General features: G+C 38.4%; 2 protein-coding genes across 2 annotated transcripts; one reads left to right on the plus strand and one right to left on the minus strand.

The window, feature by feature from the left end:
- The first annotated feature begins 6,363 nt into the window (after window positions 1-6,363).
- Window positions 6,364-26,728, plus strand: SERPINB7 (serpin family B member 7). The gene is made up of 8 exons (XM_053571598.1): window positions 6,364-6,429; window positions 7,926-8,111; window positions 14,592-14,645; window positions 15,833-15,949; window positions 19,057-19,174; window positions 19,719-19,861; window positions 23,075-23,221; window positions 25,624-26,728. Exons 2-8 carry the CDS (start codon window positions 7,944-7,946, stop codon window positions 26,020-26,022), a joined length of 1,146 nt encoding a protein of 381 aa, XP_053427573.1. The 5' UTR covers window positions 6,364-6,429; window positions 7,926-7,943; the 3' UTR covers window positions 26,023-26,728.
- On the minus strand, window positions 14,061-14,369 carry LOC128571829 (transmembrane protein 9B-like). The gene has a single exon (XM_053571599.1). The coding sequence runs from the start codon at window positions 14,277-14,279 to the stop codon at window positions 14,061-14,063; it is 219 nt and encodes a 72-aa protein (XP_053427574.1). The 5' UTR covers window positions 14,280-14,369.
- Window positions 26,729-55,559: the final 28,831 nt, after the last annotated feature.

Raw genomic sequence — 55,559 nt, forward strand, 5'->3', positions numbered from 1 at the left:
GAGGACCTGGGTGGCGCAGACATGCCTCTCCATTGCCAGATCGGAAGGGTGGAGGAAAGGCTGGCAGGGTGACAAGAATGAACAAACACCCCAAGTTTCAGCTCTTGTCCAAGCTGCTCAGCATCTAGAGAAGCCAGGTGAAATAACTAACCCAACACATGTATCTCTGGAACATTCCAACCCACAGCAACCTGGGAAGAAGAGGGAGCAGAGAAGGATGGGAAATAGCAGAAAGAGAAGCCAGCAAGATTAAAGGTCGATAAAAACATTGCACCAAATTCCATTTTAGGTCATTATGCCAAGCGGATTTACACAGGATGGGGTTGAAGAAATTAGGCCATAAGGGATTGATGACAAATTGCAATAAAAATTTCGAATACTAAACTCACAAGTCCTGGCTGTCACGGCTGTCTTGTTTCAGTCTGTTGTTGTCTGGCAGGTCTATTATTGCTCCCTGGAACAGAGGGTATGTTTTGAGAGAGGCTGATAAATACTGTTGGCCCTGAATTTTGTTTGTATGGTTACTTTAAAATTATTGTCATTATAAGGAACAGAGATGGGGAAATTATCTCTTCATATCTGATTCACATACAAACTGAATGAACCACATAATGACTGCCTTAGTCAGATGCTATTGTGAAATGCAGTTCAAAAGCTAAATAAATGCTTATAAACTCCTCTAGGGGCAGTGCTGTGCTCTGAGTCATAGGGAAAACATCCCAGAAGCTCCGGCTACACTTCAATAAGCGGGTGCCTGGGCAAACTGCAGGCTGCACATCTGGGCAGGCTTTCTGACCTAATTCTAAGGTTATGGAACATTTTTTTTTTGTTGTTTAGAAATGCTTACTTTGGTTCATTAGATGGTGGTAAATCAGGCTTCCATCTCACCTCTCTTTGTGTCACCTTCCTAAAGTGAATGGGGGCAAGCATTTAGGGCTGAATAGTCTTGAACAGTATGGAAACATTTGTGAGAGAGAGAGAGAGAGAGAGAGAGAGAGATTGAGGGAACTGATCATGTGGAGAAAGGAGGTAGATTTCTCATCACTGCTTCATGCTAGTGTGAATGTCTTGATTTGCATATTCAATTATTGATTTGCATTATTGCTCTTGTCTTCTGTTGTAGGTGAAAGATAAGTTCACTGTGGAATCTCAAGGAAGATGTAAATGGCCAGTCATTATGCTTAAGCCCCTGGAATATCCCCAGGTGGCTTCCTTGAAGGGACTGGTCTTCTGGTGGGGCAGAAGGGCCACCACCAGTAAATCTGCTTCTGTTGGGAATTGCTGGAGGGAACACGGTGTGACCTCAGGTCACTTGCATGGGCCATGTCTGCCAGTCCTCTTGGACTTATTCTGCTCCCTGTTCTTTCTCTCCCTGCCATCTGCTTATCTTCAGGGTCCCAGCCCATCCCCCATTACAACCTGCTGTCAGGAATAGATCACTTATCAGTTATACACAGTGCGTCGTGATCCTATCTCATCTGATTTCTTTATGTGGCTTAGCTGACTTTTAAAAATTATGAGTTATAAAGGTGCACTCAATATTTGCATGTAATTTAACAAATAGAACTTTGCCAGACTACTAAAGTCTCCCTCTCCATTCCTTTACCAGTAAAAGCTCCCCTATCACTAGAGATAACTAAAGCAATTATCTCCTTGGCTTAGTATGTCCATTTAACAGCACCATTAAAAATATGGCAGGGGGAGGGCGATTGGCAGGATCTCACCTAATGTGTACAATGTGAGGGTGTTCAGCAGGCCTTCTGGGTGAAGGGCTCAACTACAAGTTGAATTTTACCTTAGAATTGAAAGAAATGTAACCTAAACATTTGTCACCTCATATTAATCTGAAACAAACAAACAAAATTCACATATTTTCTTATCTTGGTCTTTTCATGACGGGATTTGTACTGAGGTATGCTTTTGTCATTTGGCTTCTAAATCGTACTTCTATCAGCGGGGTGGAAGCTCCTGTCTTCTGTCATGGAGATTTCAGGCATCAGTGAGCAGATGAGGGCACATTTTGGGGTCAGAAAGAATTCTTGGTGTGCCTTAAGATAGGGAGAGTTGAATGAGCACATCCTGGTGTGGAATGTGATTTGGGGGAATATTAGGTAAGCAAACACTTATAAGAAGCTCTGGGAACTTGGGATGAAGGGAGGGAGTGTGTTGCTGTGAATGTCCACCAGGACTGAGGGGGTTAAACCATTACAACCAAGAGAATGTTATCTGCAGCTGAGCTATAAAGTGTGCTATGGTATACTTTTCACTGTATAACCTTTGTTTTCCCTGGAGTTTATAATTACCACTTTTCCCTTCTCTGGTATGATTTAGTTAGTTTTCCATGCTCCTGTCGCTGAAGTATTCTTCTGAGAGAGACAGCTATCTCCTCCTATGTTTCACTGTTTTCAAACATAGCTATCTTGTGATGGCATCTGAACCTTAGAGAGCTTCAAAAGATCAGAATATTCACTTTTGGCATTCAATGCGATGCAGACAGACACTTGGAGGAATGATGCATAAGGTAAGTTCAGAAACATGAAACAAAGTACAGCTCTACTCTCCCTGAAAGAGTTAGCTCAGCTACCTTCCCCAGAGGCAGTAGCCTCCAATTCCCAGTCCAAACTCAATGCTGATGGTCATGTACACATGTAACATACATACGTGGGTAGCAAGGAGAAAATAACTGATCTGACTTTTTATTATAATGCCCACTTTGTTCTCTAGAACTTTTTCTTTTTTTTTTTTTTTTATGTTTTTAGGACTACACTGATGCTTTTCTACAATAGTTACAAATTTAACGAGGTGAAGAACATAAAATCTTGAAGGCGGACTTTGCCTGTATTCCTCCTGGGAGAGGGAGGAATCAATAAACAACAATAAAAATTGGTGGTTGAATTTCCATATGTAAAAAGTACCAGTCATACTACAACGTAGGAATATCTCCATCTACTATTTAAAGTATCATCTGATATTAAATACCAAATGAAATAAAATTTCATGCTGAAATTTAATTCATTAAAAATATGTTTTGACTAGGCTGAATTGGAGTTGAAGCTAATACTCTACAGATCTCTTTTAATTTGTTCTGTAAAAGGCCCGAACATATTTCATTTTAATGACATTATTTAAAATTATCATGGTCATCATAAAAGGAAATAGGGAGTGTCTGAGTCAGAGGCTTTATATTTCAGAGTAATGCAAGGAACTCTTTCAGACTCACCCAGCCAGCTGCTAACTTCCTCTATGAAGACAGTAAGGTAAATATCTCCAAAGTCCATAATTTAAGTCTGGCCAGACATTTTGAAAGAGAGAGAAAAGGAGTGAGAGATGGAGAGAGAGAGAGAAAGAGAGAGAAACAAACAGAGAGAAGGAAAAACGATTGAATCTTGGCTGCTTCTCCGTACCTGAGACATTAAACTTACCAAACAATGTTAAAATTGTTACCTGGTCCTATTTTCTGCTTCTAGCTTGCCTATGGCTGGTCCTATTTTCTGCTTCTAGCTTGTAAGTGGTATCATGAGAATGGCGTACACCCCACTGCTCGGGATCAGGCTCCGGTTAGAAACTTTATGTTTCACCTTTGAATAGATAGAGATTAGGTACAAATCTAGATTCTATAACTCCAGCCAGTGTTAGGATTTAAGGCATTATAGGTTGGAAAATGCTAATTTTTGAGAATAGACTTGACCTCCATTTTAATGGGATACTCATCAGTTTAGGGATTTATCGAAATTTAAAACCATGTTTTTAAAAGAAATGGAAAGATGTTAACATACTTCTGTAGAATAGCATCGCTCTTTATAGAATCACATTTGATTTATTGATAAGAATAAAAATTGAGCATGTTCAAGTAGCTATTCATTTCCCTCTGATATGTATATTTTAACTTAGGAAATATCAAAGTTTTTTTCCCTAATAATGTACTGTGAACTACAATTAATTTTCTTTGCATAGCCAAAGTTAGATTAGGTAGTATTTTCTCAAGCATTTAAGATACATAATTTATCAGTTAGTTATAGGTTTAGGCCCATCAAACATCATCCCAATAATTTCATATTTCGTTGAATGTCTTCTATGTCTGCTTTTTCTTATACTTTATTTTAAAAATTATTTTTCTTGATTTTTTTAATTATACTTAAAAAAGCTTCAGTGAATACATATTTAGTTTTTATTGTTTGACACAAATAGTATGTTGTTTATAAGAATAAAGGGGTAAAAAACTTCTTGGATTGAACTATATCATAAAAAATCTAATGAGCTTTAGTTGCCATGGGTTTTTAGATCTTCACAGCTGAAGTTTGAGATTTTAAAACCACCTTGAGTTAACTTGAAAATTATAAATTAATTTTATAATTTGTGTTAACTTGAAAATTATAAATTAATAACATACTTGTACATTAGGCTAAAATATTTATGCAAGAAACATCACAATGTGGTTTATGTTTAGTGAAATAAAAACCTAATCTCTAAAGCCAAGTTATTTATGATTTGAAAGAATTTTCTTCCTTACTATGTCCATACAATGGTATTCGGGAGAGGTTCACAAAGACTTATTGTTCTATAGCTTTAACATAATTTATTTCATTTTCAGTATCCTTATTTATTTGGCTTGTGGCCCAAGTCAAATGGTAGAAGTTGTGGCTTGTTTGAATTTTAGTTTTTTGGGGGTGGTGTTTTATTTATTTATTGTTAAGTTGCTGTGAAAGTCTTTATAGGAGAAAGGAAAATCAGATTTTGTTCTGTGATAATTTTTATTCATCAGCTACCCAAGGAAAACTTGGGGTGTAAAACTATCAATTCAGCTTTAAATATTGTCTATTTGCCAAAGAGATTCAGACACTATTTAAGAAGAGGAACAAACTTGCTTTCCTTCCTGAAATCTATAGTGCACCTGCGTAAAAGAAGATCACACCAACAATTATGTGAACTAGAAAATACTTTTTGGTGTTTACTTTCAACATACATGAACTTGTCTGTACAAGGGTGTTTGAGGATATACAATTTAGTATCATCTATCATTTTTAAAGCAATGGCTTGACAATTTATAATAGTCTAGGAATGTCTTGGCTCACATTTTTCTGTAATGGTTTTTTAATGTAGTATGATTTCTCTGCCATTGCTCTTAACCCTGGATTACTTGGATTAGCCATAAAATCAATATTTCTCTGGATAACTTTTAAAAGAACACAGATTTTGTCTTGGAGTAAAGGGTATGAGGGGTGAGAAAGATTGCCTCTCCATATGTCCCCAGGTGTAACCAAGTAATGGGACTAACAGTGAATTACAAATAGCTGCATTTGACCCCTACAACCAGTCTGCTTGTGGCCTTATGCCTCAGCGCTGTTCCCTGGGTTTAGGTGCAGAATATGGATTCTTCAAGAACAAATTTTTTTGGAAATTCTGAGTCTGTTGTCTTTTAGGACAGAACAAGTTATTACCATTATAGGGAGGACAGGAAATGTGGCAGCGTCAGTTCATTGAACACCTGCTGTGAGTCAGGCATCATACTAGAATTATTGTGCCTTCACTTTTTAAAACTCAAGCTCCCATTTCGTAGAATACTAATGGAAAAACTTACTTTTAATCTCATGTGTAATTTTAAAAGGCATTAAGGATTTGTGACTGCAACAAAGTCAATGCAGTGGCCATTTTACAGCCTTCCTTTTCAGATGACATGTCTCTCCCTCCTTGTGACCCTCTTCTTCACAACACGGCACCCCTCCAGGCCCTCAAAGCATGATGTGCTCCTTGTATGGGTGAAAGGTAGAAGGAGGCATGGTTTTCTGTTGGGAATCACTATGATGTCAATGGATTGTCTCCCTGAGCAAGAGGGAACTGAGAATCTCTGAGAAATGAAAGATTCTCAGCAGTAAAAGGTTTGGAACTAGGACTGGGTTTCCTGAAGGTTCACGACTCTTGGCACCTGCCACACCATCGTATGTAATATCTCAGAATATTTAAGAGAAATAATTTGGAGAACTCATGTAAATTCATTCAATCTGGGACAACCCCAACGGTGGTTTTAAGTTTAGTTTGAATTGTGGAGGAAGTCTGAAGAGAAATAAAAAAGCAGATCTTTGACAGATTCTGTGGCAGTAGCAGCTCTGTATATTTCAGAAACGAAAGCATTTGAAGGTAATCTCAGTTTTACGTCAATTCTAAATTTGCTACTGTATGCTAGATTCTCCAGCAAGCAGCAGACCTATGTGTTAGGAAGTCCTGTGCATGTTTATGATACATATTACGGTAATCACATTTTGCATTCTAAAAACAATCAGACAATGGTCATTTTCTTTCTTTTTTTGAGACAGGGTCTCTCGTTGTTACCTGGGCTAGAGTGCAGTGGTGTCATCAAAGCTCACTGTAACCTCACACTCCTGGTTTCCAGCACTCCTCCTGTCTCAGCCTCCCAAGTATCTGGGACTACAGGTGTGTACCACCATGCCTGGCTAATATTTTTCTATTTTTTTGTACAGATGGGGTCTTGCTATGTTGCTCAGGCTTATCTTGACCTCCCAAAGTGCTAGGTTATGGGTGTGAGCCACTATGCCTGGCTTTAAAATATGGTCTTAAAAGAATAAATACACTTATAAGGACCAAGGATTAATAATATTTGGAATTAGGATGATCCCTAAAAAGTAGAATATATGATTTCCTTAAGAGTGTGTATAAAAGCCATAAACCTCAAAATTTTAACATTTCCTGAATTACAGATGGTTCAGAAAGTAACGGCTAGAATTCCTTGAATAGACTGTCTAGCATTGTAAAATTTACTTTCAAAAACACGTTTGCTCTCTTTCAGTTAAGAAATCAGGGTTAATTGGAGAAATACTAAGCCCCATAGATGTTCCCTCTTAGGACATGAAAATAAAGACCACTTAGAGGTCGCTGAGGTTACAAATGCCATGCCAGGGAGAATCAGGAGTGTGATGTGGGTATGAACATGACAGCATAGGTGAAATGTCTCACTAAAGAATATCAATGTGAGAAAAATGAACCTATCATAATATTTGCACACTAATACGTTCCTTCTGGAAGGATGTTTGGAGAATACTTAGAGACCTAAAAATAGACCTGCCATTCGATCCTACAACTCCTTTACTAGGTTTATACCCAAAAGACCAAAAATCACAATATAACAAAAACATATGTACCAGAATGTTTATTGCAGCCCAATTCATAATCGCTAAGTAATGGAAGAAGCCCAAGTGCCCATTGTCCCACGAATGGACTAGCAAATTGTGGTACATGTATACCATGGAATACTATGCAGCCTTAAAGAAAGATGGAGACTTTACCTCTTTCATGTTTACATGGATGGAGCTGGAACATATTCTTCTTAGCAAAGTATCTCAGGAATGGAAGAAAAAGTATCCAATGTACTCAGCCCTACTATGAAGCTAAATTATAGCTTTCACATGAAGGCTATAACCCAACTATAGCACAAGACTATGAGGAAAGGGCCAAGGAAGGGGAAGGGAGGGGGGAGGTTAGGTGGAGGGAGGGTAATGGGTGAGGCCACACCTAAGGTGCATCTTAGAATGGGTACAGGCGAAACTTACTAAAGGCAGAATACAAATGTCTATGTACAATAACTAAGAAAATGCCATGAAGGCTACATTGAACACTTTGATGAGAATATTTCAGATTGTATATGAAACCCAGCACATTGTACCCCTTGATTGCACTAATGTACACAGCTATGATTTAACAATAAAAAAAAAAAAGAGTTAGTTTTAGAATGTTAGTCACAAGGATGCTGGGTCAAAGGAACTTTCTTCTTTTTCTTATAAGGTATTTTATAATTATAACCAAGGCTGAAGAAACAAAGCTTTAAATTTAAAAAAAAAAGTGAATGAGTATAAACCCCAAATATTTACAGAAAATGTACTGTGAGCTTAATTCATTTTCTCCCCATTCTCCAGGCTGCACCCTATTTCACCATGGTCTCCCTTGCTGCAGCAAATGCAGAATTTTGCTTCAACTTGTTCAGAGAGATGGATAACAATCAAGGAAATGGAAATATGTTCTTTTCCTCTCTGAGCCTCTTCACTGCGCTGGCCCTGGTCCGTTTGGGTGCTCGAGGTGACTGTGCTACTCAGATTGATAAGGTTGGTCTCGCCACTTGCAATTAACCATCACGGCAAATTGTTTTCCCCAAGGGAGTATTTCATGCGATGTTCCCCACGTCAATGGAGGGCATCACAAGGGCACAAGGAGTCACATCTTCACACACTTCCATGAGCCCCTCTTCATGTGTGGGGAGAGCACACAGCTCGCAACACTTGTTTATGAGCCAGGAGGTGGCAGAATATTCCAAGAACAACTTTGATTCTTTTCCTTGGGACAGTGGCTCTTCAGGTGTGTTTCTCAGACCAGGAACATCACTGTCACCTGGAGAACTTGTCAGAAATGCAAACGCTTGGGCCTCACACCAGACGTATTGAATAAGAAACTGTGGGCGTGGGGCCCAACAACCCGGGTTTTAACAAGTTGTCGGAGTCCACGCTAAAGTTTGAGAACCACTGCCTGAGTAGATAAGGATGAGATAGGAGAGCTAGAAAGAGATTCTGGTGACGTCCTAATTTAAACACTGGTTAGCTGGGCACACACGACTTAATAGTACATTCCAGGTAATAGCAGCCTACCTGAAGGGCCATCGCATTGTCACCACCACCACCTTCAGAAAGTGCATGTTACTGTGCACACAGCTCTGAACAGTCTGTCCTGGGAAGTTAAGCAGTCAAAGTTTCCCTCTCTTTTCTCCAGAAATTGCTGTTGAAGTTCAGGAGCTCAATAGCAGGTGGGATACCAGGTCTTTATTTTATGGGGGAGGGGGGGTTACCAAGTTAACTATGTGCTGGTAGATGATAGTTCTCTGATTCAAACTCAGGGTGATCTTCTTTGAAAGCAAGGTTGCTCAGCTTTGGCACTATTGTCATTTAGGGCTGGATAATTCTTTGTTGCAATGAGCTGTCCTGTGCATCGTCCAAGTTCAGCAGCATCTAGGGCCTCTCCCCACTAGATGCTGGCAGTACACCTGTCCTTGGTCAGGAGAACCAAAACAGCTTCAGATATTTCCAAAGAAATCCCCAGGAAGCAAAATCAATCTCCAGTTGAGAACTGCCTTGAAGCCATCACAATTTGTGGCTTTCATCTCTATATCTCCTTTAAGTATGACCATGAACCTACGGTCTTTTGTCTTGTTGATGCTCACATTATCCCAGGTGGGCCAACTGAAATCCCTTTAACCTGTTCTATGTAAACAGTCCTTCCATTTGGTTTCTGACAAGATAGTCTGGGCTTGTCCTGACATATCTTGGCCCCGAGAAAGGCTCAGCTGTTTTTTTATGGAGCCCTGGCTCAGGTGCTGTATTAAAGTCAAGATTCCATGAACTTGAGATTCAGTGCAGCTGAAGCACCATGGAGACTGCTGGCCATTTGAGTGAAAGAGCTGGAAAGTACATTTTCTTACAAGGTCATGTGTGCAGGCTCATATTTTTTTCATTTATCTCCAATATCACTGTTCTTTCTTGTTCTAATATACAAGTTAAAAAAATATTTTCCCGGGTTTTTTGGAGGGGGACTTAACACAACCTTTTGTATCTCTTTTATAACATTTCCATTGAAACATATCATGCTATGTATATATTTATCCTAAATCATGTGTTTTGATTATAACTTCATTTCAAATTTGTACAAGTCCGAATTTTTTGAAAACACAATTGGGTTTTACCAGGAACATTTAAAAATAATCATCCTATTACTTATTTTACTACTTTGTAAGAAGAAATACTAGCTTTATAATTTGGTGTGAATACACAGGTAGACGTTCAAGGGGATGCAGATGTTTTAGCCTCTTTTTACCTTAATCCTAACATCCTGAAATTGTGTACATGGTCTAGACCTGTGATTTTTCCCTCGTTGTTGTCAGTTATCAGATTTTCCTACATAAGGACATGAGAGAATATGAAAATATAGAACTCTGAATATTTTAGATAGGAACACCAAGGAACTAGATAGGAAAAGTAGGAAGAGACAGAATTGTGATAAATAAGCTTTTGGAGTTTCACTTAACACTTCTTACACATACATATTTACTACAGTTTGGATATGCCTTATCCAGAATGCTTGGGACCAAGAGTATTTTTTGGAATTTTTCTATTTCAAATTTTGGAGTTTTTCAAATTTTGGAATATTTGCATGTACATAATGAAATATCTTAGGGGTGGGACCAAAGCCTACACATGAAATTCATTTATGTTTCATATACACATCGCATGAAGGTGATTATATACGTTTAATAATGTGTGCATGAAACAAAGTTTTGAATTATCTTATGAGGTCAGGTGTAGAATTTTCAGTTTACACAGCCATGTTGGTGCTCCATAAATTTCAGATTTTGGAGCGTTTTAGAGTCCTATATGAGAAAAATGAAACAAATTAATATAAAAATGGAATAATATTATTAATGATCAGTGAATAATGTTAGATATTACTATACTTCTTAAAAGGATATTCAAAAAATTAAAAAAGAATTCCTCCTCTATGTTTATATAATTTTGATAATAGTGTCTGGGTGCCACAAGAGTTAACTCAGAATAGATATTAGCATGTTTGAATCTTGACACCTTATCATGGTATTTTATATTTCTCTCAATCCAAATATTCCTAAATAAAAGTCTATCCAATGGTGGCTTAAGGACTTTTTAAAAAAAGAGAACTTTAGGAAGTTGAAGAAGTTACAGTCTGCCTTAGAATAAATTTTGGCCAAAGAAACAGGGAGATCCTTTTCTCCTTGCTAGCTCCACATTAATTACTAGGCTCTTTTTTTATAAGGTATCGTCACATAACCACACTTTGGAATCATAACAGACCACGTATACAACAATAGTTCCATAAGATTACAATGGAGCTGAAATATTCTATTGTGTAGCGGCAGCCGTCATAACACCGTAGCACAATGCATTACTCAGATGTTTGTGGTGATGCTGGTGTCAGCCAACCTACCGCACTGCCAGTTATATAAAAGTATAGCACTTACAATTATGTACAGTGTGTAACGCTTGATGATGATAATACATGACTATGTTACTAGTTTATTTACAATGCTATGCTTTTTATTATTATTTTAGAGTGTATTATTTTAAGTATAAAAAAGTAAAAGTGTTTGAGTGTTTGATTCTCCGTTTTTAACAAGCTCAAAAAATAAAAGAAATAATTAATAAAAAGTTTGTGGCATAAGGATATAAAGAAAAACAAGAGTCAAAAAATTTAAAAAATGAAAAAGTTTATAAAGTAAATAAATTGTAATGACATTTATCATAAATTCAATGGTAAATGTTAATTTACCATTGAAGAAAGAAAGCCTTTTTTTTTTTTTAAATGAATTTAGTGCAGTCTAAATGACTGCAATGTTTATGGAGTCTACAGCAGGGTACAGTAATGTCCTCAGCCTTCACATTCATTCACCACTCACTTGCTGATGCAGAGCAACTTCTTCTTTTTTTAATTTTTGCAGTTTTGGCCAGGGCCGGGTTTGAACCCTCCACCCCTGGTATATGAGGCCAGTGCCCTACTCATTGAGCCACAGGTGCCACCCCTTCCCCCCCACTTTTTTTTTTTTTTCAGTTTTTGGCCGGGGTCGGATTTGAACCCTCCACCTCCAGTGAATGGGGCTGGCACCCAACTCCTTGAGCCATAGGCGCCATACCCTCAGAACAACTTCTGATCTTGAAAATGCCATTCATGTTAAGTTCCTGATACAGGTGTATCATTTTTATCTTTTATAAGGTATTTTTACTGTACATTTTCTATGTTTAGATACATTTAAGTACATAAATATTTACCTCTGTGTTACAACTGACTACAGCATTCAGTACCTAACATCCTGTACCAGTTTTTCCTCTGAGTGTCTAGGCTGTAGCCACACAAAGAGTCTAGGTGTGCAGTAGGTTATACCAGTTAGATTAGTGAAGGTGCACTCTGCGATGGTCACACAATGATGAAATCGCATGACAACATAGTTCTCAGAAGGTATCTTCGTCATTAAGTGAGGCATGACTGTAGTGAGTGAAAGGTTTAAAACTCTGAAGAGCGGATCTCAAAGTAAATTTTATAATTTATACTTACATAAATGTATAAGGCTATTTGTATTTTAACCAAGGCAACATTATATAGATATTCAACTTTTCCCACTGAACCATTTCAAAGACCAGAGATCTGCCCCCCTCACCCCAATACCTCATTTTAGGAAAAAAAGGTACAAGGTACCACCCAAGTTCAAGGTCAGTGGACATGAGTGGCCCTGCGACTTTCCCTCATCTTCTTATACTAAGATGATTGACAGGGATGACTTCCATTTGCAATTTTTCCTTTTCATTTTGGGAGCCCCATATGCCGGAGGTGGTGAGCTCAAACCCAGCCCTGGCCAAAAACTGCAAAAAAAAAAAAAAAAAAAAAAAACAAAAGTCAGCTTTGGGAAAGGGGAAAGTGTTTTGTGACTGTTACATACATATCGCTATGAGGAAATCCTTTGTCTGACTAATACAGTCTTTTTCTAATCAAATTGATGCCTAATACACAAAATGTAGTTTTTAAATTTGCTCAACATGAAGAACTACCTGAATGAAACGAGACAATGTGTAGTTATAATGAATATAAAAGACATGTCAGGGAAAGCCTGAGTTTCTGTGCTCAGATAAACGTATTGGGCGCAATAAGGCATATATTCAAATAATTATGAATTTTGTATCATTAATCACTTGGAAACTAGGGAACCCTATAATATTTGGAGGAGGGTCAGGAAGAGGGAAAGCTTGGATGTGTTCAAATGGTGGTGATAACAGTGTTTTAAGACCCATATAACTTAACTAAAACTTAATGCTTTTCTATATAAAATAAAACTTCAAGAGATTCAGGACTAATTATTGGTAGGAAATGACGATGGCTTCCATGACTCCATAATTACAAAAAAGATAAACAAAGGAAAAATCTGATAAGTAAAAATGTAAAGGAGTATTATGTGAACCCAGGAATTGATAACCCAATTTGTATTGGTTCCAAATGTTAAAATTGTAGCTGCTAGGTTGTTTCAAAAAGAGGCTTATTTGCTCCATACGCCACAAAACAGTATAAGTATGTGTCATTAGTACTTTGAGTTACATTGTGGTAGTGAGGATCACGGTCCCATTTCTGACTACTATAGAGCTCAGCTGCCCAAATACTCTTTCTATTCAGTTTTAACTTAGGAGGAGTGTGCACTGAGGCAGTGTGGGAATACCAGACAAGCTTATTTTATTTTATTTTTATTCTTTGGGATTTATTGAGGGTATACAGAATTAGGTTACGCTGATTGTGGTTGTTAGGTAAAGTCCCTCTTATAATTGTGTCCTGCTCCCAAGAGGTGTGCCAGACACCGTGACCCTCATCCCTTTCCTTCCTCCCCTCTGCTAGACCCCTCAGTCCCCTACCCCACCCCTTGTACTAGATCATTTGAGCATATTTTAGTTAGAAGCAATGTCACAATTGCATTTAGGTAAATTGACACGAATTTCCAAATCCTAGTGAAACTCAGAGAGACCAGGACATAGAAAACAAAGAGAATGAACAAATATTAAAGCTACCACATGTTTCTTTCCTTTGCAGCCCATTGACGTTCATTTGGAGTCATGAGGCAAAGCCACTCTAGGACGCTAGCAAACTTGGAATGGCAGTTAGGCAAATTCATTGGGAAAGAAATACTTTATTTTTTTATTTTTATTTTTTTTTACAGGTAAATTTATTTTTATTAGTAAAAGTCACAAATAGGAAAAGGTTTATTGGCTGATATTGAGCTGTGTGCTTTCAAAAAATGTCCCTATTAATATGTTAACAAGAAAAAAACCACCAAGCACATTTTTTTGCTTCCAGTTTTGATTCTTCCAGTAATGGTTGGTAAAATCAACAGGGTATTAAAACAAAACTCAAGAAAACTCAGTTAATTTTTTTCCAGTTGTCTGCCTTGTTTCTTTCCAGTCACCTTGAATTTGATTCCTAATTAGCTGAGGACAATATGTCGGTCAAAGACAGATTTTTCTCTGTTCTTGAACTTGAAGTTTCCAGCACTGCTGGGCGTACTTAACCTTGTTCAGCACATTGGCACGACTGCAGGAACGGGCCAGCACATTGTGGGCATTTGCAAAAGGCTGGTGATCCTTGATTGTCACAGAGCTTCGTTCCTCATATTTCCACTCACAGGGTAGACAATATGCTTCTACATCAGGCCCTCGCACAGGCATGGGATCCACCACATGAAGGCAATCGCAATCTTTCTGGGATATGTTCTTATTATAAATATGCCCAGAATTTTCCTTATAGGGAGGACAGATACATTTACACCGGACATCCTCGAAATTCTGTCGCCACGCGCCTCCTGCACATGACTCCCGCTGGGTTTCTGACAGTCTCTGTGAGCTGCCCTTGTGGGTGTGGCCTCCCCTTGGACCAGCCTGCAGCTGGGAAAGAAATACTTTAATTTTTAAAACCTCTTGCCAACTGTGCTCTGGTAACCTCCCATTCTGATAACTGCTTTCCTTATTTCCTGTTCGCAGCTGCTTCACTGGAATGGTGGTGCCTCGGGACATGGAAATTCTTCCAACAGTCAGGTAAAGATGGTATGTTATTTTAGAAAAAGAGAATGTGAGACTCAATTAAAAAAATTATTGTACCTTGATTATATTTAAATATGTTCTCTGCATTTTTAAAGCTCCCTTCCCTAAAAAGCTGTTTTTAGATCTCTAGATTATGGATATTTCAAATACAATTTTTTTTTAATTTATTTTTTCTTTTAGAGTATTGCACTTTTTTGGTCACATAATTTTCACTTGTACATTTTGCCTCCATGTTACAAGTGTGTTCTTCACCCAGAATATGTGCATTGCACTCATTAGGTGGGAATTTATTCTATCCCCTCCTTCCTTCCATTTGATTTCTGTTGAGTTTTACTTCTATATGTGCAAATAAATTTTATTTATTTTTATTTTTTATTAAATCATAGCTGTGTACATTAATGGAATCATGGGGTACCATGCACTTATGTTATATACAATTTGAAATATCTTCATCACACTGGTTAACATAGCCTTCCTGGCATTTTCTTAGTTATTGTGTTAAAACATTTATATTCCACATTTAGTAAGTTTCACATATACCCTTGTAAGATGCACCGTAGGTGTGGTCCCACCAATCACCCTCCCTCCACCCATCCACCCTCCTCCCTCCCCTTCCTTTCTCCTTTCCCCATATTCTTGGGCTATAATTGGGTTATAGCTTCATATGAAAGCTATAAATTAGTTTCATAGTAGAGCTGAGTACATTGGACACTTTTTCTTCCATTCTTGAGATACTTTGCTAAGAAGAATATGTTCCAGCTCCCATATGTGCAAATAAATTTTTGTCAATTTACTTGTTAAGTATAAACTTAATATTTTACTTATGTATTGGACAGATTTTGGCAAGATAGTGTAGAACTAAATGTTTTTTCCTTTGTATTTTGATATTCACAACAACTTATATTATAAAAATAATTATTTAGAACACATATACAAATTCATTATATTCGGTTAACAATTTTATTCTAAGGCTATTAATTTCTTAAGTGAATTCTATAATCCGACCAGAGACACTATTATGAGAAAGGATAAGACACTGTAAATGTATGTGGCCCTGTTTGCTGCTTTTATAGCTCATTAGATTTTAATTTTTATGATACATGTTTTATTTCATGTGTAAATAAGATTATGCAGATCTCTGAAAACTAAGAATGAATTTTTATACGTCTTTTCAATAACAGCCAGAATTCCAGTCTCAACTGAAAAGAGTTCTTTCCGATATAAACACATCCCACAAAGATTATGATCTCAGCATTGTCAACGGTCTCTTTGTGGAAAAAATTTATGACTTCCACAAGGTAAGCCTGTGTTAGGTTAGTTCCACTCTGGACCTAAATCTTGTTTAATCTATCTTCTGAATAAGGGCTTGCTCCTTTTCACCAAACCATACAAAGGTGATTTCCTTTTCCTTGTTGCTTCTAATTTTGGGAACATCATTATGTTCCATCTTTATATCATCACTGTTTTTAAAGTTCAGCTTTTCCCTCAACTAATCCATATATTCAGGGTCACCAGACTGACCAGCAACAAAACACAAGACAGTGTGTCCATTGGCACTGATGTTGAGCTACACTGGGACAAGAACCAACCAGCCCTGTAAGGGGTGTCCAGGGCAGTCTATCCTGATTCCTCTGAGTTTTTGGGCTCCTGGGACAGTTTTTATTTATTTATTTGTGGTTTTTGGCCGGGGCTGGGTTTGAACCCACCACCTCCAGCATATGGGACCAACGCCCTACACCTTTGAGCCATAGGTACTGCCCAAGTAGTTTCATTTTTTTTTTTTTTTGAATGTTGTATTTGTTTTTTTTTTTTTTTTTTTTATTGTTGGGGATTCATTGAGGGTACAATAAGCCAGGTTACACCGATTGCAATTGTTAGGTAAAGTCCCTCTTGCAATCATGTCTTGCCCCCATAAAGTGTAACACACACCAAGGTCCTGGGACAGTTTTGAATCACAGTGTCAGTTCTCTCTTTTCATTCTTCTTCTCAGCCACTCTTTTCATTTCTTGTTGTAGCAATTGCTTACTTATCTTTCCAGGAAGGTTGCTTATTTATAAAAGAGATCCTGGTGGGAGGCACGCCAGATAGGGCTAGCCATTGGCAGAGAGGCTTACACTCCATGGAGGTGGAAAATAGGTTCATTTGAAATCAGAAGTCTAATGTTTAGCATTTCTGGATGGTATGTGTGTTATCAAGGCACTCATCATAGAATCCCGCCTGCCTGAGGAGACACTGGGCCCAGAATGCAATCCACATCCTACCGTGCTCACCCTGTGCTTTGGAACCAACATTACTATGACGATCAGAAGTTTCTTACCCAGCTAATGCCATTCAAAAAGACAGTGACCAAGTTTCCCTGGGCATGTTTTCTCTACCTTTTTAATTCTCTACTCCAAAAATAACTATACAACTTCACCCCAGTGACATGTCTGGTGTCATCTGCAGTCGCATCTATTGTCAGCTTCCATCTTCCACCTCTGTCACTATTATTCCCTCTGTCTGCCACCCACTGAATTCTTTGCTCCTTCCACACCAAATCCTTTGCTTGGTAGCCTGCCAATTATGAAGCATTAGGCAACTTTTTATTTGTGAATCTTTTCAAAAGAATCCTACACAAGCTTGACAGGGGTCCCCTCTATGTTCAGCCTCATGTTTGGTTTCTCTGTTCCCACACAACTGCCATGCACCCGAACGACTGCGGATTCTGTTAAACAGATCTGTCTACTGTGTTACCATTCACGGCCAACTTCCTGTTCTCTTTACCTGGCCCTCTGGGTGTTATGAAAGGCATTGCAGCCAGACACGCAGTAAGAACCAGATTTTATCAAAAATATGGAAAATGAGAGACACTGCCCTTTTTTCTCCCTCTCCAATATTTACAAATATAGTTAGCTATTCTAAAAATTACTTTTGTTTATCAATGGAAAGGATTATAAATTTTTAGGTAGATCACCACAAAGCTAGATAAAGTCATGCTCTTTATATTTTGTTTTATAATGTTCTTTTCATTCTTATTTGAATATGATCGAGTCCATTGGAATTGATGGTTATGATAACAATCATCGTCTTTACAAAACATACGAGAAGAGACCCAGACACCATTGTTGATATCTTGCTTTCCCTCCTCTCCCAATCTGTGCTAAATATGCCTCAGGTCAGACATATGTAAATGTTATTCTGTATTCTTCCAAATTCTGCCACTATTTAATTTGGGTAACTTCAGTGTTCCCGTGTGACCCACCCCACTTGGCTCCTCATGGTTTCCTGACCCCTCTCTCCACTCTGTTTTAGGCACTGATACCCAAATCACACACTGAAACTCATCAACACTTGGTACTATTTCATTTCTGAAATCCACAACTCCTCATTCTGTGTCTATATCCCATGCCTTTCATTCTTTCCCTCCCGCTCTACCTGTTCTTCAGCTGTGTTGAGTTATTCATCCTTGCTACCTCTCCATTTTCTCTGATTGTATCAGCTCTCTCCCTAGCTTCATACCAAATAAACCACAGATTCATTCCTTAATCACTCTTTTATCAGTATTCTCCTTCCCCAGCAAAGCTCCAAATCTGGATCTATGCAGATTTTTCAGCAATAGTTCTTGGGCTATTAAGTGATACTTGTGGAAATCCTAAAAGCACAGAGTTACCAATGACATCATGGTCTCCCAACCCAGCTAGACTCTTTGTTGTTCCCCGCATTCATCCTTTTGTCCCTAGTAATTTCTCTTAATTTCTCTTTCTTGATTTCTCATAATACTTAGTGAAAGCCTCCCTGCTTCTCTCAATTTCTCAACACTCCCCTAATATCATCCCCAGTTTGGCTAAAAGGCTTGTGTTCTCCTTAACAAAGAAAACAAAGGCCATCAGGGAGGATCTCTAGCCCAGCCCACTTGTGTCCTAATCCTTTCCCTTCTTTCCTTCAATGTTGTCCAAAGACCTCAAGTGAGAGAAGACCAGTGGCATTTGTGAGAAACTGTAAGAAATTGGGTATGGGCGAGAGCAGAGCAGGAAGAGAAAGGTGGCTAGAAAGGAGGTAACGGGGTACAGATCAGCAGAGACTTGTGGGCGAGGTTCAAAGGCTTGGGCTTTGAAGATTTTGAGCAGGAATCGGGTAACCATGCATGGGAGATGTGTGTATTTATGATGAGAAAGCCACAGTGAAGGAAGGGAGTGGGCTTTAGTCTCCCCCAGTCCATTCCAATTTAATTTATTAAAACAATGTTGTTTGCTGTCCAAATTCAATTTCAAGTTCACCAGGTTCCCTTCCAGGGATATTTTCATATTTCCAGGTGGGTTGAGTCTTGGCATAAAGCAGTGGAAATGCACAAACAGTTCAAAAATATATTTCTTAGTTGCTTAGTTGGTAGTGATTTGTAAATGCAGGCCTGTATTCTCATTTATAGAACTATATTGAGTGTGCTCAAAAATTATACAATGCCAATGTGAAACGAGTTGACTTTACAAATGATTTAGAAGACACCAGAAATAAAATAAATGAATGGATTGCAAAGGAAACACATGGTGAGTGCAACACCCCATTTTTCTGCAAGATCTCTTGGTTATATTGTGAATATTGACAGCTGTTAGCTTTAAAGCGGAAAGTTAACTAAAATCTCATTAACCCTTTCAAATGGTTGGAGTTAAGCTATAGTTACCAGAGGTAGCCAGTGGACTCAGGAATGATGGTTTGGTGCCTGTGAGCAGGTGCTCTGAGGAGTGTCTTTATGGGCTGGAGTCCTATTGTCATCATTCTCTTATTGTGTGACTTTGTACAAGTTAGGTAATCTTTCTGTCTCAGAGAATCTGTGCCTTAGAGTCCTAAACAGGAAATGGAAACAATAATAGTGCCTACCTCACAGGGATTCTGAGGATTAAACTTAAACCAAATATTGCACCTAAAGGGTTTAAAAACATTACTTGGTTGTAGGTTACTAATAATATCCTTGTTAGTTTTGTAATTATTATGTGATAAGAAAAGACTTCATATCTAGTAATAGTCTTTAAAACTACTTTCTAAATTTACATGAAAAATTAACATTATTTTCCTCAATTTACTTTTCAAAAGGCAAAATCAAGAATGTGTTTAATGAAGGGAGCATAAGCTCATCTTCTGTCATGGTGCTAGTGAACGCTGTGTACTTCAAGGGCAAGTGGGAGTCAGCCTTCACCAAGAGTGACACCATAAATTGCCGTTTCAAGTCTCCCAAGGTATCTTGTAAATCTCCTATTTATTTTAGGGTTATTTTTCTTCAGTAGCATTCCTTTTCAGGAAATCATATTTACATGGGTAATTTCTGGGTTCACCATTTCTTTGCCCATTTTTTTCCTTCTGCATCACCAATACTGTATGATCCGCGCTTTATAAGGCATCTCTTTCTGTAATGCACTTTATGAAAAGCAACCAAAGGTGTCCCAGAAATTGATGTTTCTTAAAATATATTCAAAATTGAAAGAAATATTGAATGTATTTTAAGGTATGTTAGTTGGAGGCCTGTAAGAAGAGAATATGACAAAAGTGTACCTTTTATTTTTCATGATTTTAACTGTGGGGTTTTTAATTAACCATCAGTGATTTTCCTGAGTTCAAAGCAAGGATATATTTCCTTTTGCAAGGAAAAGTTTTGTTTAGTAAAGTTATGCATTTCCAAGCAGAAATGATATCTATTTCTTCATTTAGTTCTGTTTTTGACCTAAAACATCTTATTACCAACCTTCATAAAACATCTTCATATTTTTGTATATTTCACAATTTGTACATAGTAATCTTAGAGTACAAGTATTAAAAGCCTTGGCAGCAGAAATACAGCACTGGGGACTTTGCCTTGCTTCACGGAAGCTGCTTTGTCTCAAGCATATTAAATTAACCACTGTGGACCCCTCCCTCCTCACATGTAACATAAAGGGACTCAGTTAGTTGATATCTAAAATTCTTTTTTTTTTTTTTATTGTTTAGGATTCATTGAGGGTACAAAGACTTAGGTTACACTGATTGCATTTGTTAGGTAAAGTCCCCTTTGTAATTGTGCCCTGCCCCCAAGAGGTGTGTCATACACCAGGACCTTCCATCCCCTGCCCTTCTCCCTTCTCCCTGATCCCTCCTACCCCCAACCTTGTATTAGATCATCAACTGCCTTCATATTGAGTACATTGAGCACATTTTATTCTTGCTTCTCCTTTCTTATGATGCTTTACTAAGAAGAATATGTTCCAACTCAATCCAGGTTAATACAAAAAATGTAAATGACCAATACCCTATGGTCACTTGCTTTATAAGGCAATTGTTTCTGTAATGCACATTATGAAATGCAGCCAAAAGTGTCCTAGAAATTGATATTTCTTAAAATATATTTAATGGTTGAATAATATTCCATGATATACGTATAAAATTCTTTTCAATCATGCAGTCTTTTATGCTGAGGCAGAGAAAGGTAGATTTTATTTTAAAATTTAGTTTTGTTTTTACAAGTGGTATTTTTCATCTATTGAAATATTCTTTCTCATTTTCCCACATGTGGGAGTGCTGAGAGCTGACAGCTGTTAAAGAGCTCTGAATGAGTCAGGAGGTGAGAACAGAGGGCCATCTAGGGCGCCATGTCTGCAGGCATGGTCACTCTTTGGGAGGGACACGTTAGTGCAGAGTAGAACTGGGACGAGGATGCACATTAGGTGGCCTGCAGGAACTACAGGCCAGCCATGCCCTGTGTCCACATTGGAGGTCCTAAGTTGGAGCTGGATGGAGCAATGTCATGATGGAGGCATCTCTGGGAGAATAACAAGGTGGGGCCAAAGTATTTTGAAAATTGCATATGAACAAATAATAAACTATAATTAATCCTAATAAAATGCAGCTCTTTTGTGCAGACAAAGCTTTATTTTCTGTGTAAGTGCAAGATAAAGCATGTTAAGTAGTGTGAGAAGTCCCCTAGTGATGAGTGAGAGTTTCTGTAGGTTTGTTCTTAAATAGAATTCGTATGTAAGTTGGAACAGGTACATTTACCTATTGCCTGTAATATCCTCCATTTGTCAGTGCGAGTTGTCCGCCAGTTGGATGTTTATAACTTGAGGTCTTACCGTAATGGCCTCTGTTTATAAGTGTGAGTTGTACATAAGTCAGATGTTCGTAATTCAGGATTGCTTGTGCTAAAATTTGAGTGCCTGTGAGTCAAATTTTTAGCCCGGGTAGATGTGGGCAACTGTAAATTGAATTGCTTGCCTCATTATAAACAGTGAAAACAAAGCATAAAGTCTTCATGTCTCCTATATTTATAGGGATTTTTTTTTCCTAACCAAGTTTTTATTTTAAAAAGTATTACTACAGAGTAATATTGTTTTAAATGTTCTTCCTGTATAATATGCATAATTATAACAGGTATAGTTTATAATGTAGTAGGTTATGGAGTCTAGCTTGCTAATGTCAGTGTTGGCTCCTGTCCATTAAAAATTGGTGAAATTACATCTCCAGCATAACCTCCTGTACATTAAAAACTGGTGAAATTACATCTCCAGCATAACCTGGCTGTGTGTTCCTTTCCTGTGTGTTCTTTCCTGTATAGAAGTGAGGCATCTTGTCTGTGACATCCCAGCTCCAATTTGTTCCAGGTGCAATTCTGCTGGCCTTTCTCATCAGGCAGGTGGATGCTCCACGTATACCCTTTTCCAAGGACTGGACTCTAAGCCCCAAAGGGCAATCTTCCCAGAGGGAGAAGCACACAGAATTATTTGTCCATCCCATGTAGAATCTTGTGTCCTAAAAGGGGATATTATAGAAACGTTGCCAAGTTTGCAGATTATAAATCAACTTTAGGAAAGAGGCAGTTCATTGTACCTCCATGGTGTCTTCAAATCCATAAATGGTATTCTCAAGAAAAGAGCCACTGTATTTTGCTCTGGTTAATTTGAGAGACAGTACCAAATGTCTTGCAGGATTTTTAAAAATAATTTTTTCCAAGCTCTCTCCTTAAATAGCACAATTTCTGTATTACTACTTTGTATTTAATTTCAGGTTAGAGAAAAAAAAATCTATAGCATTAGTTTTTTATTTTAATATAGGTATTTTCAGTTAAAATACTAAGTAAAAGGCAATGTTAAAAGTTCTACATATATTAATTCAAATAATATTCACAACAATGTTATGAAGCAGGGATGATTGTCATTTCATTATATACATGAGGAAATGGAGGCATAGGAGGTAAAGTGACTTACCCAGGGTCACACTGTTGAACTTAAGGAGACAAACTCTAAGTCTTTCTTTTTACCACTGAGCCATGCACCAGTACAACTTCGATTAGCAATACGTCAGGAAAATCTATGGGATCAACTGAGCAGAAACATACTGATTAAGTACAATATACTTATCTGTACTTGGTCAGTGAGTAAAATGAAGTGGGATTGTAAGTCGTAGTTTTGTGATTTGACCCTCAGTGTCCTGGGAAAGCAGTTGCCATGATGCACCAAGAACGGAGGTTCAATCTGTCTGTCATTCAAGACCCATCCATGCAGGTCCTGCAGCTCAAATACAGTGGGGGCATAAGCATGTATGTCCTGCTGCCTGAGAATGACGTGTTCCAAGTAAGTCACTACTGTCACTTGCAGGATGCTGTTCATTGTGTTTTCATCCACCAACTTTAAGATTTCCGGTTGCTGGGGGACTAGGGACGTACCCACTTGTTCATTTGTTTGGTAAATATTTAAGGAATTATTTGTCAGATATCCTTTTAGATAAGTATCTATTTGACTTATCTCAGTTTAGCATCATTTTAGTTGAATAGCTTAAAGTAAAACCCTCTTAGAACTCAGCTACGGAGCTCAAAAGGCATGAGATTAGGCCTTCTTGGTGTTTGGCTATGAAAACAGTCCTGTATGTTATTGACATTTTGACAGATCATCTTCAAGCAGGCATGATATGGTGGAGTCCTGAGCCTTTGAGAATTCAAATGTCTGGTCTCCCTGTGCTTCTGTGTCCCTAGTGGGAAGCCGGGGGTAGGACTGCCCTCTGACTACTGTGGCAGAGACAAACAAGCAGAGTGCGAGGGGCAGGATTATGAGAGCCAGATGCCATTGCTGCATCGCAGATCTTGATTCTTTTCTCCTGAACATGGGTAATTGAGTCTGGGACCTCCATTCTCAAAGGCCTATGCCAATCTCCCAATCAAAAGGATTAATAGACACTGTTCATGGAGAGCCTACTACATACATGTCAGTCCACACGCTCTGAACTTCCTTTATGTAATCTCATGTGATGTTTACAGCAACCAGGTGAGGTAGAGAAAGGAGGCTCATGGAACTTAGTCAGTTTGTCTTATAAACACATGTAGGAAAATATGTATATTTGTGTGTGTGTGGTTGTTTTGTACATGCACATGTATGTACTTCCGCTATCCTAAAAAAGTCACAACTACATTTTAAAATATTTATTTCATTTTGATTTGGAAAAGAATGAATGTTTATGGTAGAAAGACTAGAAAGAAGAAAGAATACAAAGAAATAGAGATTCCTTCTATTTAGTGGCATTAGTTAAAGCTTTGGAAAGACAGTTTCTACATGAACCAAGATGACTGTGTTACATTGACTTTCATTCATTAGGTTCTCATCTTCATATCCTTTTTTGATGGGAGAAGCAAGAGAAATATCATAAAATTAGCACTGTTGAATTTTAAGTGTGACCACATTAAACACTGATACTCATATTAAATCAGTAACTCACTCGATAATCTTCATCACAATCAGATTTTAGCACACATTGATTATTTTAACTTAATCTATAATATAAAAGGTAGCCCAGCTAAAACAAGCTGAAAAAGATAGATTTCTTCTTGTACTTATTATCTGTTTAGTAGATATTTATATAGTACATTTATCTAATAATATTTGGGTGTGACTAGTATAAACCTACATACTACATAATCCTAAATGTCTACATAATCCTACGTAACCAGATAATGAGAAAGTTAGCTCTTAGTGGGGTAAATGGAAAAAAATCCAACTCTATGTGAAAAGTTATTACAGATAGCCACAAACTGGATAATTAACACACAGAAAAATCAAATTAGACTAAATTTGTTTATGTAAACGTAAATCTTTGACAAGAATATGAGTTTGATATTGATGAAAAGTTGATTAGGATTGCAGTGAGTCTGAATTTGAGAAGAAATGTCCTTATACATGTGTAAGGTTTCTACAATGATCATAAAGAAAATCTCATTCTAAATTTGGAAGAATATATGACGATTCTCAATAGTCAAGTCAAGCATTGGTGAATTCGCTTTGTGAATGATTTGGGAGCAGCAATTGGCATTGGAGGGATGTGGGCTCCTAGCTATGTAGCTGAGGCTGCTTGCCTTGTACTCCAGGCTGATCCCCTCTGCCATGGTGAGCTTCAGCTATCTCATCTGTGGAACAGGACAGTGGACTTAGATCCAAGCCTCCCAGACAAATGTGCATGACTGTGCTGGACGTATTGATCATCCAGACTCTCAGAACTGAGCTCTGGTCTCCTTGCCTCAGGCCACCTGGGGTTCCCTTTGTTATTCCAGAAAGTTGTACAAATATTACCATTTTCTCTTTCTTTCGTGATGGGTAAATGGTCAGGAAACACTGGTTTAAGTGATTACTGAGCTCCTTTCTCTCTCTGATGCTTTCTGAGTCCCAAATTCTTTTACCTATCCCTTGTTCCACTTTGGCTATGAGGAATATTTGCCCACTGTTCACACATGGGCAGAACACGGAATTGCCCTGAAGTAAGTCATGCCTTCTCAGAGAAGAGCAAATTAAACATGTGATTTATTAAAAACACTTGAACTATTCATGTTAATCCTCTTCCTTTTTGAGACACCTCCTTCCAGGACCCATTCATAGCTTAAATACAAATATCCAAGAAGAGATGATTATGGAAAATCATAGGCCTTTGCGGTTGTTGTTTCCTCCATTACTTAGCCATATGTTTCTAAATTACCTTTTAATTATTTTTACAGATTGAAAACAAACTGACCTTTCGGAATCTAATGGAATGGACCGACCCAAGAAAAATGACCTCTAAGTATGTTGAGGTATATTTTCCTCAGTTCAAGATAGAGAAAAATTATGAACTCAAGCATGACTTAAAAGCCTTAGGGCTGAAAGATCTCTTTGATGAGTCCAGAGCTGATCTTTCTGGGTTAGCTTCTGGAGGCCGCCTGTACTTATCAAAACTAATGCACAAGTCGTACATAGAGGTCACAGAGGACGGCACCGAGGCTACTGCTGCCACAGGAAGTAACATCGTGGAAAAGCAGCTCCCTGAGTCCACGGTGTTCCGAGCCGACCACCCATTCCTGTTTGTCATCAGGAAGGATGACATCATCTTGTTTAGTGGCAAAGTCTCTTGCCCCTGAAAATCCACTTGATTTCCATTAGAGTAGTTCCTGCCACATTGAAGAACCGCCACAAGTGAATAGATCTGAGTTTCATTGGAAACGTGGTGTTTCCTTTGAGTTTATTTCTTCTCCTTATTGATCAGCAAGTGATTTTGGTGCCTTGAGCCTCCTCAGACATCTGGCTAACTGTCCTGATCCCTGTCCTTACTGTTTGTACCATCATTCTTCTGACCCATTTCTGATTTCATTGTCTTTCTACACATCTTCATTTCTACCATTCTCCTCCACGGTCCATCTAGTTGTGGAGAGTGGTCCACTGGCAACGAGAACGGAGAGGCAGTAGCCCTTGGAATATTTTTGAATCTCTACAGTTATTACAGATATTCTAGCTTCATTATAAATGATCTAGAACTAAGCCCAGCTGCTTTCCAGAAATAAGGGTGAAGGATAACTTTTCATTGCTGACCTACGAAGATGTTAGAGTTTACTTTCACACATTTAATTTTAAACTAATCTAGGTGCTAAAAAAATATGGACTTGGGAGTGGGGACCAAATATTTCATTAATAATTTGAAATTGATATCTTTCGGCCTTTCCTTGATATTACTAAGTATGTACATAGTTTTTCAAATATTAAAGACCTTTTAATGGTTGGCAGTTGTTATATATGGCATTTTATTTCATATGCTATGTAGTTTACTTTTTTTTTTCTCTTTTTATCAGAATAAAGAAACCCAACATATCTGTACAATGTGATTATTCTCCTCTGAGCAATTGTGGGACCACTAGTGCTTCCTTTATTTACTAGGCCAAGCAAGAAGTAAAAGGAAAGAGTGCTTTTTGAAATACACCTCATCTGGTCCAATGTTGCTAATTTATTACACATAAAGTTGCTTTTATAAACACATGGGCTGGTAAGCTAATAAATAATAAGATTTAAATTCACAGAGGAAAATTGTTTGCATATGTGAATATTTATAATAAGTCATATGTAATTTATAAACAGATCAGAAATAAATTGAGAATCAGTAGGCCATGCTGAAATTAGGAGTTTATAAACAATAACTATAACTATGTTTTCATCATTGAAGACTTTTACCTGAGAGGGAACCTTATGAATCAGGGGTGGTCTATTGTGTGGCATTGTGGTGCTTACTACTAGACCTAAAAGATAACTTGATTTTCAACAAATATATGGAATCCATGAATAAGGTGTGAATGAGTAAATTTGATATGATTTGACAGATGGAAAAGATCTCTTGAGCAGAATAATTTATCCACTAATCTGTAATACCCGTAATAACTATTACACCTTTCAGGGACCTTTATAAGGAGTGAATTTAACTGGAATGCAGTGGTATGTTTTGAGGGGAGGATATGATTTTTTCCATTTCCATTTATAACCAGTAAAAAATAAAATCTCCCTCAGGAAATGGGAGACAGGAGCCTGTGTTTTGTGAGTGTCCACCCAGTCCACAAGCATGGATACTTTCCCCTACTGACAGAGTTTTCTGTTTAGCTACAGTGGGACTCAAAGTCAGTGGTGTTTAAAGTAAGAAATAGAAAGAGTGAAAATGAGGTCTGTAAAAGAAAAAAAAAATACTATACCTCAGTCTATTCCGGCCTCTATAACAAAGTACTTTAGACTGGGTAATTTATAAATAGCAGGAATGTATTGCTCATAATTCTGGGGGATGGGAAGTTTAAGATAAAGGCACCAGAAGATTATGGGTCTGGTGAGAGACTCTTCTTCATACAGCATCTTCCTGGGTCTGACATGGTAGAAAGGGCAGCTCAGCCTGTTTCACTCTTGAGGGCGGAGTTCTCATGACTAGTCCTCTTAAAGGCCCCACCTTTTAATATTATTGCACTGGGGATTAGGTGCAATATTATTGCTCTGGGGATTAGGTACAACATATGAAACCGGGGGGACATCAACATTTAGACTATAGGAGTGTAAAGAAAGTAAATACAAATTTTCTTTGCAATTTCAGTTGATGGGTCCTGCCCATGTGTCCACTTCAAGTTTAAGGGCCCCTTCTCGTTTAGGGAAAAGCTACACTATGTAGCCATGATCTAAACTTAGTGTGGTGGAAATTTCACAACTTTGAAACAGATTCTGAAACTGGAGCACTTGTCCAAGCATTGATCTTTTCTGTTGAATGTTGTCAATAAATGTCAGGCTCAAAGGAGCAAAGGCAACAGCTGTGCCACTCCTCTCTTACCATTGACCTTCATGCTCCCTGGGGATCAGTATCCATGCCTGATTTGTTTCTGCTTCTTCACATCCCTGAGATGATACTTGATATATGGCAGGGGGCTCAGGATGTTTAGAATAAATATGATCATTAGTCTCAAGGGTGACTTTGTGTGGAAAAAGACCTTAGGGAACACTTTAGTAGAAGGTGAGTAAAGTACTTGCTGATCTTATAATGCATTTCTTTTTAAACAAAGATGACTTTTTAATCTTTTAGCATCATATTTCTCTAATATGCTTATTAACTATTAACCACAGTTGTTTCCAAGACTGTTCCACTTTTTCTTAAAATTCTTTCTATATATGATCCCCTTCAGTCACAATGGCTTCAATAATTGCCCTATGTTTAACTTCGTCCAAATTCACAACTGCTCGTGGGTCAGTTCACTTGAATGCCCTAGAAAGAGTGAAAATGAGGTCTGTATGTGTAAGAGAAAGTATGTGTAAGAGAAAACCTATCCTCATCTTCCTTGAGTCCGCTGCACCTTCTTGGGGTTCACTTTTGGTTAAAGACAATTGTTGTCTAAAAACTGTAGCACAAAACATCACCTTCATAGCTTTCTTGTTTTTCACATTGGAACTTTTCATTGATGTTATTAAAAATCTCCCCTTTTCTTCTTTTCCATCAACACAGTCCTAGGTTAAGCTGTATTCCTTCTCTGGATTGGTATAATATCTGGTCTGCCCACCTCTTGTGGTTCTCATTCTTTCTCTCTCGGACCAAGAGTTACGAAGATAGTCTATGTTTCCATCTGTAATTGCCATTGACCTTCCTAAAACACAGATCATACCTACTCACCGTCATGTAAAACACTGACGGCTCTTCATCACCTGACTCCAGTCTACACTCTCGAGTGCAGCATGGAAATCCTTCCACAATTTTATGCTATGTTGATTTCCTATTTGTTTTGCCACTTACTGTCAAGACTCTTACCCATAAGTACCTGGCACTCCCGCAAAACAAAACCCACCATTTCCATGTTGACCAGCTTGTCCCATCCGACTGGCACGCTCCCCTGGCCTTTGTTGGAAGATGCCCATTTACTCAGAAATCTGGCCACCTTCATGTTCTCTGGGGGGAGTTCCACTCAGTTGGGTTCAAAAAACATATCATGCATTTTTTTATGAGACCTGTGTTCACATTTCTTGCGACACTTTGCTTACATGGTTGTGCACATATGTGTCCAGGTTCACGTGTGTGTGTGTTGTTAGATGTGAACATTTTAAGATACATATACCTTCCTTGCCTTAAATAAACAAATTCCCCTAAGGTCCTAACAGAATCAAACAGAGTGCAAGTCAGACAGAGCCAGACAACAGGGCTCCTTGCCGATCTTCAGTCCTGCCTCCACCAGGGGCTCCTTGAGAACTGTCTGTTCTGTTAGTCACTTAAAAATAACAAAAACATGAGCTCTCCTAATAATAAACTCTTTGAGAGAAGGGACAGTTATATTCTGATCCCTTTGTAAATTCTCTCTAGCACATTCCATACCCTTTCAGTGACTGACAGATTCCACTCACCCACAGGAAGGCGGAACATGTGTCTTTAATCACCTGGGCATCTATTAAAGGAAACTAATGTTTCCTTTCTGTTCCTACAGACAAATCTAGAACTGGTAAAGACCTAAGGCTAAAATAGTATTCCTAAACCAAAGCCTCCTTTTAGCTAACAGCAGCACCTTCAAGAAGAGAAAGCCACAGAGACTTTCCCCAAAAGCAAGTTAACAGGCCAGCTAAGAACTTCCTTGCATTGCTGGATGTGCTTTTGACACTTCCTCCTTCATTATCCTGTTCTTTGCCTATAGCATTGTGAAGCAAAAGAAGAACACCATTGTGCTTGAAATATGAGAACACTTTGGTGAAAGGAAAGTGACTCATCTTTTATAAATAGTTTGAGTCTTATGATTGGTGTATAATTTAAACAAAGCACACGAACACACCTCATATAATTAGTGCATCAGGAAGAAAGGAAAAGCCCTCAGAATGGGAAGGGCAATATAGAGAGAAATTATTTATGGATATTTTAAAAGCAATCTATTGTGAAACATGAATTTTATTTCTAGTGCACCTCCTCAGACAAGACTCAGTGCTGCTGAGAGTCTGATTTTTAGGCCAGATGGAGCTGCTGCAGTTTCCACAGGCCAAGCAGGGTGATGTGTGTGATGAATGAGGGTGGAAGGGCTATGGGAGCATGAAGCAGGGGTCTTTGCACCTGTCAGGAGGTTGGAAGATGTCCTGGAGGAATAAGTAGGAGTAGGAGAAATGGGAGAGGGAAAGAGGAGGGGTCCAGTAGAGGTCATAGCATGTTCCAAGGCCCAGCAGTGAGAGACCACAGGTTCCTTGGATGCCTGCAAGTACAGGACGTTGAGGCCAGAAGGGCAGTAGGAGGTGGGCTTGGGAGGAGTAGGAAGTGGGCCACAAAAGGCCTGGACACTAGATGAGGAACTTGTTTTTGTCTCAAGTTCAGTGCGCAGACACTGAGGGGCTCTAAGGAGGGGAGTGACCTTCTCAAGTTTGAATTTGTGTAGAATTTTGTTTGCTGCTGAGTGGGAGACAGGCTGGAGCATTACAGGACTTTTGGCAGGGGCAACTATCCAGTGGTCCAGCTGAGAAGTGAAAAATGTTTGCAGTATAGTAAACATTTTATCCCTATAGTGATCTATTGGGGTAAATCGAAAGCCAAACATTCTTAGGAAATCCAGATGAAATCAATTAACTCAGTCACGATGCTACTAGTATATGGATAAAATTTTCACTCACTAGTATATGGGTGAATTGAACACAAGCACACAAAATTATCATTCATATAAGTTACTTTATTCACCGAACAATTTGAGAAAGCTAAATCTTTCTAGTTTATACACTGAGTTAAATGACTGCCCTGGTGCTTAGTTTGAGGACAGTGAGCTGTGTCAGTGTTTTCCAGTGAGGGAAAGAGACCTCTCAATAGGTTGTGAAAACAATTCCGCGAATTTACACCAGTGTTATAAAAATGAAAAAGGATGAAATAGGAAAGAAAAGAGAATGCATTATTGGTAGTAAAAGGAAACTTTTTTATGAAACTCTTGTTTTAGTCTCGACTATGTATTCTGGATCACCACAGAAAAATTATTTCTTAGAATCGAAAATCCCCAAACAAATGTTTTCTTAGGGCCCTTCAAGTCTCACATTCTAAGATACAGTATGGATCCCTGAGTTGGGACCCGTTGACCTATGTATAGTTCGCTTGGTCCTGCCTGCATTTGCAGTGAGATCTGTTTGACACCTTCCTCCACAAGGGTGACGGCATCCCAGGACGCCTCTGTGTCAGTGCGAGCAGCAATGCATTCTCCTGGCTCATCCGAGGCGTCAGGGAAAGAAGCCTAACTCGGTGCCCAGGATGAGGCACGCTTCACTCGGGCTTGTAAGCAGCAAAGATTTATTGAACCTACGAGGTGTATGCAATATATACACATATTCGATTTAATTTTTAAATATCTAATATATTTTATAATTATAACATTCAACAAATCATATAAAATGCCTGTATTCAAGGCTTCATTTGTCTTTTTCTGCATCTCTACCGAGGGAAGCTGTGTGTCTCTCAATGCACATGTCAGCCAGCTCGCTCCCCAGCCTACTTTAGATCACTTCACAATGCAAAGAAAAACGGGGAGACTGGGCTGTAAGAAGACTAGAGGGACAAGTGGTGAGTGGCTGGTGATGGCTGGCTGCGCACTGCTGACTTGGCTCTGGGCTCAGACCCTAACTTACACCTCCTTTCAGATGATTTTTGTCACTGGTGATGACTTTACATTTCTCACAAAGTATACAGGAAAATATTGAGGTATAACCAAAGGAGAAAGGCTATGGGAGAAGCCATGGTGTGGGGGCAGATGGGGACAGGAGACACAAATTTACAAGGAGGCCGTTGTGGTTCTCTTCTTGCTGTTGAGGAAGCCCTTTGAGATCACGATTTCCAGCATTGTAGACAGCCTTTTCTAGGGTCAAACTTCATGCCCAGGTTAAAGTTGAAGATTCTAAAGATGATGGAACTAAGGATGAGTGATTAATTTGTCAATGCCTGTGAACACCCAAGAAGAAATTGTGTCATGAGTAACAAAATGTCACATGACTCCCCCACCTGCTATCCTTACCTCAGTTTCCCCATCTGTGGAACAAATTTGAGGACTGATACTTTCTCAAATCTCTGACTCACTTTTGACCTAAATCTACATTTTTCAAAAGCATGAAGGAAGGTAACAATATTGGGTAACTTTTCTCTTTGGAGGCGCGGTGTCCACTGTCAGATTTAGTGCTCACAGCAGCCATGTGCAATATCTGTGACTATCCCTACTTTATACGTGCAGGTTCAGAGAAGTCACCTAAGTTACCACCTATGTGGCAAAAGACAAAACTGGTATTAGCACTGAAGTTTGTCTGGTTTAAGAGCTCTCTGTGATGAGGGCTTATGATTACCATTTCAACTGATTATTCCTTCAGCAGAGCAAACTCCTTGAATTTTGTGGATCTAATTAGAATTATCTGATATAGCCAGGGATGGTTTTGATCATTGAGTGACCATGTGAGTTATCGGGAAACAGGGTTCCCAAATAGTTGAGTAGAAAAACCAGGAATCTCGTGTCTCACAAGTTCTCAGAAACAGCAGCATCCTTACACTTATGTCTATTTCCTCCAGACTCTGACCCCACATGACCCGTATTCTCTTTCCTCTCTGCACCTCTTAGTTGTATGACATTCAAGTCCTCTGACAAGTAGGACACAGATATGCACGGCTTTCCAAACAAGTGGTAACATTTCTGGTCCCTGTGAAATGTCAAGCAGCCAGCCAGCCAAATTACTGAAACTGACTCTTCTCTGTGTAGAAATTCTTAAGGTTGTTTTATTGGAACTGCACCCCTAGGCTGGGAAAATTATTGCAGTTTCCTTAATGCCTACACCCCATTGCTAACAATCTGTAACACTAAGATAATAGCGTAGGAGCACTCGAAAGATTTTGTTTTTCAAACTCATCTTTCTTCTTTGAAATAGGATCTTTTTAAAAGAAAATGACAAATAAAAACAAGAAGCAGGTAAGAGAAAGGTGAGGGGACTAATGATAGAAAGTTTAACAAAGATATTTACACCAGAATGTTTATTGCAGCCCAATTCATAATTGCTAAGTCATGGAAAAAGCCCAAGTGCCCATCGATCCACGAATGGATTAATAAATTGTACACCATGGAATATTATGCAGCCTTAAAGAAAGATGGAGACTTTACCTCTTTCATGTTTACATGGATGGAGCTGGAACATATTCTTCTTAGTAAAGTATCTCAAGAATGGAAGAAAAAGTATCCAATGTACTCAGCCCTACTATGAAACTAATTTAGGGCTTTCACATGAAAGCTATAACCCAGCTACAACCTAAGAATGGGGGAAGGGGGAAAGGGAAGGGAGGGAGGGGAGAGGTGAGCAGAGGGAGGGGGATTGATGGGATTACACCTGCGGTGCATCTTACAAGGGCACATGGATGAAACTTAGTAAATGTGGAATATGAATGTCTTAGCACAATAACTAAGAAATTGCCGGGAAGGCTATGTTAACCAGTGTGATGAAAATGTGCCAACCAGTCTATGAAACTAGTATATGATGCCCCATGATCATATCAATGTACACAGCTATAATTTACTAAAAAATAAAAATATTATAAAAAAAAAGAAACAACAGGGAATTATCTGAAGGTATACAATTTACCATTAAGTATGCCAATAAAAAGTATTCTCTTGCTGTAAAAACAAAAAAGAAAGTTTGTAAAAATGTAAAAAGCATGACATTTATCAAAAGAAAATGATTCGCTTTGATATAGCATTGGCAGAGCCTTTGAAGATGGTGCTTCCTGTAAAAGAACTTCAAGTTCTTCAAATGCAAAGGCAGATACTGTGCCTGCTCTCCTTTTCACTTCTCTGCGGAAGTTCATCTTTAGTTCACTAGAGCTTTAGTCTAGTATTTATTCCAGACGTCCTTTGAATCTAGAATATAGATAAATACACTCAAACTCCTGCTATGCTTCTATAAAAGAATTAATCATGTTGAGATTTGAAAATAAAAGGTAACAAGATAAAAACTCCCATGGTTGAGTTGGACACAATTCATCTTTAAGAACAGCTATTGCCCCTTTTGAGTAATAAGTGCAGAAGGGAGATTATTCTCCAAGACATTTCATAACGGAATCCCAGAAGCTACTTACAGGTTCACTAAATATGAACTCTTTTTTTTCCCCTTTTATTGAGAGTCAAAAAATATAGATGAATATGAGGATGTTAATCACAAACATATTCATTTTTTTTGAATCCGTACCTCTATAAAGATGGTTTAACATTATGAGTTTTATTAATATACACGTTTCCACACTGTTCATTTCTGGGGGAATCATGTGACACACCTTTACCTTCATTTGTGTGAGGTGCTCTGTGCCTTCCTGAGAGACATGGCCTTCCCCACCACGACCTGTTGTGGGGCTACTAAGACCAGTCTTTATTGCTCAAAATCCTTTTTTATTAAAATGTGTAGCAAACACATTTTTTCTTGTTGTCAAGTGCACTAAAGTTAACATGTCAGTTTTGTTTTGCTCTGGGCCAACTGTGGGAGAAGATAGGCTGGGTTCTGATTAGGCCATGAACTGTCCAAGTTGCCCCTTCCTCCTGCGAGTGTAATTGTTATCCATGTTTTATGGTGCCCACTCTCCACATATAAGCAGATCAGATTGTCAAGCTACACTTTATTGTAAAACAGCAAGAATTTCAATATGTACAAATGGTGGACAGAGTAGTTTTTTTGTTCCATTTTTTTTTTTTTTTGAAATAGCATGTCCTAATTCAAACTCAACAGCCTCTTGTCAACTTCAGTTGATACTGAAGTACTAGATACCATAGTCCCCATTCTCAAATACTTTCTAACCATGTCTTAGGATCAACAAGTTAGAGGGGTCCATTCACACATTCCTGCATTCCTCTCTGAATGAGGATTGGATTGCAGTCAAGGGTTGAGTCAGCAAGTCTAGCCACAATCAAGTTTATACAGGAAGTGGAATCTTTGCAGAACCAGCCCAGCCATTTCTCTCAGTGAGTTAAAATAAAACATGTTTCCATAAATAAGGAAACCTTTTCTTTCCATCTTTATTTAAGCAACTTTAGTATTATTTGTGTATAAAAACTATACAAAAATAAAAAAAGATAGATACACATTATATGTAATATAAAATGTTTTATATGTGAATTGTATTTAACATAAAATAAAAAAGGGCTTAGGATTCTAATTTTTAGATGCTACTTTGTATCAATTTCAACCATATTTTAAACAGGTTCATTTGAAAAACAGCATAAATTTTACATAATTTACAATTAAAAACAAGACTGACAAATTTTTGATAATGATAATAAAAGGGATGTTGATACCTTGGAACCCTAGACTCAGGGCACAAATCAACCTGAGTCTGATTGTCCTAATTATTCTGTCATGGATATGTAGTATAAGGTACAATCTTGGGAAAAGAAAGAGAAATGTTCTTTTTGAAATAATATCTAGTAAGTTGCTTATGTAAATATTTCTGCCTCAAACATTACAAAGATATACATTTTCATCAATTATGTCTAGTCCTCCATAATATTTCATAAATTTCTGCCTCAATTTACCTATAATTCTTTAGGTAAGAAATTTACATATAATTCTTACTAAAAGGGGATTAACCTTTCATCAGATGTATGGTACTCTGCTAAGCATGTCACACGGCTGACCTAATTTAATTCCCATCAAAATCATGAGAGGCACTAATTATTGTTTTCTCCATTTTAAAGATGGGAAACTGAGACTTATGTTTAGTAATTTAACACACAAGTGGCAAGTCACAAACTAGGTTTTCAGTCCTCTTGTATCAAGACCTCAACTCTTAACTGCAATCCAACCCTGGTCCCATTCATCTGTCTTTGTTCTTAGACCTGGAGCCAGAGCCCAGTGGTAGAAGATGAAGCATTTTAGAAAAGAAGATGAAGAAGAAGAAGGACGGGGGGGAGCACATGGAGGAGGAGCAGGAGGAGGAGGAATTGTTCTCTTTTTTTCTCCCTGAAAGACGGGGCATAGTTTGGAAATAACACTTGTAGAACATTGCTGAGCTTACAAGGAAGTTTCACACGTGACATCATTTAAAAGGCAAACAGTGTTATTTCATTCTTTTTGGTGGGTCCCTCTCTACTTTTTCATTCCTGCTTTCTTATTGTCAAGCTTTTCTTTCCTATTGTCAAGACTCAAAAGTACACATGGAAGTTGCTCGATAAGTTGTTAACTTTATAATTACATGCTGCCCAAACTTGCATGTGTCTAAGAGCACGGGGCAAGGAGCCCAAAGAGTCCCCTCTGGGTCATCCCTTCTTGTGTGTGTCCCTACCTTTTTTCCCTCTCTATTTTTTCTCCCTGTTTTTGGAAAGATTTTGACTCCTGCCTCATGTCGTCCACAGGCTTGATTATCTGACACCCATGACTGACTTACCTTGGTGATACGTCTTTGGATTCATTCTGCGTTTCTGGAAATGATTCAGAAAAGTAACTTCAAATGCTTGTCCCAGATTTTAACCATTTGGATTGTATTTCTATTTTCAAGTGAGTTGGGGACACAGTGTAATGACTTCAATCTCTTTGCTCATGTCAAAGCTTAATTTTTTTTAACTATTCAACTTTAAATTTGCTGATACAATAAATTTAATATTAACCACTTCCCTTAACTCATCTGCTCAGTTACTTTTCTCAGGTGAATCAGTCCAGTGACACCTGTGCATTGTAATGAGTCTGTTTCTCAGTTCCTTTTACCTCACAAGGTGGCTTTGTAATAGCTTTAGATGGGACACGGCAATTATATTCTGACAGAACTAAAATAAACTATACTGTAATGTATGACCACTTAGGAAGTATTGGTAATATTGTATTATTAAACATTTACTAGCTGCCTACGGTGTTTCTAATTGAGTAACTTTTCACACCCTCTGTTATACAAGGGTTATTCAACGGTCTAATAACCTAGTCCCGGCATTTGTTGTAAATGCCTTCTGCTGCCCAAGCTGACATTCGAGTCACCATATTTTCCAAATTAGGTCATTCCAGAAGCAGCCAAAGAGGTACAAGGGGACAATTAATGCAGCCAAGCCAAGCAAGTAAAAAAATGAGGATAGAGAGCAAGAAGAAAGATAAGAACATTGACACATTTCAATTTTTCGTATTCCCATTTTAATGCTGAGGAATTGTTTTTATTCTTCGTAAAACTTTTATACTTATGTATGTAGGAAAAGAAAAAAAAGGAGAAAAATGTTTTTTTTGAGAAGTGGGACTCGATGTGGTTATGGAAACTATTTTCTGTAAAAATAAAGTCCTTAGGTGTAATGGTTAGTGCAAGTGAGACACAGAGAGGCTGAGGATAAACCATTCTCTCCTTCTCTCTCTAATGTCAACAAAACAAACAAGCAAAAGAGAAAAATAGATTTGAAGAACTTGATAATATTAAAAAAAAAGATACACTTAGGAAAAAAGTACCCCCCCCACCAAGGCTTTTCATTGCCAGGAACATATTTCTGGAGGGTGTGGCAGCCAGCTCTGCTAAAGGGAAGTTGTTTGCCATGGGATGGCAGCCCTTGCTCTTCCCAGCGAGTAGAATCATGAAGCTTCATGGGCCATGACTTTTTAGGTGGTACCTTTGGTCCTAGTCACACACACTCAAAAATAAACGTTAGTGATAAGATGGGATATTGAAATGATTATAGTACTTCTTTCATAAATGAACCCACTGGATTCAGAGGTTTGGCCCCGACTATCTTCTATCTGAATCTATATGGAATGTGTCACCAGTTACCTGATCAACTGTCTTATTCCATCAGTTTCTATGAGTAATTTTTTTCTCCTCTAAAATTCAAATCATTTTGACTTTTTTCCGTCCCTGAACTTTCATTTCAATGTGATTGGACAGTGTAGATTATGAATTCACTTTACATTCATTATTTCATTCTTCTTCATTGCTCTGCCTTCTCCCTCCAAATCTGACTCATCTCACCCCTCACTGCTACACACAGGCCATGATCACTCACTCACATCATCCTCTGCCACCTCCCAATCTTCCATGTTCATTCTCTTAACCACACTTCTTTCTGCTTCTTCTTTGGGGAAGAGAAATTATTCTGGTCTTACTAGAATATTGCTGATGACCTCAGAAACCTAGATCCCAAACTAAATATTATTCAGTGATACTAAATAATGTCAAATATTATGTCAGAAATGGAAAATTTTCTTTCTACTATAAGACATGAGAGCTTAGCTTTAATCACAAATCATTGCTGAATATATCAGTAGTTTAACATTTTTGATTAATATATTTTGTTTTAAACAGTATAGGATCAGTTTGTTAGAAGAAAACAGTCCAGGGTAGTGCCTGTGGCTCAAAGGAGTAGGGCCCCTGCCCCATATACCGGAGGTGGCGGGTTCAAACCCAGCCCCGGCCAAAAAAAAAAGAAACACTGCAAAACAAAACAGTCCAATCAAATGTGTTCTAGTTTCTAGTTCCTGAGAATAGACAAAGATTGTGGCATACAGAACGTACCAAAACTCACGTAAACTAATGAACACCTAAGAATACACTAAATTTCTTAATACCCAGAGACTAAAATTATAAATAGAATCCTATGAATTATACTTGCTTAATGAGGGCAAGTAAAAATAAAACAGAGAAAAAAATCTATCTTCTGAGAGAAGGAGAGAGAATCCGTAAAAGCCTCAGGAAGATTCCCCCAGATCAACCTCTAAAAAAGCAAAAAAGAGAATTTGGAAACCTGAATATCACTGAGAATTGCCCCTAACAAACACTAAATTTTGAAGGTAATTTTTTTTTTAAGTTAACAATGGTTTCTGATGGAATGGACTAAAGAAAAACAGCTTTCTTTTAAATTAAAAAATCTATTTAAAAACATCTGAAATGTGTGTGGAATATACACAAGCAGACAAAAGTATCCATGAAGGTAAAAAGGAGTAGGATGTTTTTAGTTCACGCGTTTGGTTTGAAGAAATGTGTTAGGTGTGTTACCTGATAAAAATATTTTATTGCCCTTCGTCAACAAGTCATCTTTATATACTGGTCTTAAATACAGCTTCTTCCCCCTTTGGCAAAATATACATAGCTATGCTTGGACCCATATATGTTCATGAAGTCAGAAAGTCAGTCAGCCACTACCTGTAGTTGAGTTTCCACAGGGGACGTGGTGTCACTCAGAGATTCTCAGGTTTCAACATGGCAGCAAGGAGACTGCGTGGCACAAGACATCTTCCGCTCCCTGTCCCTGTCCTCAGGCACAGGCAGATTGCCCAGGGCTGCCTGAGGGCTCTGCCGAGTGCAACTCTGGGCTAGCAGATGTCTGCTAAATCACTGTGTCTCTGTTTACAGAAAACTTTGGCATAAGAAGAAAGATAAAATTTGAAATGAAATATTTTATGAGTTAATCTCTTTGATCTTGACATTTAAAGACTGACAACAAGACACGAGGGGAGAAAAGGTGCCCAAATTAGAAATGAATCATTCAATGGAGCTCTTAAAACAAGCTTCACCTGGTGCTATTTCAGACCCAGACACCTAGATGGCCAAAGGCCTGGGAGTAAACTCTTGTGGTTAATTTTATGGAATTATTAAAAGCTCAGAGCAGAAAATAAGACATTTCCACATGAGAAATAATTTTTTCTGAGTCAGAAATAATAATAAATCATCCTCTGAAAGAAATCATTCCATTTAGGATGATTTCTGGAACACAGAACCATAAAAGCTATGGGCCATGACTTGTACAATCTCCCATCTTCCTTTTGAAAGGCAGAATTTTCTAGAAACCATCCATCTACTTCTGTAACTATTCTTCAGAATCCTAACAACCCCTACCCCACGTTCTACCACCATATTGATGAGCAATTTCAGTGTAGGCAATAACTATAAGAATAAGCACTAAGGATAATAAAATAGTTAAAATAATAAGAGGAAAAGAAACAAAAATTGCTTTCAATTTTAATTACCGATTTTTATCTGGGTCTTGATTTGCTTAGGTGAGAGGCTGTCACTAACATTTCTAAAATGGGCAAAGAAACAGAGAAAATAAAATAAAGCAAAAGCCTCGGTGTGTACAGCTCCCCTGAGGAGGGGGGAACACATTTTGCAGGGGCCTGACATCGTGGAGACTTGTGGACCTCTTTCTCCTACCATTTTAAAGAGACAACCAGGCACGTAAGTTTCCTTTCCAAATTGACCAAGGATTTGTATTTCTGTGACAATGTTCTCGTTATAACTCCAGGTGAGTTAATACAATGTTGGTTAATCAAGCGAGGAAAGATGTTTGAAAGCGCCGTAACTTTTTTGGCAAAGAGATTTCAGAGACAATTCCCAGTTTATCAATTGTTCGTTTTTTGTGGAACCCTTTTTCATAAGATCTAGTAGAATCCTTAAATAAAAATCTATATATTCAGTCTTGTATGTTATTACACATTGCTATGATATATTACATAAATTATTATTTACGATGTACATTATATGTGTTGTATTCAGTCTGGACAACAGTGCCAGGTATTTTCCCAAGCTACTTAGGGAATTGCATGAGAGCAAGCGTGTATGCCAGAGGCAGAAGTGGGGAAAGTTTAGCACAAACTTTTTTCTTGAAGCATTTGCTCACCCAGGCTATACTGAAGGCAGTTTCTTTGCAATATCCGTGACCCCTTCCTTCTTAGCAGAAACATTTTCATTACAGTTTATGTGCTATCTTTTGAAAACATGGCGATGAGGATAAGAGAGAGGATCTTCAAATGCAATTTACTCAGGCCTGAAATTGAGTGGTCCTGTTTTCAATCACAGCTCTCACGTGTTTATCATCCAGGAGTATGAAATGGGCATAGCAGCCCATCAGCCCAATCTAGAATCAGACATCAAGGAGAGTCGGGAAAAATGAACAACTCCCCCTCCCCCATGGACCCTAGTGAAAATGTGAAGATAAAAAAAAAAATGAATGACATCACTGAATAAAGACTGGATTTCCCCCCTTTAATGGAGGATTGTAATTCCTTCTAGTTCAGAATGAGAGAACACTGCTTCTGTGTAAAACTTCTTCAGGACCCTGTTCCCTCTGCCCCCACCACACAGAACTGAAACAGTATCAAAAGGAGTCCTGCGAAATTAAGCCAGGATGTGCACTCACTTTCATTTTTATCATTTCATTTATTTTATTTTTACCATAAAAATGAAAACAGTGAAGGCAGTGTCCCTGATCTTGAGTAGCTAAAAATAGGCAGTGTCCCTGATCTCGATTAGCTAAAAATAGGTTGGTTCTACTGGAAGAATAAATATGGTGCTGATAAGTCAGTCTTACTAAATGATAAGAATAAGGAAATCAGAAAATTTACCTTGTGGTTTCTACTCCACAATGTAATTATGTTATTAGTCTGCTTTATGTAATGAATCCAAGGTTAGAGAAACATGGCTGTTAGTTGTACGTTTTGAAAAACAAGCATCAGACTATGAAGATTTTAGCCAATTCATAAATAATAATTTAAAAAAAGACAAAAAAAGAAAATGAAAACAAGGGCAGTGCCTGTGGCTCAAAGGAGTTTGGGCCCCGGCCCCATATACTGCAAGTGGCAGGTTCAAACCCGCCCCCTCCAAAAACTGCAAAAGAAAATAAACAACTTTATGCTGTCAACTTAACTTTCCTTCTGTTTATTACAGCAGTTTTGTTGAATTAAAACTATGAGTTCTCTGTTTTATACCCGGATATTGAAATTTAGCAAGGTTGGTGTGTTCGTTTTTGTTTTTATGGTCTTAGGTTCAAAGAATGAACAGGCAGAGGCCTTGAACCCTGAACCTCCCCCCTGGGGTAATTCTTCAGTAGGACTAAGCCTGAGGTTCTTGTAAGTTACCACATCATCAGAAAACTCCCATCCATGGAAGGCAGAGTAAAGAAAAAAATTTGAAAATGTTTCTACTGTAAGGGCAACAAAAAGACAGATTCAGTTTTAACGAACAGCAGTATGTTTTGTTTAAAAATGCAGAACAGTTGAAAGAACTGGACAGTAAATATCTGCACTCACTTTATCCAGCTACACCAATTGTTAATATTTTGTTGCAATGCTATCTATTTATCTATCTATCATCTGTTTCCTGGGCAATGTTAACATAAATGGCATGCAGCAGGATACTTTTTCCAAAATACTTAAATCTGCCTCTCCTAAGAATAAAGACATTTTCCTTTGTTCCACTATCGAATCTAAGAAAATAAGCCTTAATTACACGTGTCATATAATAAATGCTTAAATTTTCTAAGCTGTCTTAAAAGTACCATTTCTAGTTATTTTTGGGGGGTGGGTGGGGACCCAGGATCCAACAAAGATTTTCACATTGTATTTGGCTGTACATTTCACAGATCACTTTGATCTGTATCGGTCCCTGACTTTTTGGGTTTTGTTAAATTTTCTTTACCCTGCCTTTTTTTGAAGCATCCTGGGATTTATCTGATTGTTACCTCATGGTTAGATTCAGGCAAGATGAACAGTGTATTACATGAGGGGCATATGATGTCAGGTTGCCCACTTTTGATGGAGCTAAGGTTGACCACCTAGTGCAGATCTCTGTGTGGTGAGAGAACAGTTCCCTTTGTTATTAAGAAGCAGTCTGTAGGGCTTTGTGATAGGGACTGACTATCCTCCAACAAAAACATTTAATCTCTGGTTTTATTTTTGGTTTATGATGCTTGCTGAAAATAGTAAGTTCATTTGGAATTGACAATCATATAAAAGTCTACCCTTTCTTCTATGTTTATTAAGATAAACTTCTATAAATAATATTTTTCTTCCTCTAATTAATACACAAATTTTTATTAATTCAAGGTTTATAATCATTAACTTTTCTTTATCATTCATTTATCACCCCAAATTCGGCCATTGGGAGCCCCTCAAGCCAGATCCTGTGTCCTTTTGAGGTGCCCTCACCATGCTTTGGGCACTGCCCTGCTCTCTGACCTACCAAGATATCCCAGGCTCATTCTGTCTCATTCCTGCAATAAGGAAGTTCTTTGAGAAGCTCTATTTTTTTCTTTCTTTCTTTTTTTTTTTTCAGTTTTTGGCCGGGGCTAGGTTTGAACCCTCCTCCTCCAGCATTTGGGGCCAGCGCCCTACTTCTTGAGCCACAGGTGCCACCCTGAGAAGCTCTATTATTTTTTTTTTTAGTGGAGAATGATATTGCCTAGAAGACAAGATTTGGGTGCTGTTTCTTGTTTTATGTTTTTCCACTAGAAAAGTTGTAGAATCTGCATGGAACTCTTTGGCAGGTTGAAGATGCCTTACGAAGTGACATTTCATGACTTCTACTGACCTCTAGTGGTTACTTTGTTGTTCTTACAATTCAAGTGGTTGTCCAGAAAGAGGTTGCCTGTTCTACATCAGATTTTCTCAGCCTCAGCGCTGTTGGTATTTTGTACCAGATAATTCTTGGTTGTTTTGGACTGTCTTATAAATTGAAAAATATCTGGCAGCATCTGTTGCCTCTACCCACCACATGGAAACAGCACCACTTTCTCCACCTCCTAAGCTGTGACCCACCTGTGGCTCAAGGAGTAGGGCACCGGTCCCATATGCCGGAGGTGGTGGGTTCAAACCCAGCCCCAGCCAAAAACCACAGAAAAAAATAAAAATAAAAATAAATAAAAAATGTAAGAAAACAGACGCACGATCTACAAACACATGAAAAAAAGCTCATCATCCTTAATCATCAGAGAAATGCAAATCAAAACTACTTTGAGATATAACCTAACCCCAGTAAGAGTAGCTCACATAACAAAATCCCAAAACCAGAGATGCTGGCGTGGATGTGGAGAAAAGGGCACACTTCTACACTGCTGGTGGGAATGCACACTAATACGTTCCTTCTGGAAGGATGTTTGGAGAATACTTAGGGACTAAAAATAGACCTGCCATTCGATCCTATAATTCCTTTACTAGGTTTATACCCAGAAGACCAAAAATCATAATATAACAAAGACATTTGTACCAGAATGTTTATTGCAGCCCAATTCACAGTTGCTAAGTCATGGAAGAAACCCAAGTGCCCATCGACCCACGAATGGACTAGCAAATTGTGGTACATGTATACCATGGAATATTATGCAGCCTTAAAGAAAGATGGAGACTTTACCTCTTTCATGTTTACATGGATGGAGCTGGAACATATTCTTCTTAGCAAAGTATCTCAGGAATGGAAGAAAAAGTATCCAATGTACTCAGCCCTACTATGAAGCTAATTTATAGCTTTTACATGAAGGCTATAACCCAACTATAGCACAAGAATATGGGGAAAGGGCCAAGGAAGGGGAAGGGAGGGGGGAGGTTAAGGTGGAGGGAGGGTAATGGGTGGGGCCACACCTAAGGTGCATCTTAGATGGGTACAGGCAAAACTTACTAAAGGCAGAATACAAACATCTACATACAATAACTAAGAAAATGCCATGAAGGCTACGTTGAACAGTTTGACGAGAATATTTCAGATTGTATACGAAACTAGCACATTGTACCCCTTGATTGCACTAATATACACAGCTATGATTTAACAATAAAAAAAAGTCTCCAGACATTGCTAACGCCCCCTGGCGGTCAAATCGCCCCCCCATTGAGACCCATTGCTCTACTAGATGTGCAGTAGAAAGGAATGCTATTACAAATCATTTCACTTTCTAAATATAAATACTTAACTCTCTGATAAAAAATGAATCAGTACTATAATTTTCCGATTTGATTTATTTAATGACGCTTCCCATGTACTCAGGCTTATGTATTAAAGTAGAATTTGATCATTTGTTATGCAGCTTTTGAGTAGAAGAATTTTAAGATAAAAACAATTGTGGATTATGACTATGCCCTGAAAGTCACAATTTCGTCATTAAAATGGACAACTGAGGTAGCAGGGGTCTTTTCTGCTGCACTGCAAATGCAATCTACCATCTGTCATCTTCCCAATGTGTATGAGTGTGGCAAATTTCCAAAGGGCACGGGTTAAAATTTCCTCTCAGGTTCTGGAAGCATAACACACTTCATTATGTTTTTATTGTACTTTGTTACGACGATTTTGGTATTATCAGAAAAGACCAAATTTCAGGGAATACGAGTATGTAGTACTATAAGGACAGATTCAGAAGGAATTCACAAAATTGCCTACATTCTTATCCCAGAACTAAGTGACATCACTCCTTAGAAAGACAAGAGCTGAGCTGAACTGAAGGAAATAAACATGCATGTTACCTGGAGAGTCGTGACCTCTGCAGGTGACACGCATGAGCAAGAAGAGGAAATCGTTAACACTTTCTCTTTGGTTCATACATATTTATTAGGAAATAGCTATGTGAAAAGCACCGTGTGAGGGACAAGGAGATGCTGGAATGAGTGAAGAAAATTTTTGCCTCTAGGGATTAATGGTTTGTTTGGAGAGATGGGTCTGGTAATGTGTTCCAGGATGAAAGAGTGCAATAATAGAGATGTGAGCGGGTCTAAGTTTGGGAAGGGACAGGGTGGTGGCTAAGTGTGGAAGTTAGAAGATCTGAGATGGGGCTATACTTTGATGGACACGTGGCACTTGCATGGGCCGATGGCAGATAAGAAAGGCCATCCCAGGCCACGGGCAAGGACACTCCCTGAACAAAAATCCAAAGATGTGAGCATATAGGGCACATTTTGGGCACGGGTCCAAATGCATCGGAGAGGGTCCAGCAGGCTGTGGGACAGAAGTCTGGCTAGACATGCTCATGAAGGGCCTTTGACAGCACCCCACACAGTGGTGCATCATGCGTTGTTTTATCCCAGGACAGTGAGGAGAGGTATTTGAGTAGGGGATATGAACATCTTTTTCACTGGGTGGCGGAAGAACATGGGAGGAAATAGACAGGACATCAAGTGTCCAGATCAGCAGTTCTCAACTCTGGGCATCCACCCTGCTGGCCCAGGTCTGCGTCAGACAAAAAGGGAGCAGCAGAGAAATGGCCACCACATTGCAGCTGGGCCTAACTCAGAGCCCATTTTACCCGTGCCACGGTGCTTCCATGCGTGTTGCACACACAAACTGTTGTGTGTTCTGTGGCAGAAAAAGTGGTTTTAGATTTTCAGTGCCTTGCCCAACTTAGTCCTGATTTTGAGTTACTGGTCAAAGTACTATTTTAGAAGCTTAAAATAAGTGATTGCGTAAAACATAAAGAGAAGTGTCATTCAAATTGTGTAAGCTTGAGTCAGCTCAGGGATCAGGATTTTGGTGATCCAGGTAGAAAGTAAGTGGCTGATCCAGGTAGAATCTCTTCTTGTCCAGAAAATACTGTTTGTTGAGTGGTGTGAGAAGAATTAGATATTATGACCCCATTCCCAGAGAATTATGATCTTAAGCTGAATGGAATAGGTGTGTCATTTTCACATTCCTGGCATCAGTGTGGATTTCTGAAGTGAATCAACAATTCAGTGTCCTTTGATTCCGTGCGGAACTAAGAAGCCGTTATTTCAGGACCCTGGGATGTAGTTCTTGACAAGTATGCCCTCTGGGTCTGTCTGATGACATCAGGCTCTCAGCTGGCTCCAAGTTCTGCTCTGACTTCTTTAGGATGGATTCACAGAGATCGTTTGCTTTGAGTCACCTGCTCTGCTTCCTCCAAATGGCCTGAACAAAACCAGGGATGATTCTTCATGGTCTGGGCCAAAAGCCCCCGGCCCCTCAAGTCTGCTGCAGCATTTCTGGAGGCTTGCATTCTCCGACTAAATCATTCTCCACAAATCCTTGCTAGACTTTAAAAAATCTATCTCTATTAAAGTTAATATTTTTGGATTTGGTATACCCTGAATGCGTTATTTGAACTGTTCCTCTTAGGTTCTTTTTGCTCACAAATCAAAACAACTTGGAATCTGTCATTAAATAACTTAGCTGGTGATTCTGTCTGACCCTGAGAGGGACATGAGTATCCTTTAAAAACTCTCTGGCAAATACAAGGAGGATAGTTGATGAATTTTTATTTTATTTCATTTTTATCTCTTAACAATGCAACATAAATATATGTAAGTAAAACGTGTTGTACCTAATTTTGCCAGTAAGTATAAAGGGGCTTGAAATGTTATTCCTTCTTATTACTCCTGAAGCCAACTAAAAATAGCTTGATATGAAATGCTCATACCATTTTATGTTTTTATTCTATGAATTTATTTTTGCTAAAAAGACCAAGAAAACAAGCAAATTATGTAAAAGAAAGAAAGGAGCATGGTTTAGTAAATGATGGTGCATTGACAGAATGAAATATTACTTAGCTATTTAAACAACTAGAAGAATGGAAAATAGTATGGGAAAATGCTTCTTTTATAATATTTAGTATAAAATTCAGGTTAAAACATACCATTAGTGCTATTATAAAGATCAGAAGTAAAAGAGATAACACTAAAGAGTAGAGAAATGTAAACGAGTATGCGATTTGGATATTTAGATATAAGAATAGCATATAAGAACAGTGTAATCTTATCCCTCTATTTCCATTTTAAAAGACCCCCTCTGACCATAAATCATTTCGGTCATGGCTGAAAATTGCTTGTATTGGCATATACCTTTGAATTAAGGCCTCAGAAGTCTTGTTAAAATAAAAATGTACTATCTGCGGCAATAACCAAGTTTAGAGGGAGCAAGGCCTGGTCTTGAAGCCAGGCTTCACGGGAAGATGAAACGGGAAGTTTCATTTGTCTGCTTCCTCTACAGTGGGTTGTTGTAAAGATTAACATGATGACATATATAAGGCACCTGGTACAATCTTGAGCACATAAGAGACCCTCGAGAAATGATTGTTCTTTATTAAATTGTTCCAGCATTCACTTCTGCTAGAAAATAACCTGTGTAGCTATGGGTACTTGTTTTTGCCAAAGTGCTTTTGGTTTAAAATCTGCATGGAGCCAGGGTTTTCCTAATTTAAAATTCCTCTCAGACTCATTGGACAGGTTATCCTCCCATCAAATGTTAACTTTCACCATTCTCATTCTAGCGGAATATTATTGGGGGCCGGGACTCTCATACTGAACCACAGTAGTTTTGGTTTAGCAAATTAAACACACACACACTTCCTCTAATCCACTGTAAAGCTACTTTCCAGAGTGAACAGTTTACTGATTATTTTCCTGGACAAGCCTGACCTCTAGGGACAGCAGTTGGCATCTCACCCACCCAGCGTCAACCTTAGGTACTAGTTAGTTAAGGAGCATTAATTTAAGTGCTAGCCGGACAGACAAATGCTGGAGTTGGAGTGATGTGGGTGCTTAAGATTTTAATTCTGCACCAGCTAACTTGAGCAAAATTGCTTATATCCTTGATGTCAAATGTGTTCCTTACAACTTTATTGAGGTATAGGTCACATAATAAACTCTACATAGTATAGGGAACCTTTGGAGCCATTGAAGAGGTGTAAATGTGTGAACATAATCACTACCCAGACTTTTCCTTCAACCCCTGAAGTTGGCTCATCTCTTTTTGCCATTCATTCCCACCTTTATTACCATCCTGAGACAACCACTAATCTTTCTGTCAATATAGATGAGTTTGCATCTCTAGGACTTTTTTTTTTTTAGTGGAATTAGCATCTACTCTTTTGTGTCTGGTTTCTTTTACTCAGTCTAATAGTTTTGAATGATTCCAACTTGGGGGTACTGCTAATGTCTTCCTTTTTATTGCTGAGTAGTATTCCATTGTCTGGATACACCACATTTTTGTTTAACTTTCTAGAAGAAACTATAGGAGAAAATCTTTGTGAGCTTGTGGTGAGATAAATTTCCTTAAAATACTGAGAAGATGACACATGAAAAAAATGATCCATTTTGATCAAAAGTAAAAATATTTGTTCCTTTAAGAAAACAAAAATGCAAGTCACAGATTGGGAGAAAATATTTGAACACCTATATCAGATAAAGGTCTCGTATTAGAAGTAGAAATAAACTCCATCACAAACATTCAATTTTTTAAAAAAAATATATGCAGGCCCTTCATAGAGGAAAACATACAAGTGGGGAAAATAAACACATGAAAAGATGCTCACCATCTTTAGTTATCAGAGAAATAATGTATTTTTTAATGCCTCTAAAGTCAGGTTGTGGCTTACTATTGATGTGCTTATAACTAATATGCTCTTTTTGAAGAAAAATGAATAACATTATTTTTTTGGTGCTAATATTTGTTGAGTACTAAGATTTTGACAATGTTTTAACCACTTTACATGCAGTATTTCCTTTAATTATCACAAAACCTATGACAGGAAAACAATGGCATTAAATACATTTGCATAGGTGAAGAATTTGAAGCTCAGAGAATTTAAATAATTTACCCCAAGATCCACAGACAACAAATGGTCACACTGGGCTTAGAACCTTCTAGATACTGATGGGCTTAACTATTATGCTATTTATTTTTATTTCTATTACATTGATGGTGACCTTTCAATCTTCAGAACATCTGAGGAAATATTTCTTTGGGCAATTTGAAGATGTCTCAAAATGTATGGAAGAAAGAGAAGTACCAGCCATATAATAGATCCACTAGGCCAGGCGTCCTCAAACTGCGGCCCGCGGGCCACATGAAGCAGTGTGAATTGTATTTGTTCTTGTTATGTTTTTTACTTCAAAATAAGGTATGTGCAGTGTGCATAGGAATTTGTTCATAGTTGTTTTTTTTTTTTTTTTAACTATAGTCCGGCCCTCCAACAGTCTGAGGGACAGTGAATTGGCCCCCTGTTTAACAAGTTTGAGGACGCCTGCACTACGCACTAGGAGCCTAATTTACAGTACTTGTTTAATGACCCACAAAATGAAATAAATTAACATCAGGACTAAGAGAAAGTCCTGTTTCCTCAGACTTGGCTTAAGCCCAAGAGTTAAGGTTGGTGTGAACCATGATACCGCGATACACTACCCAGGGCCGCAAAGTGTGAATCTGTCTCGAGAAAAAAAAATTATACTCATACAGAGTATAATTCCAGAGATACAGAGTATAATTCCAGAGGTCCAGAGGTCCTCAAACTTTTTAGACAGGGGGCCAGTTCACTGTCCCTCGGACCGTTAGAGGGCTGGACTATTGTTTAGAAAAAACAACAACTATGAACAAATTCCTATGCACACTGCACATATCTTATTTTGAAGTAAAAACACAAAATGGGAACAAATACAATCGCACCGCCTCACCCGTGGGCCATAGTTTGAGGACCCCTATATGAGAGGGTGTGTCTGTGTGCCTACAGGGCTCATATTCATCAGATGCCCTGAGAGATGGCCAGTTTGCAGTTTAAAAATGAGGCTAGATCAGGTAGATCAGCATTTTTTGAATACCGGAATACCTCTGTACAGAGGGGCTCATGGCCTGACCAGGTAGAACATGCTAATGGAAGCTCCTCCTGCTTATGTACAGTCAGCTTCCTGTAGCGTCTGCTTCCTTGCCCCCTTCTCCTAATGGTTCTATGCCTTCTTTGTGGGGTCAATATTTCAAATATTTAATGACAGCTATTCTGACCTCTCTGAATCTTCCCTTCTCTGGAGTAAAGATCACGTTAGATGCTGTGGGTTGTGCTTGTCATGTTCAGGCTAGTTTCCTCTGTGTTCCTACCCTGAGATGCCCCTCTTCCCGTGCCAACTAGAGCTGAAGGTCGCTGCAGGTGTGGCCTGGTATCCCCCTTTATCTGTCTGTAGGGCCACCTGAGGACAGTGTGCACCACGCTGGTTTATCTTTGAACATCTAGGGCTTCCCCTGTTCACTACAATTCTTAAAAAATTGCTCAAAACCACTCCAAACACCAAGATAAGTTTCCAGTCAATCAAAAAGCCAGGCACTGGATCAAAAACCATAATGAAAAGAATCAGAAAAAAAATTTGGTCAGGATATGCAACATTTAACATCTGGATGGGAGAGAAGTTTCTACAACTGTTGGTAAAAATCTCAAAAGGAAGAAAATGAATATATTTAATTACTTAAAAACAAGGGGAAAAACTTTGGAATACTTTTCAAGAGCAAAATTGAAGGAAAATTAATACCAGAAAGAATAATGTTTGCTACCAAAAATAACAGACAAAAGGTTGATATTCCTTATCTAATAATGAACTCCTATAATTAAAAATTTAAAAAATTAGGTAGAAAAAAGAAAAGGTTTAATGAAAAGTGCCAACCTCCTGTGCCAACAAGAGCTGAAGGTCACCACCAGGTGTGGCAAACTGATGGGGAAAAAGTGACTAATAAATGCAACTAAAATAGTGAAATCATATATTTTATCTGTGAAATAATTTTTTTTATTTTTTTGTAGAGACAGAGTCTCACCTTACCGCCTTCAGTAGAGTGCCGTGATGTCACAGACTCACAGCAACCTCTAGCTCTTGGGCTTCCGCGATTCTCCTGCCTTAGCCTCCCGAGCAGCTGGGACTAAATTTTTAAAGATAATACTAGCCATTAGCAAGCACTTTAATACAATATTTCTGAATGGAAATGTGAAAATTACCCATGCAGAGATTTTAAACATTTTATGTTTTTTAACTCAAGAACTTCATTTCTAGGTATCTCACACTCAAGATTTAAGGGTCTGTATCCACCAATTTTTACCCAAGCACCATTTTGATAAGATTGATCAATCTGCTCACTACAAGGTGGCCATATATGACATTGTTGCTTTTTTGTTTTTGTTTTTTTTCTCATGTCTAATACACTCGAGGCTTTTAGGGCAACTCGACATACACATTAATTCTTGATTATTTTAAATCAAGTAAATTGGAGTTTACAAATATGCACACCTATGGTTCATTTTGGTAGCACAGTAATTTTGCATACACACTCCTACACAGAGATATCTACTTTAAAATTTTTATTTATGCAGGCCATAATAAGTTCACTAACCAGAATATAATTTAGGAAGGACAATACTTTCTCCCCGATAGGTACTTTTAATACAATAAATAATTCTATCACCAGTAAACTGAAAACTTCATTAGTTCTAACTAGTGCAACTTAGTCAATTATTTATTTACTCAAGAATAACTTCTTGGGCACCTACAATGTTTTGGGCACACTAAAAATACAAAGATAAGTGCAAAATTAATAAGCTTTTGAGGAGATGAAAGTAAACAAGATAGCCACGTAAAAATTAATCAGTGTAGTCAATTCTGATCAGGGCAGAGAAGGGACAGAATATGACTGCATTGATGTAGCGTCTCTGTGTGCCAGACAGCGAATAAATGGACTACACATTATTTCATTTAATTTTCTCACATAAAGCTAATGGTTAGCTTGTATTCAAGTCCATTTTATGGATGAACATATGAGAGGTTAAGTAGCTGGCCCAGAGTTACCCAGGTAAGTTGGAGTGGGTGTTTGAACCTGGTTGGGATCATGTTAAAATGAAGTGGTTAAGAATCAGGCTTTGCGTCCTGGGTTTGAATTTCACCTCTGACTTTGGGTGTATAGCCTTGAGTAAGTGTCTTACTGTGTTTAAGCTTCATTTTATAGTATATGAGATGGCAGTAATAACAGAACTAATGCGTCTGGTTAATTTGCAGACTAAATTAGATACTACAGCTAAGTCGTTTAGTATGGTGAATGAACATGGCAAATAGCCAGCAACTGTTATCCATCACTACGTTGTTATGCTTTGACTCAAAGTTTGTGCTCTTTGCACTGTTAAAAACACCGTCTGTATTTATACCCTGTACAAATATAGGGGCACACAAAGGAAGGAGTTACCTAAACCCAGCACTGGCAGAAGAGGGCTGTGGAGGGAGGCAGGAGGAAGGCAGAGGTGCGGTGGCTCCCACCGGCTTCTTGGAGAAGGCGCAAAGGATGATGACAATGGCACAGGATGGATGGGGAGGTGGATTCAGTGCTATGAAAATGATTCAATTAGGTCTGATTCACCCAGCATCTGCTGAATGCTTATGTTGCTACAAGCAAAGGGAAATGTGAATTAGCCTCCACCGTGAAATTACAGCCCAGCAAACAAGACAGACAAGTCTACCGCCACCTGTCTGAGTTTGGGGTGAGGCAATCAAGTATGTGTTGAGGGGTTTTGAGAAGTTCTTATCCCAGGAAATGGTAATATAAAAATGAAAAGCAAGAATAAATAAAAGTTAAATGGGAACGCCTGTATAAAAAAAAAAAAAATAGGGTGGTTCCTATGGCTCAAAGAGTAGGGCATTGGCCCCATATACCAGAGGTGGCGGGTTCAAACTTGGCCCCAGTCAAAAAAAAAAAAAAAAAAACCCAGAAAGAGAAATTTCAGAGTTGCCAGAGCCAAACAAGGCCAAAAGCAATGATTAAAACTGGGATAAGAAACCAGAAACTGGGAGTCAGAAAGATATGAATATGTTGAAACAGACCTGAGAGTGACTGGGTGGGGCAGGGAAAAGGGAGAGGCCAATATTCCCCACGGGTGTTTGTGCTCACGGATTAGTTTTATGATGGCAACATAATACTTTTTTAATCAATGTAACATAAATCTTCATTTTAAACTGAATTAAAACTTAATAATTTTTTTTTTTTTTTTTTTGCAGTTTTTGGCAGGGGCCAGGTTTGAACCCGCCACCTCCGGCATATGGGGCCTGTGCCCTACTCCTTTGACCCACCCCTTAATAATGTTTTTATTAAGGTACATGAATTACTTAAATTAAAATTAATGAATGATTAATGGATGAATGTTCATGATTCCCCCCACACCTCCACCTCCCTCTGTTCTCTTTGCTTCTGTTATGTGGGGATGTTTCTGCTCTCAGGGTGGAGAGCAGCTAGGGACACAGGACGGCAAAGGCAGGAGTGGGGGACAAGGGCTGGTGTTGGCACAGATGGGAAAGGCATTTGTGAGGGGGTGTCATGGGTTCTTAATTGGAAAACTTCTGATTTTTGAAAGAGATGGAAGTGAGGGCTGCTTTTTCATTCTTTCTGGTTTCTTCTCTACCCAGATAAAGTGTACTCTAGGCAACTTATTTTTATTAGTATTAACAGTAGAACTCAGGCGGGCTTTATCTCTTGGGGAATAGGCATCAAAGAGAAATGCAGAGTCAGAAACATTTAGAAAAAGCGAGCAAGGTAACTTCAGGTTTCAGATGGGAAAACTGCAGAATTACCAGGGCTCCCAAATTTACATTAATCCATTCATGGTGGGAAAAACGACTTTTACATACCAATGTCATGTGTACAAGGTTCGTGACATAGCTCCAGACATTAGTAAAGAAAAACTCAGAAAGGCAATTGCTTCTGTTAGGAAGTCCGAGTTTAATCAGGGTTTTATTACTTGAGGGAGAGACCATAACTAGATCTGATGATCATGATACTATCTCAAGATATAACTTTTTCTCTCATACACAGATCATGTTAGAAGCAAGGAAAAACATCAGTTTTCTTTTCTATACTAACCAAGCTTCCTAGTCCATTGTAAACGTGTGAGGTTATAAGCTGAGATGGACTAGAATGGGCTGATGCTGCCCTGAGCTAGGAAATAAGAGAAAGCTGAGTAAAGAGGCAGCAGATGTAGACAGCAACCTACAACGTCAAATAGAGACCCACTTACTATCAAGGGGATAGGAAAAGAGAAAGCTGAGTAAAGAGCCAGCAGAAGTAGACAGCAACCTACAACGTCAAATAGAGACCCACTTACTACTCAAGGGGATAGGAAAGAGTTTTAGGCAAAAGTCTTTTTTTACTAATCTCATTCCTTTGGAAGGCAAAATAACATGCTTCAAACCTCTCCCCGGGAATGGAAATTGCTACTTGAGCCAAAGTTCTATTTTACCTTTTTGTATTTTATAATTGTGTGTTCACAGTATTAACTGCACTTTAATTCTATTATTTTCTGCTATTTTGTGTTGTGCTGGAGTGGGCCACAATACACGTTCACTTTCTTTTCCATTTTTTCTTACTCGTCTGTGCAATAATTTGAAGGAAATCATTTAAAAAAAATAAGATTTTATAAACATTTTCTTCAAATGCTCCCTGCTAACTCATTGTCTTTAAAATGATGAAGCTGCATATCACATGCGTATTTCTGGGCCTGCATTCTAAAAATGTCGCAAGATGCATGCACGGCAGGCTTGCCCCATGACCCAGCAGCTGCGTGATGTGTTGCGTGACACATGTGCAGGAAATGGGGTTTGCTTGTGGAATGATCTTCCTGTCTTTCCTCAGGTTAGAGAGATGCAGCTTTCGGGAGGGTGCTGGGTCAGCAGCTCTGCATTGATGTGTCAATTACTAAAGGCT

The sequence above is a fragment of the Nycticebus coucang genome, chromosome 19, assembly GCF_027406575.1.
Source record: "Nycticebus coucang isolate mNycCou1 chromosome 19, mNycCou1.pri, whole genome shotgun sequence".
Taxonomy (NCBI): Eukaryota; Metazoa; Chordata; class Mammalia; order Primates; family Lorisidae; genus Nycticebus; species Nycticebus coucang.

Bases quoted from the DNA above. Each gene is read 5' to 3' on its own strand.
- SERPINB7 (XM_053571598.1), top strand. From the start codon at position 7,944: ATGGTCTCCCTTGCTGCAGCAAATGCAGAATTTTGCTTCAACTTGTTC. The intron at 14,646-15,832 runs GTAAAGATGGTA...TTTCAATAACAG, and splicing joins GAAATTCTTCCAACAGTCAG to CCAGAATTCCAGTCTCAACT. The intron at 19,175-19,718 runs GTGAGTGCAACA...ACTTTTCAAAAG, and splicing joins GATTGCAAAGGAAACACATG to GCAAAATCAAGAATGTGTTT.
- LOC128571829 (XM_053571599.1), bottom strand. From the start codon at position 14,279: ATGCCTGTGCGAGGGCCTGATGTAGAAGCATATTGTCTACCCTGTGAG.